General features: G+C 37.6%; 1 pseudogene; it reads right to left on the bottom strand.

Annotated features, from left to right (window-relative positions):
• Positions 1-31,759: 31,759 nt before the first annotated feature.
• On the bottom strand, positions 31,760-32,866 carry LOC123938959 (annotated as a pseudogene).
• Positions 32,867-72,089: the final 39,223 nt, after the last annotated feature.

A 72,089-nucleotide genomic window follows, 5' to 3' on the forward strand; every position in this document is an offset into this window, starting at 1 on the left:
ATTTTATAAATAGAAAATTTGGAAATTAAATAATATTAATAGAGCTAAATATGTTAATTAAAGGAACTAAATGTAATTAATATAACATAGCCCATCATCCTTTAACACAGAGATAGTATGAAATTTTTACTTATTAAAGATCCTTGGTTCAGGGGTACATGACTGGCTCAGGTGGTAGAGCATGCAATGCCAGAACTCAAGGTTGTGAGTTCAAGCCCCATGTTGGATGTGGAGTCTACTTAATTAGGGAGAAAAAAAAAAAAAAGACCCTTGTTTAAAAATCACTGGTTTGTAGCTAAAGTATTTTTTTTAAAACCAAGGACAAACTTAATCTCCCTGTTTTTGAAGATATAACTCCAGGTGAAAAGGAAAAGCTGGCAGAGCAAAAGAGAAGCCCAGTCCCACAGAAACACATATTCCTCAATATGAAACCAGTTACAGATGCAAATTCACAGTATCAAAAGAAAAATTTCATGCTACCTTCCCAGCCTGTGAATGCATCCCACCTAAAATGAAAGGTTTATTCTCCAAATGGTTTTGTATTTATTTTTTCTCCAGTAATAGGTCTTGCATTGAATCCCATGGGCATTTCTTCCATGATCCCTTGGTTCATATACATTCTTTCATATTTCTATGGCTCAAAGTTATAGACTTTGGAGTCAGGCCAGGCATACATACAGCACAGACAATAAAGGTAACAAACTATGTTGTGCTTTTACAATATTTAACGTACATTGCACCTTGCATATGCAGAGAAAATTTACTTTATTTTGCCAGTAAACATTCTGGTCATTTCTCTCCGAGCCACTACCTTCCTTAGTAACAATAAGCCCCAATCTATAACTAGTCCAAGCGTATTCTGACGTAGTAACTGAAAAGACATTTTACATAGTAACGTTCAGACTCTTTTATTTTTTTTAAATTGTGTGTGTGTGTGTTCCAAAATTAATCTTTTATGCACCTCACCCAATGCTCCATGCAATACGTTCCCCCCCTTAATACCCACCACCAGGCTCACTCAACCCCGTACCCACTTCCCCCAAAACCCTCAGTTTGTTTCTCAAGATCCACAATCTCTCATGGTTCCTCTCCCCTTCCAATTTCCCCCAACTCATTTCTCTTCTCAATTTCCCAATGTCCTCCATGTTATTCCTTATGCTCCACAAGTAAGCAAAACCATATAATTGACTCTCTTTGCTTGACTTATTTCACTCAGCATAATCTCCTCCACTCCCATCCATGTTGATACAAAATTTGGGTATTCATCCTTTCCGATGGAGGCATAATACTCCATTGTATATATGGATTACATCTTCTTTATCCATTCATCCATTGAAGGGCATCTTGGTTCATTCCACAGTTTGGCAACTGTGGCCTTTGCTGCTATGAACATTAGGTACAGATGGCCCTTCTTTTCACTCCATCTGTATCTTTGGGGTAAATACCCAGTAGTGCCATTGCAGGATCATAGGGTAGCTCTATTTTTAAATTTCTTAAGGAATCTCCACACTGTTTTCCAAAGTGGCTGCACCAACTTGCATTCCCACCAACAGTGGAATAGGGTTCCCCTTTCTCCACATCCTCTCCAACACTTGTTTACTGTCTTGTTGATTTTGGCCATTCTGACTGGTGGAAGTTGGTATCTCAGCATGGTTTTTATTTGAATTTCCCTGATGGCTAATGATGATGAACATTTTTTCATGTGTCTGTGAACCATTTGTACGTCTTCTTCGGAGAAGTGTCTGTTCATGTCTTCTGCCCATTTTTTTACATGATTATCTGTTTTGTGTGCGTTGAGTTTGAGAAGTTCTTTATAGATCTTGGATATCAGCCCTTTATCTGTAGTGTCATTTGCGAATATCTTCTTCCTTTCTGTGGGTTGCCTCTTTGTTTTATTGACTGTTTCCTTTGCTATGCAGAAACTTTTGTTCTCATTGAAGTCCCAAAATTCATTTTCGCTTTTGTTTCCTTTGCCTTTGGGGACATGTCTTGAAAGAAGTTGCTGTGGCCAATGTCGAAGAAGCTATTGCCTATATTCTCTAGGATTTTGATATATTCCTGCCTCATGTTGAGGTCTTTTATCCATTTTGAGTTTATCTTTGGGTATGGTGTAAGAGAATGGTCGAGTTTCATTCTTCTATACATAGCTGTCCAATTTTCCCAGCACCACTTATTGAAGAGACCATCTTTTTTCCACTGTATATTTTTTCCTGCTTTGTCGAAGATTATTTGATCATAGAGTTGAGGGTCCATATCTGGGCTCTCTACTCTGTTCCACTGGTCTATGTGTCTGTTTTTATGCCAGTACCATGCTGTCTTGGTGATCACAGCTTTGTAGTAAAGCTTGAAATCAGACAACGTGACGCCCCCAGTTTTGTTTTTTTCAAGATTTCCTTAGCAATTTGAGAACTCTTCTGATTCCATACAAATTTTAGGATTGTTTGTTCCAGCTCTTTGAAAAATACTGGTTGAATTTTGATTGGGATGGCACCAAAAACATAGACTGCTCTAGGCAGTATAGACATTTTAACATGTTTATTCTTCTGATCCATGAGCATGGGATGCTCTTCCATCTTTTTATGTCTTCTTCAATTTCTTTCATGAGTGTTCTGTAGTTCCTTGAGTACAGATCCTTTACCTCTTTGGTTAGGTTTATTCACAGGTATCTTATGGTTCTTGGTGCTGTAGTAAATGGAACTGATTCTCTAATTTCCATTTCTGTATTTTCATTTCTGTTAGTGTATAGAAAAGCAACTGATTTCTGTACATTGATTTTGTATCCTGCCACATTACTGAATTGCTGTATGAGTACTAGTAGCTTGGGGGTGGAGTCGGTGGAGTCTTTTGGGTTTTCCATACAAAGTATCATGTCATCTGTGAATAGAGTGAGTTTGACTTCTTTGTGAATTTGAATGCCTCTTCTTTTTGTTGTCTGATTGCTGTTGCTAGGACTTCTAGTACTATGTTGAACAACAGTGGCAAGAGTGAACATCCTTGTCGTGTTCCTGATCTCAAAGGGAAGGCTGTCAGCTTTTCCCCATTGAGGATGATATTTGCTGTGGGTTTTTCATAGATAGATTTTATGAAGTTGAATCTCCCTGATGGCTACTGATGATGAGCATTTTTTCATGGGTCTGATAGCCATTTGTATGTCCTCATTGGAGAAGTGTCTGTTCATATCTTCTGCCCATTTTTTGATATGATTATCTCTTTTGTGTGTGTTAAGTTTGAGGAGTTCTTTGTAGATCCTGGATATCAACCTTTTGTCTGTATGGTCATTTGCAAATATCTTCTCCCATTCCTTGGGTTGCCTTTTTGTTTTGTTGACTGTTTCCTTTGCTGTGCAGAAGCTTTTGATCTTGATGAAGTCCCAAAAGTTCATTTTTGCTTTTGTTTCCTTGGCCTTTGGAGACATGTCTTGAAAGAAGTTGCTGTGGCTGATATTGAAGAGGTTACTGCCTATGTTCTCCTCTAGGATTCTGATGGATTCCTGTCTCACATTGAGGTCTTTTATCCATTTTGAGTTTATCTTTGTGTACGGTATAAGAGAATGGTCGAGTTTCATTCTTCTACATATAGCTGTCCAGCTTTCCCAGCACCATTTATTGAAGAGACTGTCTTTTTTCCATTGTATATTTTTTCCTGTTTTGTCGAAGATTATTTGACCATAGAGTTGAGGGACCATATCTGGGCTCTCCACTCTGTTCCACTGGTCTATGTGTCTGTTTTTATGCCAGTACCATGCTGTCTTGGTGATCACAGCTTTGTAGTAAAGCTTGAAATCAGGTAACGTGATGCCACCAGTTTTGTTTTTGTTTTTCAACATTTCCTTAGCAATTCGGGGTCTCTTCTGATTCCATACAAATTTTAGGATTATTTGCTCCAGCTCTTTGAAAAATACTGGTGGAATTTTGATCGGAATGGCATTAAAAGTATATATTGCTCTAGGCAGTATAGACATTTTAACAATGTTTATTCTTCCGATCCAAGAGCATGGAACGGTCTTCCATCTTTTTGTGTCTTCTTCAATTTCTTTCATGAGTGTTCTGTAGTTCCTCGAGTACAGATCCTTTACCTCTTTGGTTAGGTTTATTCACAGGTATCTTATGGTTCTTGGTGCTTTAGTAAATGGAATCGATTCCCTAATTTGCCTTTCTGTATTTTGATTGTTAGTGTATAAGAAAGCCACTGATTTCTGTACATTGACTTTGTATCCTGTCACGTTACTGAATTGCTGTATGAGTTCTAGTAGTTTGGGGGTGGAGTCTTTGGGGTTTTCCATATAAAGAATCATGTCATCTGCGAAGAGAGAGAGTTTGACTTCTTCATTGCCAATTTGGATACCTTTTATGTCTCTTTGTTGTCTTATTGCCATTGCTAGGACTTCTAATACTATATTGAACAAGAGTGGTGAGAGTAGGCATCCTTGTCGTGTTCCTGATCTCAATGGGAAGGCTGCAAGCCTTTTCCCATTGAGGATGATATTTGCTGTGGATCTTTCATAGATAGATTTTATGAAGTTCAGGAATGTTCCCTCTATCCCTATACTTTGAAGCAATTTAATCAGGAACTGATGCTGGATTTTGTCAAATGCTTTTTCTGCATCAATTGAGAGGACCATGTGGTTCTTCTCTCTTCTCTTATTGATTTGTTCTATCACATTGATTGATTTGCGAATGTTGGAGATGTTGTGGAGAAAGGGGAACCCTCTTACACTGTTGGTGGGAATGCAAGTTGGTGTAGCCACTTTGGAGAACAGTGTGAAGATTCCTCAAGAAATTAAATATAAAACTTCCCTATGACCCTGCAGATGTAGTGAAAAGAAGACCCATCTGTACCCCAATGTTTATTGCAGCAATGGCCACGGTCACCAAACTGTGGAAAGAACCAAGATGCCCTTCAACGGACGAATGGATAAGGAAGATGTGGTTCATATACACGATGGAGTATTATGCCTCTCTCAGAAAGGATGAATACCCAACTTTTGAAGCAACATGGACGGGACTGGAAGAGATTATGCTGAGCGAAATAAGTCAAGCAGAGAGAGTCAAGTATCATATGGTTTCACTTATTTGTGGAGCATAACAAAGAACATGGAGGACATGGGGAGATGGAGAGAAGGGAGTTGTGGGAAATTGGAAGGGGAGATGAACCATGAGAGACTATGGACTCTGAAAAACAACCTGAGGATTTTGAAGGGGCGGGGGGCGTGAGCTTGGGGAACCAGGTGGAGGGTAATAGAGAGGGCACGTATTGCATGGAGCACTGGGTGTGGTGCAAAACCAATGAGTACTGTTACGCTGAAAATAAATTAAAAAATTTATTTAAAAAAAAAGATTTTATGAAATTGAGGAATGTTCCCTCTATCCCTATACTTTGAAGGGTTTTAATCAGGAATGGATGCTGTATCTTGTCAAATGGTTTCTCTACATCAGTTGAGAGGACTATGTGGTTCTCTATTCTCTTACTGATGTGCTCTATCACATTGATTTGTGAATGTTGAGCTACCCTTGCATCTAAGTCCCACCTGGTCATGGTGGATAATCTTTTTAATGTACTGTTGGATCCTATTAGCTAGGATCTTATTGAGAATCCTGGCATCCATATTCATCAGGGATATTGGTCTGAAATTCTCCTTTTTGATGGGGTCTTTGTCTGGTTTGGAGATCAGGTTAATACTGACTTCATAAAAAGAATCTGGAAATTTTCCTTCTGTTTCTGTTTTTTGAAACAGCTTCAGAAGAACAGGTATTATTTCTTATTTGAATGTTTGGTAGAATTCTCCAGGGAATCCATCAGGTGTTGGGCTCTTGTTTTTTGGGAGGTTTTTGATCACTCCTTAAATCTCATGAATAGGTAGTGGTCTATTCAGGTTGTCAATTTCTTCCTGATTCAGTTTTGGAAGTTTAAGGTTCCCAGGTATGCATCCATTTCATCTAGGTTGCTTAACTTATTGGCATATAACTGTTGATAATAATTTCTGATGATTGTTTTTATTTCCTTGGTGTTAGTCGTGATCTCTCCCTTTTCATTCATAATTTTATTTATTTGGGTCTTCTCTCTTTTCTTTTGGATTAGTTTGGCCAGTGGTTTATCAGTCTTATTGATTCTTTAAAAAAAAAAAAAAAACCCAGCTTCTAGTTTTGTTGATATGTTCTACTGTATCTCTGGTTTCTATCTCATTGATCTCTGCTCTAATCTTGATTATTTCTCTTCTCTTGTGTGGGTTTGGCTTAATTTGTTGTTGATTCTCCAGTTCTTAAAGATGTAAAGAGAGCTGGTGTGTTCTGGATTTTTCATTTTTTTTTTAAAGATTTTATTTATTTATTTGACAGACAGATTACAAGTAGGCAAGAGAGGCAGGCATAGAGAGAGAGAGGAGGAAGCAGGCTCTCCACGGAGCAGAGAGCCTGATGCAGGGCTCGATCCCAGGACCCCAGGATCATGACCTGAGCCGAAAGCAGAGGCCTTAACCCACTGAGCCACCCAGGCATCCCTGGATTTTTCATTTTTTTTTTTGAGTGAGACTTGGATGGCTATGTATTTCCCCCTTAGGACCACCTTTGGTATATCCCATAGGTTTTGGACCGATGTGTCTTCATTCTCATTCGTTTCCATGAATTGTTTTAAGTTCTTTGATTTCCTGGTTGATCCAAACATTCTTTTTTTTTTTTTAAGATTTTATTTATTTATTTGACAGAGAGATATCACAAGTAGACAGAGAGGCAGGCAGAGAAAGAGAGGGGGAAGCAGGCTCGCTGCTGAGCAGAGAGCCCGATGCGGGACTCGATCCCAGAACCCTGAGATCATGACCTGAGCCGAAGGCAGCGGCTTAACCCACTGAGCCACCCAGGCGCCCTGATCCAAACATTCTTAAGTAGGGTGGTGTTTAGCTTCTAAAGTGTCTGAATTCCTTCCATACTTTTTCTTGTGGTTGAGTTCCAGTTTCAAAGCATTGTGGTCTCAGAATATGCAGGGAATAATCTCAATCTTTTGGTATCAGTTGAGACATGATTTGTGACCAAGTATGTGGTCTATTCTGGAGAAAGTTCCATGTGTGCTCGAGAAGAATGAGTATTCTGTTGTTTTAGGGTGGAATGTTCTATATGTATCTATGAGGTCCTTCTGTCCAATATGTCATTCAAAGCTCGTTTCTTTACTGATTTTCTGCTTGGATGATCTGTTTATTACTAAGAGTGGCATGTTATGAAACCTTACTATTAACGTATTCATATCAATATGACTCTTTATCTTGATTAACAGTTGGCTTATGTAGTTGTCTGCTCCCATATTGGGGGCATAAATATTTATAAGTGTTAGATCTTCTTGGTGGATATACCCTTTAAGAATGATGTAGTGTCCTTCTTTATCTCTGGCTACAGTCTTTAGTTTAAAATCTAATTTGTCTGAGATGAGAATCCCACCCCAGCTTTCTTTTGAGGCACACTACCATGAAAGATGGTCCTCTATCCCTTCACTTTCAGTCTGGATGTATCTTCAGGTTCCAAATGGGTCTCTTGTAGACAGCATATGGATAGGTCCTGTCGTTTTATCCAATCTAAACCCTGTGTCATTTCATGGGAGCATTCAGGCAGTTCATATTGAGAGCAATTATTGAAAGATACATTTTTATTGACATTTTGCCTGTGAAGTCCTTGTTTCTGTGGATTGTCTTTGTAAATTTCTGTTCTATGTCACTCTTGGGTTCTTTATTCTTTTATAGAACCCCCCTTAATATTTCTTGTAGTGCCTGCTTTGTGGTCACATACTCTTTTAAACCTTGCTGGTCTTGGAAGCTCTTTATCTGTCCATCCATTCTGAATGTCAACCTTTGTGGATAAAGTATTCTTGGCTGCATGTTTTTCTCATTTAGTGCCCTGAAAATGTCTTGCCAGCCCTTTCTGGCTTGCTAGGTTTCTGTGGACAGGTTGGTTATTCTGATGGACCTTCCTCTGTACATAAGGAATCTCTTCCCCCATTGCTGCCCTCAGGAGCTCTTGTCTAAAATTATAATTCATCAGTCTCACAATTAAGTGTCTCGAGGTCTTTCTAGATTCATTGATCTTGGGTGGTGATCTTTCTGCCTCTAGGACATGAATGCTGGCTGCATTCCCCAGACTGGGAAAATTTTCATCAAGAATTTGCTCATCTATATTTGCTATATCTTCTACACTTCTTTCTTTCTCCTCCCCCTCAGGGATCCCAATAATTCTGATGCTGGAACATTTCACGGTGTCATTTATTTCCCTAATTCTGTTTTCACAACTTCTGTTTGTTCCAGGCCCCCTTCTGATCCTTTTTCTCTATCAGTTTGTCCTCTAGATCACTAATTCTATCGTCTGCCTCAGTTACCCTAAGTTGTTAAGAGTACTTAGATTAGATTGGATCTCATTGCTAGCATTTTTAACTTCTTCCCGGGCTGCTTTCACTTCTGCCCTTAGAGATCCCATGTTGTCACTACTGGTTTTCTCCAACCTAGCCATTGGCTGGATAATTGTCACCCTGAATTCCCTTTCTGACATTCTGTTTACTTCTGTATCCAATAGCTCTGATGGAGAGGGCACAGTCTGAATTTTTCCTCTGTTGGGTGTTCCTCCTCCTAGTCATTTTGGTAAGAGGTGGTTGAGGGGATGTGTAGCTGTATATATCAACCACAATCCAGGCAAGGTGCACCCTGGAACGCTTCTGAGCAATCAGAAGTCACTAACAAAATGAAAGAAAAAAGAAAAAGAGAGGAAGAGAAAGAGAGAGACAGAAAAGAAAGAGAAGACCCAGCCAGACTGGGCTCCAAGGGTAAGATATTTAAGGTACATAAACAAAAACGGAGAAACAAAAAGACTGAAAAAAGTAAATGACAAGAAAAAAAAAAAGAACCCAGCCAAAACAAACCTCAAGGATAAGATTTATATAATACCAGGAAAAAAAGCAAATACACAGAAACACTGACAGAAGAAAAAGATGGGAGGGTGGTTTTAAGTCCTTGATGTGGGTGAGGAAGGTTATTTTGATTCTTCCTGGGTGTATCTTGATATCTTTGTTAAGGGACTCGACTTTCCAGAGATAAAGGGAGATTAAAACAGGTTTATATATAGGAGTAGTATTAATTAGGGAAAGAGGATTACCCTGAAGCTTATATCTATATGTATATTTTAAAAATAGAAAAACAAAAGAAAAACACAGGTATATGTATGAAAAAAGTTCAAATTAAAAGGTTATTATGGAATATGTTGTATTGAACCTCTAATTGTAATGGTAAGTAGGTAAAAAAAATAAGAACAAGAATATAGTGAGAGCAAATTAAAAATAAAAGTTGTATCAATGACATATACAGGTTTTAGGGTAATACCGGGAGCTTAATATCTTGTTTCCCCCTGATACAGGGGTTTTACAGTTTTTATGGGGACCCTGTAGTGGTTGTCCTCTCGTTCTTTTGGCTGGCTTTCTGGAGGAGGGGTCTGCCGCATTGTTTTTCTGTCAGTCTTGCTTGGGTTGAGTCCTCCTACTCCCTATCATGGGGCTGGGCTCTGTGGAATCCGGTTTTTCAGGCTTTTGTTCTCTGGAGGTTTTTGTTCTTTGGTGGGTTTTGTGGCTTTTTGGAGGTTTAGTGGAAAGCAAACTGCACCCAGTCCTCCGTCTCAGAGAGACGCCTCAGTCTGCTCCCCTCTGGGTGGTCCGGAACACACAAACTCCCCCTCTGCAAATTCTGCTGAGCTGTGCAACCTCCCACAGGCAGTGCGCACTCCCAGACACCATCCCAGTGGTCGTCCAAGGCCCCCACTTGTCTCTGCACCCCCGTGCCACAAAAACGGCAAGTGATATTGGTCCAGGGAGCCTGCTTCTGGTGGCTACCTTTGCCAGGACTGCTGTCTAGGGTTCAAACCTCAGGATTTCACAGGTCACTGCCCACCAAGGGATCCCAACCAGAGATATCGCACGTTTTTCAAGCCTGGACTGGGCGTGTTCAGACTCAGCCAGTCCTAGAGACCTCTGGCTAGCACTCTCATGGAGCTCTCTCAAGTGCAGGTGGGGAGCGCAGTTCAGACCCTGGCTGTGCAGTGCGCACAGAGTGCAAAAGGCTGTGGTTCTAGAGAGCGCGGGCTGGTGTCCACACCAGACTCCCTCTTGCGCACCAGTGGGAATGCGTCTAGCTGAGGGGTGATGCAAGCAGCGGAAAGCTGGGGGCTCAGGGACCATGGTGTGGAGGCTTTGCGCCACACTCTCTGGCATGGGTGGTTGCCGGCAGTGGCCGTACTGGGTCCATGGGCTTAGGCCCATGCCTGTAATCGCCCAATTCCATCAGTTGCCCCTTAAGATCTTTTGCTCTTTTTGAGTGCTTTTAACCAGACTCCAAGTTAATGCTGGTCCCCAATCACAGGGCACTTTTGTATTGGGGTATTACTTTCCAACGGGTCGGTTCTGGTGGATCCCTCCTCCTTCTGTTTATCCTCTGATATCAGTCCAATCATTCCCACTCTGCTTTACCTCTCCACTGGTGTCTTCTGCCCCTGTAGAGTAGAGATCCAGAAGTGTAGAATCTTACATCTCAGGTTGATTTCATGGGTGTTCAGAGTGGCCTGGTAGACAATTAGCTCACTTTAGGGGACCATTTGAAACAGGGTCTCCTACTTCTCCACCATCTTGTCCCTCCTCCTGTTCAGACTCTTTTATTTTTTAAGATTTTATTTTTTATTTGACAGAGAGAGAGATCACAAGTAGGCAGAGAGGCAGGTGGAGAGAGAGGGGGAAGCAGGCTCTCCGCTGAGCAAAGAGCCTGACGCGGGGCTCAATCACAAAACCCTGAGATCATGACCCGAACCGAAGGCAGAGGCTTAACCCACTGAGCCACCCAGGTGTCCCCAGATTCTTTTAGATAACAATTCTTGGATTCTCTGAGAGTCCTCTTCACTAACACTTTAGGATGGTTTCAGAGAGGCAGAAAAGAATCTGGGTTCTGCTTATGATACCCTCAATGTTCTCTGGTTTTCTGTATGAAGGTTCACTGGATGTGCTTATCCCACTGGACAATCATCCCTTAAACCTGAGTTAGGCTCTCTGGTTTAGTCAAGGCCTGGCAGTCATTACCTGTCAGCCTCAGTCTCAGTTCCCAAAGCCAAATGATACCTTAGTCTTTCACTATGTATTCCTTTCTAATAGATGCTCATCTCCATGCTGATGGAAGGATGCTTCTTATGGTCATATGCTCATAAAGACAACAGAAAAAGTGTATCAACATTTTTCAAAATTTTACTTCCTTTACAACTATGATCCTGACCTTCAGGGCCTATTACTTCTTACTACTGCGGGTTTCTTTTTCAGTAGATGAAACAGAACAGCTTCATCTTTTAAAGTGATCTAGAAATAGAGTCGTTTGTAGAAAAAGTATTTGTACAGGAGAATTGCAGGCCTCATAAATAATGTTTAGGTTACTCTTAGTCTAAAATTCTATTTCTATGATTCCATGAATCAGAAATTCTCTATCCCATTTCTACTCTTACTGATACAATTGTGTGAAACTATGTTCCATTTTAATTTGGTTCAGTCCTTGCTCACATACAATCTATTTTGATATGGCAGCCAAAATGACTCTTATAGAAGGTAAATCAGATCATGTCTACTCTGCTCAAAGCTCTCAAATGGCTTCCCATTTCATTTACAATAATGCCAAAAATTTTACCATGGCTCACAGAGCCTTGCAGGTGTTCCATGTACATGCCTACTCCTGATTTCAATTCCACCCACTTTCTCCCAGTCCCTGACCACCAGCCTCAGTGGCCTTCTTACTGGTTCCCCACAGTGTCAAACAACAACAACAAAATCACGTTTTTTAAAAATGACACATAGAAAGATGACTAACTTTATGATTCAGTATACACAAATATGTATACACAGTGAAGGAAATACCTTATGAAAAACTATTTACTATAAGCAATGAACTCTGACATCTTCTTTTCAAGATGATTTCATTCTATTCTATGCTTTGTTTACAAAATGTTCTTGATGGACTAAATTTATCATATTATCCACAGTTTTAGTAGCAACTGATAATATTGAAAATATCTTCCCTTGGAATTCTAAAATAGGAGCTCCTTTCAGACTCTATTTTCCGACTCTGTTTAATTTTTTCCCAGTATAATATGATATCATATATAGGTTTATTGGCTTAGTTTTATTTCCTTACCTGACCACCCTGTCATTAGCCAGGAAATAATCTCTAAGAATGTAAGGGCTTTCAATATTTCCTTCAGCGATATATCCACAGTGCCTTAAACAATGCTTGGCTTGCAGAAGGTGCAAAATAAATGTTTGTTTGTGAAGTAATGAACCATAAAGAATTCATACAATAGTTAAGAACCTGCAACCTGGAACCAAAGTGCCTGGGTTTAAATCTCAGCTCTGCAACTTCCCAGTGCTTCACCTCAGATAAGAAATATATACTTTCTGTACTTTCGCTTACCCATTATAGGGATAATGAGTCGTTACACAGGTTATTGTGAAATTACAAACATTAAAATAATTTGTGTAACATACCTAGAACAGCGCCTGGCATAGAGTAAGTGGTAAATAAATATCTGCTATTATTATTGCTATTGTTTACAAAATGGGATTAATGCAGAAAGTTACAGATCTGGAAGTCACTTTAGAGATGTTATCATTAATCATCTTCATTAATAACACAAATACTTGACTAATGTGCAAAACGCTTGTGAAGGGCTTTGATGATATATGATGCACCTAACACAGACATATCTCAAATAATTAGTTCTTGTACAGAAAGTGATAGTACAAATCTATTAGTCCTTTTAGAAAGAGCTTTCATTAAAAAGACAAAGGGGTAACAAACAAAGCTGTTCAGAAAAGAGAGAGGCCCCATAGCCCCTCAGTAGGTCCCTGTAGATAAATAAAATTGCCTTTACTTTCTCAGCATTCCAGTAAAAAGCTCTAGCCCCCTGAGACTCTTCACATACCATGAGAATTATATCTGTAGCCATTTGTCTAGAAAATTGCCCTGACTCAAAAGGATAATAAAACTCTTATCTTGACAAGAGTGCTGATGGATGGCTACAACCTAGACTAGGTTCCTATATTAACCCTTCAATGTGCCATGAAGACTGCAACTACTATCCTTCTAGGTGTAGAAGGATAGAATTAGTAGAATTCTACTAATTCTAAAGAATTAGGCAGTCTCTGGAGATAGTCTCTGCCTTTTCCAAAGGTTTCATTTATGTACCAAAGGACTGGAGCAAGAAGAAGACACTTTCAAGAGATGAACAGACATGTGTCTCGTAGTACTTTATAAGCAGAGGAAAGTAATTTTTCTCCTTCCTTGCCTATGGATGAGTCTGGCTACTCAGGTAAGAGAATTGACTTGACTCCTTAACTAGTCACTCTAGGGGTAGGAAATAGTGTATAGGTAGAATAACTCATTTATTATTTACTGGGAAGTACTTAATAAGAAATCTATCTTTGGTCCAGAATACCTCATGTATGTTTCAGGATAATATGAATAAATGTGAAGATTAAAAACACAATAGTACTCGATTGTTTCAGATGAGTGAAGGAGCTGGATCCCCCTTTAAAGTAAATGTAGATTTTATTTTCTCTAACAAAAGGAGTAATCATAGTAAACACCCCAGAATTATTTTCGATTCATTAGGAGACTTAGCCATAGTTGATAAAACTGAACACAGTGACATTAGTCTAAAGTTCTTCATTAGGCCTCAGTCTCCATATCTGTAATTATGAGAACAATAAGCGTATATACCAAATAATGTTACTGGAAGATTAAATCAGATACCAGCTATGTGAGTGAGCTTGGAAGGAGATCCTCCAGCTTTCAAATGATTGCAACACTGACTGAGAGCTTTATTCCAAATACAAGAGAGATCCTGAGCCAGAACCAGCCAACTAAATAACTCCCAGATCCCTCACCCTCAGAAATTTTAAGACATGATAAATTTCATTGTTTTAGGCTGCTAAAATTTAGTGCAACTTATTACACAGTAATAAATAAGGAATAGAGATATTATATGTAAAATCATTTTCATAATGCTTGGCATATATTCCAGTAAAAGTTGGCCAACAGCAGCAGTATCAGCAGTGCCTAGAGGGAAGAAATGTTGATTACATAGCAGTATGCTCATAAATGCAAAAAAAAGAGCTGTTTGTATTTTAAAACAAAGCCATTCTAACAACAGCATAAAAGCCAAAGACAATCTTCATAGCATGATAATATAAGCAGATACCGCAGATTCAATCCCTTGTTCAAAGGACAATGAGGATATACAGACTCTCACCTGGCTCTCACCCAAAAAATCACTACTCTAATATACTTTATACTTCTGACCACTCCTGATAGGCAAAACAGGGACAATTTTTTTTTTTCTGAGAGCAAAATATTGGAAATCTTTCAGACCAGAGTAAAGACTAAATTTTCTTCTGTGCCAGTAATAACAATAATGTGTTACATATAAACATATGTATATGGTATATACCAAATTGATACAGAGGAGAATCTTTGTTCTAGTGTCATGATTTAGTAAGTTCAAATCACCTTTTATGTGCCATTAAATTTTTTCCATCTATATAGAGAGTAATAACATGGGGGAGACAGGGGACAGAGGTCAAACTGCAATTTGAAAATGGTAATGTAAAAGTCCATGATATTTCTTTATAGAAACATGGCAAAGTCAAAAGTAATACCCATCAATCACTATTTGTCTAGAACTCCAGGTTAGTAAAAGTGACGAGGAGAGATGAGCAATGGTTTATTTATTTATATATGTTACTTTATTTGCACAGTAGACCCTATCCCAGCGATAGATCATCAGTGTCAAGGAAGTTTCAGTTTAAAAATGAATGAAATATTTCCATGCCTGTCAGTAGGGCCATGAGTAATAACTATTTTTCCCTGTTTACTCATTTTAGAAATCACTTAATCCATCAAGGTCATCTCCAATAGCCCAAAACAATATCCAACAAATCAGACTTGAACTGCCTAAAATATTGTAACGTCTTACATTTACCCATTTTTAAAAAAGATTTTATTTATTTATTTAACAGACAGAGATCACAAGTAGGCAGAGAGGGGGGAAGCAGGCTCCCTGCTGAGCAGAGAGCCCAATGCAGGGCTCGATCCCAGGACCCTGAGATCATGACCTGAGCCTAAGGCAGAGGCTTAACCCACTGAGCCACCCAGGTGCCCCTATCTATTTCTTTTAAAGATTTTATTCATTTATTTGATAGAGACCGTAAGTAGGCAGGGAGGCAGGCAGAGAGAGAGAGGAAAGCAAGCTCCCCGCTGAGCAGAGAGCCCGATGTGGGGCTTGATCCCAGGACCCCAGGACCATGACCCGAGCTGAAAGCAGGTTTTAACCCACTGAGCCACCCAGAAGCCCCACCTCCCCCGCCATCCATTTTTTAAAGGAATATTTGTGATATATTCTTTTTACATTGGTAGTCAAGATTTTCTGAAAACTGGTCCTAACCTGACTTTCTTCCTATTATATCACCTTATACATACCATTTCCTGGTGAATGGAAATACTTCCTTTTAACCTCATTGCTCTGACTCTATTTCAGGTCTACATGTTTAAAGATATCCGGTATTTTACAAATGCCACATTCAAACTCCGAATTGCCACAGACAACAGGATTCCTATGCAGAAAATCTATTAGAATTCACACACACACACACACACACACACACACACACAGCTAGTGGAACTAATGAGTGATTTGGTAAATGCTGCAGGATATAAGTTCCATGTTTAAAAAGGCAATTCTATTTATATATTTTAACAATAAACAAATAGAAATGAAAAGATAACATCATTTATAATACATCAAGAGTATGAAACACTGTGGGATAAATCTGACAATAGATGTTCAAGATCTTTACATTAATAGCAACAAAACACTGATATACCATATTCTGAGTTCAGAAGACTCAAGAGTGCTAACCATAAATTCTTTCCAAATTTATTAAAAGTTTAATGTGATGCCAATAAAAACCTTAGCAAGACATTTTATAGAGTTTGACAAGCTGATTTTAGAATTCATCTAGAAATTTGAAGACCCTATAATTATTCAACAGTTAAAAAGTACTGGGAAGAATTACATTTACTTGATTTTAAGATATACTATAGAACTCTGGGAATCTAGACAGTGCAGTATCTGTGTTAAGACAAATGTATCAATGGATCTAAATGAAGCTTCCAGAAAGAGACCCATACATATACGGACAATTGATTTTCTTAAAAGGTACAAATTAAATTCACTGGAGAAAGGATAGCCTTTTATATATGGTACTAGATTTACTGGCTATCTGTGTGAAATTAACTTCAATCTGTATCTTCTACAATACATAAAAATCTACTCAAAGTGGATCATAGATCTAAATGTAAAACCTGAAAGAACACAGTGGAGAATATTTGTGACCTGGTTCTGGCAAAGATTTCTTAATAATGACACCAAAAACAAGGCCCATAAAAGGAATGATAAATGGGACTTCAAAGTCAAAAATATTTGTTTTTTGGGGGCACCTGGGTTCTGTCAAATAAATAAATAAAATCTTTAAAAATATATATTTGTTTTTTAAAGGAATGAAAACATAAGGCAGAGACTAAAAAGTATATTCAAGTCATGTATTTGATAAAGGATTCTATTACAACAAAGAACTCACTAAACTCAGTAAGAAGAAAACCCATTAAATAACCAATTTTAGGGGCACCTGAGTGGCTCAGTAAGTTGAGCATCTATCTGCCTTTGGCTCAGATCATGATCCCAGAATCCTGGGATCCAGTCCGCATTGGGCTCTCAGCTCAGCGGGGAGCATACTTCCCCCTGTTCCCCTTCCCCTGCTCATGCTCTCTCTCTCTCTCTCAAATAAATACATAAAATCTTTTTTAAAAACTTTAAATTTTAAAATTTGAAACCCATTTTTAAATGGGCAAAATATTTGGGAATTTCAAAGAAGCATAAATTATAAGTAAATAATATCAATATCAATAATGACTAAAGAAATGCAAAAAAAAAAAAACTCCACAGTGTGACACCATTAAAAGTCTACTAAAATGTCTAAAATAAGAAGCTTAATTATTCCAAGTTGTGACGAGATGTGGAAAAATAACACTTGTATCTTCTGGTTGGAATATAAAAAGGCATGACTAGTTTAGAGACAAGTTTGGCAGTTTCTTAAGAATTATTGAACACTACATCTGAAACTACTGATGTACTATATATTGGCTAATTGAATTAAAAAAAAAGAAGTTAAACATAGAACTATCATAGGGCTCAGTCATTCTACTCCCTGTTTTTTTCTAAGAGAAATGGAAAATGTGTACACAGAAAGACTTGTGGCTGAATATTTATAGCAGCTGTATTGGTTAATAGCTACAAAGAGAAAATAAATATTTCTCAAAAGGTAAATGAATAAGGAGATTATGGTATGCTCACACAGCTCAAAGGGACAACTTATGTAACAACTTGTATGAATCTTAAAATAATTACTCTGAATGAAAGAAGCCAGATATAAGAAAATATATAATGTAAGATTTCTTTTATATAAAACCCTAGGAAATTCAAACTAAATTACAGTGACAGAAAACAGATCAGTGGTTGCCTGAGGATCAACCCAAAGAAAAACTAGGAAGAAAACTTTTGAGCATTTAGAAATGTGAATTATCTTTATTATACTGGTCTCACAAGTGCACATATGTGTGTGACTTCACAGGGATATAGACTTTAAATGTGTATACTGTACCCTATGTTGTTTAACAGTTATATCTCAATAGAACTATAACAACAAGAAAGACAAAGGCTGTCTTTATAATCTACCTATATGCTATTTATAAGAGATATATTTACATTCACACATGAAGAGTTTGAAATAATAGCAAAATATACCTTGCAAACAATATCCAAAAGACTTTCATATAAGCAGAATTATTAACTATTCTGTATCTTGACTATGTCAATATCAGTAGTGATACTGTAGTTTTGTAAGTATAAAGATATTATCATTAGGTAACATGAGAGAAGAAGGTACCTGAGATCTCTGAATTCTTACAATTGCATGTGAATCTATAATCATATGAAAATTTAAAAACTTAGTTAAAAAAAGAAAGTCATGTAGCCATATTACTATCGAGTAAATTGACTTCAAGGAAAAAAGTATTATCAGTGGAAAACAGTTAAGCTTTAACAGTAATTAAAGTTATATAAAGAAGATACACAAATTTTAAGTTTGCATATACCTAATTAATTAGTCTAAAATTTCAGAGCACAAGGAGAAAAGACTAATCAGTAACCATTGCAGGAGATCCTGACATTTTTAGTCACTGAATGAAGCAGGAAAAATCAGTAAGAATGTAGAAAATTTTAAATATTTTTTTAAAATATTTTATTTATTTGACAGAGAGAGATCACAAGTAGATAGAGAGGCAGGCAGAGAGAGAGAGAGGGAAGCAGGCTCCCTGCTGAGCAGAGAGCCCCATGCGGGACTCGATCCCAGGACCCCGAGATCATGACTTGAGTTGAAGGCAGCAGCTTAACCCACTGAGCCACCTAGGCGCCCTTAAATATGTTTTAAACTATCTTGAAGATTGGTGCCCCAATTAAAATCTTCAAAAGCATATCTTTTATACCTCTATGCACTCAATTTTGTCTACTAACCCTTCCTGGAACAATTAAATAATAAATAATCACATCCCTGGATTAAAAAAAAAAAGTTTATCCTACTGCTCACATTTCTTTTCTTACCCTTTTTACTCTATGTGCTACCATATTTTCTTGATTTTTCCATTCCACATTTGTATTGATGTACTCTTAGTTTTATTGCAATGTTTAAAAAATTTCCAATAATTCCTTATTTTTCTAAGGTGTTTCTTTAAAAAGAATCCTAATCTTCTTATAGATCCAATACTTTCTTGAACTTCTTGAGAATAGTAATTAAATATATTTGAAGTTATTTTCTGTTCCCTGAAACATCTCTGCTTCCTCTGGGGGCAGCTTTTTTTGTGTGTTTATCATGATCTTTCTTTTTTAATTTTAGGCTTCCCTCAAATATCTGGTAATTACTAAGTTTCCAGGTAGAATTTTGTAATTCCAAGGATATTTTTCTGATTCACTCTACAAGTGAATATGACACTGATTGGGTGCTTGGAAAAAGAAGGGATTTGCTCTAGGTTAATAGCAGTCACAATTACATTTATGTGTGACTACCCTCAGTTTATTTAATGTCTATGAGTAAGAACCCCTTTTTTTGGGCAGTGTTATGTTTTGTTTGCCTGGGGAGTAAAAACCTAGATGGTAAACAATGTTCACATGCTGGGGAAAATGTTGTGTCCTTGCAGAGGGGTTTGGATGACTTTAAAGTATTACAGACTTAAATGAATAATAATGTTTCAGCTACACTTCTACATTCAATAGTGAACACACTAGCCTCTTAAACAGTATTCTGGACAGGTTACCTCCTTCTAGTTTTGAAGCCCACACCAAGAGCATTGTAGTTGCTTGCCTTTTTCATAATGCTTTATACCTACCATAACTCCCAAATATTTTAATATCACTCATTTAGCTATGCTTCTCTTTTCCCTTATGTTTGTGTGGTTATACTTTTAATAAACATTACATAGAAAAGAGTGGATATAGTATGTTCTTTTTATGTCCTTATTAAATGGAAACCAATTGATATTTTTGAAATTTATTCAGGATGTCAGATTTTTAAAAAAATTAATAATTTAAAGATCTTTTTTTCTTTCATTGCTGATTTCTCTTATTTCTGCCTCCAAACTTCAATAGGAAAACTGGGTACAGATGTGCATCTATCATTTACCATGTGATTTTCTTCATATTGTGGGCAGGAAAACTTCATCTATTTTAAATCATAATTTCCACAGATTAAATTCACTTATATAGGTCCCTGATAATATATAATCAGCATGAATTGGAGAGAATATCAGTCATCATAAAAATCATACACACAAATGGCAAACTGAAATGAAACTGGGACAGAGATGGGAATGGCAGCAGGCAAGCACACAGGGATTGAGTTTACAAACACAAGTGCTCATTAGTAGGAAATAATAAGTATTAGATTAAGTGAAGCAAAGAAAACATAGTTAAAATATTAAAAATTCATTAAACGAGGGGCAGCTGGGTGGCTCAGTCATTAAGCATCTGCCTTTGGCTCAGGTCATGATCTCAGGTTCCTGGGATTGAGCCCCACATTGGGATCCCTGCTCTGCGGGAAGCCTCCTTCTCTCTCTCCCACTCCCCTTGCTTGTGTTCCTCTTTTGCTGTCTGTGTCTGCAAATAAATAAAATCTTTAAAAATAATAAAACTGCATTAAACCACGAGAAAATTTATGCAAGATGAGACTGGCAAGAAAGAGGCTATGCTGTTGCAGAACCTGGACTGGATCCTGGCAGAAGAACCAAGCAGCACTTAGAGACTTTGGAGGATCGGAAGTTTATTTAACACTGATGGGCTCAGATGAGGTTGTTCTCCAAAATACAAGCAGGGAGGGGGATTTGTGCCCTACTACTTCTGCATACTTGGTACTTTTGGTGTGTGTGGGAAATGGGGTAGGAAAGAAGAACCCAGAAGGGCTTTGAGACAGGGACTGGGATTCCCTTGCTGGTTTGGTCAGCCATCTTAGAATACAGGTTTTTTTCCCATCATTTCCCCCTTCGATGCCCCTTTAAACACCTAGTTTAGAGGGCATCATTATCATCTATTACTATGGCCCTGCAAGGCTAGTATTTGGGCAGTGGCTTGCCTGGTAATAATGTTTTCTATGAACTTAGCAATCCATCTTAAGGTTCCTAAGGCTGCCCAATAAGCAATAAAAATAACGAGTTTCTGGGAGAAAAGTCCAGTCAGAAGGGGGAGCAATGTAAAGTCCAACTCCTAATGTGAGGGTGTTGATGTCATCTCGACAATAGCCAGGGATCACGGTGAACAGATGTCCATCAGTCAGTGGGGTCTCATCAAAGGTGGAGCCAGAGCAGGTCTGTAGGATTTGGTTGGGATTTCCATGGTGTGATTCATCCAGCTGGTGAGGGCCTTCTTTACTCTAGATTGGTGGACCCATTCAGTGATACCTAAGACCCTGAGGGCAGTAGGGGTGGTTAGAACAATAGTGTGGGGCCCTGTCCACCATGGTTTGAAGGAATTCTTTCTAAAGCTTCGCAGGAGATGCGCCTTCGAGTTTTTCCCAGGGCTTTGAGGTGTTCGGACACCTCTAAGTTTCCAATCTGTTTAAGGTCTCCTCTAAGCCTAGTTACTACAGGGGTTGGCCTGCCATAGAGCCTTTGAGGTGAATTATAGCTGCGGCAATCTTTTAAATCCAGTCGACTAGAATAAACAATATCAATGACCTCCAACAGTTATGCTCTACAGAAGTATGACGTTCAGCTCCAGGAATAAGGGTACCTGGATTTTAAAGTCTGACAGGTATTAGGTATTATTTCAGGCATCTCTATCAGTGTAGCCTGATATTTAATAAGTTGGCCCCCATCATCCATCAGCAGCCTTTGGTTTCTAAAACAATTCTGGACCTGATTCAAAGTCATTACAGTCAGGGACTGTCCCATAGTGAGCTTTGAGGTTCCTTTTACGAGGAGGGCTGTTCTATGTTTAGCTAAAGCCTTTGTTTGTAATTGTACCTCAATAGAGGTGGCTTCTAGGATAAATATGACTAAGGGATGAAACCATTAAGAAGCCCTTTTCTAATTACAAAGGATCACTGGCAAGGGGGAGAAAATGTTTCAAGAGGTAAGGAAAGTCCCACATGCATCATCCAGTCCAATAATAAAGAAGTGGGGTCATCTATTATCTCCACAAGTCCATAGTTAATCCTATGGGATGGGGTATGCTTCTGGCTTTCAGGCAATTTCATTATCCTAGCCCCACAGAATTGTTTAAGGTAATAGTTAAGTTACACAATTGTTGGGGAATCAATCCCATTTTCCAGTTGTTTAAATAATTATGTGTTCATGGGGTTCTGTTATTATCCCCACAGAATAATCAGAAGATTGTCTATATATGAGTTATTATGGTAATTTCTTTTAAGTTTACCTCTAGTTGTCTAGCTTAGGTAAACAATAAACATTTAAAGACAATCAAATCTAGAACTTAACATCCACAAAGGTGTGTTACTGAAACATAGCTTTTCTCTCTAAAATAACGCTCATTTCCAGAGACAGCCAAATGAGGACCAATTTATTTAAAAAACAAGTCCAGTTTAAACAGATTTGACCTAATTATTTACATAAGACCAGCAAGAACAGTGAGTGATCATATAGATCTTTTAGAATCTACTTTGCAGGAACTTCTTATAAGGAATCTCTAGGTTGAACTTTTAGTAGCCTCTCTAGGCCAGAAGCCAAGCCAAGTATTTGCTATCAGACATGCCTGCAATACCTGTTGATTTGGGCAAATTCCTCTTTCTGAGGATCCCAGAGTATCCTGAGGTTCCTGCACTTGCCAGCAAGTGACACTCTTTACTCAACTGGTGAGGCTGCTTGGAACTCTGTAAGCAAGGTACCAGGCCAACAGTTTCAAGGGGCTTTATGGCTCCGGTTTCATAAGTCAACCTTAGTTCCTTAAAGCTGTCTGGTCATATCTGAGTCTATGCATGCCTTTCTCAAATATGACATTCCAGTCAAAGCCCTGGTAAAATAACCAATGTTTCCAATAGTGTCCTGTTACAAGAAGAACAGATTCTCATTGAACTTATGCAAATGACTGATTGCCATGGAAGAAGGAATATTGCTGAGACCATTTTAGTTTCAGAAGGTTCAGACAGAGAGAAAAGTTGAATGGTTTGATTTGTTTACAAATGAATATTTTTACATGAAGCCACAGTTAACTAATTAAAATTTTTCTTAGTCCGAAAGAGCAAACATTAGAGAACAAGCAATGTCTAAAATAAGAGACATAACATTATAATCTTTTAGTTCATTTAGTCCCATATTACTAATTCTGGTTTAGTTTGAATGCAGCTTAATTAGTTCTGGAAATTCTTACTCATTTTAGTTCTGATCTTAAAGATACTGAATACCTGTGTTGTTCTGAAAGTCCTTTTTATGAATCTCCTTTAAGATGAAACCCATTTTAATTTAATTTAATTAAAATTTAATTCATTTTACAAGAGAATTAAAACAATTATAAATGACAAAAACTCAGAACAGATATGGTTGGAGAGCTGATGAGATGAGAGTTTACAATTTAGCTGGCAAGGAAATCAGGTTATTTCTGTGACACATAACACTTAAATAATTAAATATCAAGAGATGGCCTTATCAAAACATTAAAACTTTAGGAAATGTATAGATCCTCTACAGTCCTTATAGCATTTACCCAAATGTAAACTAAGGTTTATCACTTGTTTACCAGTACTTCCTGAGTAACTTAGCATACTAAGGATAAGCCTAATGAGTTAAACACATTTCATTTACAATTTAAATCTTGTCAACATTTGCTACAATCTTAGAAAGTTTTAAAGCACATGCCTAAATATAATTAGGGATGTTAAATACCTGATATAGGAGAAATGTGGAAAATGGTTTTTCTGGACAGGCAAAGAGGAAATGACTGTTTACGTTTTCTTCTTAACAGCAGATCAGTTAACCTAAGAGAACTTTGTCCTTTAAAACAGAGAGAAACTATCCTCCTCTCTCTCTCTGCCTGTCTCTCTGCCTACTTGTAATGTGTCTGTCAAATAAATAAAGCAATAATCTTTTAAAAAAAGGCAGGGCACCTGGGTGGCTCAGTGGGTTAAAGCCTCTGCCTTTGGCTCAGGTCATGATTCCAGGGTCCTGGGATCAAGCCCCGCATCAGGTTCTCTGCTCAAGTGGGGAGACTGCTTCCTCCTATCTCTCTCTCTCTGCCTGCGTCTCTGCCTACTTGTGATCTGTCAAATAAATAAATAAAAAAATCTTAAACCGAGAGAAAACCAGCTTTCTATACCAGTGTCTTTTTTTTTTATTTCAATCTTAGTCCATCATGACCACACTTAAAATTCTTTTTCTGAAGATTTCCCTTCACAAACCTTCCACAACTTTCCTTTGCATTTAGGTTTTGTCCTAAGCCATTTCCTTCCAAACAACCATCTCATTTAGGACAAAATTACCTTTTTTTCCTTTAACAAAATGTATTCCTATTCCTTATATTTTTCTTACATATCTCTTACTTTTCCACATAGAGTTGTTTCCCTTATTTCCATTAGTCATAGTTACAGTTAGCAGAATTATGTACTCTTAGAAACACCTTAAATCTAGTGATGATAAGTACTAACCATTTGTGTATTGTTACAACAGAATTCTTTAGATGGCAAATTTATGAATCAGTTAAGCACAAAACATGTTTACCAACAGATTTAAATATTCTTAGTTTCTTTGCAGTAGGAAGTCAAAGGCACAAACCTATGTCCAGTAATCAATGCTTTACCATTCTATTCCATTTGGAAAAGACCTAGATGTCCACAATTTAATTCCATTTGTCAACCAACCAAAACTTTAAAGTTTCAGGTTACCAAAGACTTTGAAAGCTATATTAACAATTACCCATGACAACTTTGAAACAATTAACCATTAGTTTAGTCATCACTTCGCTAACAAATTTCAACAGAAATAACGAGCTTATTTGACCTTCAGTAAACCTTGACAGAATAAAAGTTTCACATTTACCACTGATACATCTGTCTGAATTAAACCAACAAACTTAGTTTAAATGCTGAAATATGTTCCACCAGTATCTTCCCCATGGTCAATTTTCACCTGAGACATGTAGGGAAATCTGGAGTGGGTGGTATTAGGTCCTTTGAGTGCCCTTCTTGCTCCTTAACAGTGGTGCCTGAGGAACTGAGAATGGTCTAGAAGCCAATAATGCAGGCTGCACCCAAGGTGGTGCGGAAACAGGAAAAAGGGGGATGGGGAGGCAGAAGAGACAAAGTGCTGCCAGAGGGCAGAGAAAGGGTTCCAAGTTCAGATGATCATCAGCTCCAGAGAAGCAGATGCCTTGTTTTCCCTCCAAGGGGGGATAGACAATCCATATTGGGCCAGAGAAGACAGGGAATTTCCCCAAAACAAAGGAATATTCTGCTTGGGAATATTTCTTAAAGTCCCCATCCTGAAGGACACCTGGGATCCTGACCTGAGTGGAAGACAGATGCTTTAACTCATTGAGCCACCCAGACACCTCTCTCACTTTCTCTTAAAGGTAAATAGGAGAGCTCCTGTTATTTTACATTCTATTTCTGTCTGGATCAAGTTTCCTGTGGGCTGTCAGAGCTGCTAAATCAGGTATCTCCCCACACAAGCCACTTACAAGAAGCAGGAACACTGTCTTCCTGTGGCTCAGCTTTAGGCCCCAGGTCAGAGGAGGACTGTGGTCCCCACACTTTGACGGGTTCATCCTTGTCCAGAGCTCATCTGCGTTGCTGCTCCTGATGCCCCCCAGCCAGGGTCTCCCTGATTGGCTTTGCTTCCTTACAGACTTTGGGCTCTTTTACTTGGATTACAAATGTCCTACTTTGGTCCTTCCTATTAGCACAGAATCAGACCCACAGGGGGCAGAGTTCAGGCTAGCCAAGAATCAATATATGGGAATTGGTTAGGGTGTCTGGGAGTCCCGACCATAATTTTGTAAATGACCTGGACAATGAGTAGGTCTTAGGGCCCCTCAGAGGGCCAGTTGACCCCAAAGGTGGCCCATTCCAATTCACATAATGTGCCTAATTTTCCAGATGTTTTGATCCCATAGTCTCCTGAGAATTTACTTCTTAAAACTTTGAGCTTACAGTCTAAGACCGTAGGTTTTAAAGAGCCTCCACCATGATGAGCAGGGAGGCTCCTTGGCCACCCTGTGTGTTCCCTCCCTGTGTCACAAGCATGAGGAAAAACAAAGGGTGGGTATCCTTCCAAAGGAGAGACCAGTCAGATGCCCCCCATGTGCCACCCCAGAGGACACCTGGGTGCCTCTTAGCCTTAGTGAGTCCATATGAACTCCAGACTGGCACCCCAAAGGGGCTCACTTTAGACCCTATGAAGTCACCACGGAAGCAAGTTAGGGCCACTCAGACTCTGTAGGCTTCTGGGGATCCTAAGGGTCCCATGGAGCCACAGAATCAGTCCGCCCAACAAGCGAGGTCAAACTGCACATTCACTCATACATTCACACCAAAGTTATTACAGTTCCTCCCCTCCAGGAGGCCCTGACCTGTGGAATTCCTTCTGGAAATTCCTTCCTGTCTCCCCTTATGGGAGGTTTGTGATCTGAAGGACCTCCCCCACTGGAAGGCACCACCTGTGAGACCTCTAAGAGATCTCTGGGGGGAGATCAGTCTCCCCATCCACCCTCAGGGGTGGGCCTGACTGGGTCCTGCAGCCCAGGTCTTATCGTAATCCAACAGGACCAGGTCCTCACCTCCCAAGTCTCCTTTGAGTCCGGGGGGGAACAGAGGGGCAGGCCGGCCGAAGGAAACCAGGTGGGAGACGGCCAAAAATCAGGCAGGGTATGCCTTCTCCCTTATGATCCCTCATTCCCTCAGTGCCCCACCATTGCCCCAAACCAGTGGCAACAATGGGCCAGCGTGGTTGGACTTCACAGTCAGGGAACCAAATGTTGCAGAACCTGGACTGGATCCTGGCAGAAGAACCAAGCAGCACTTGGAGACTTTGGAGGATCAGAGGTTTATTTAACACTGGTGGGCTCAGACGAGGTTTTTCTCCAAAGGTCTGAGCCCTGAGCACAAGCAGGGAGGGGGATTTATACCCCACTACTTCTGCATACTTGGTACTTTTGGCATGCTCGGGAAACGGGGTAGGAAAGAAGAACCCAGAAGGACTTTGAGATGGACTGGAATTCCCTTGCTGGTACAAGTTTTTCCCTATCAGTGGAAGCTCCAGAGTTATTCAAGGCTAAAAGGTGACACCTGTCTACTGGGGGAAATGATTAAAAATTAATTATATCAGGGCGCCTGGGTGGCTCAGTGGGTTAAGCCGCTGCCTTTGGCTCAGGTCATGATCTCAGGGTCCTGGGATCGAGTCCCACATTGGGCTCTCTGCTCGGCAGGGAGCCTGCTTCCTCCTCTCTCTCTGCCTGCCTGTCTGCCTGCTTGTGATCTCTCTCTTTCAAATAAATAAATAAAATCTAAAAAAAAAATTAATTATATCAATGCTGCCCATCCACCCTGTGAGATGAGACTCCTAAGAAAACTTATATGCCTCAAATGATTCTATATTTATTCCCATCTGTCACCTCTCCTCTAGAAAATCTCAAGTCTTATTGGCTGAGGCATGTCTGATCAGATCAGTTCCTGACTGACAGATGCCTGTGATACTGCCTGTATTTGTAGAGATGGGGAAGCCATGACTCAGCAGCAAATGCTGGTCCTGAGGGTAGAAAATGCTGAGTGAGGTGTTCTACTTTTCCAAAGTAAAACCTATTAAACATTTTTATAAATATATATATATTTATAAAATATATATATATATTTAATATATATAATATATATATTAATATATATATAATAATATATATATAATATTATATAATATATTTTATATATTATATATTATATATTAATATATATTTATATATATTATATATATATATAAATATATATATTTATATATATATATATTATAATATATAAAAATATATATATTTATATATATATATTATAATATATATATAATATATATAATATATATATATTAATAGAATATATATTTATATATATATTAATATATATAATATATATATTAATATATATATTATATATAAATATATATATAATAATATATATAATTATATATATATAATATATAATAATATATATAATATATAATTTAATATATATAAATATAAAACATATTTCTTTTTTACCCCCTTCCTTCACAGTTACTAAATGACTAGGACTGATTTTGAATGCCATTTTATTGGTGTCTATTTTAAATGAAATTCTCATCTGACTTTAACAACTCATTTTAAAAAACAAAAACAAGTTAGTAATATTCAAATTCTCTTCACCTCAATAGTAAATGGTTCTTCGTTAAAAAATGATGATCCCAAGGAAGTGTAAACAAACAGCATCACTCTGTATTCAAAAAAAGTTAACAGTGACCCAAAATTTCATGTAAAAAACATTTTTTAAAGTTTATTTCCTAACTATTTAAACTGTTTTAGTGTGAGTGTTTAAGCAATATCTCATCCAGATCGTGGTGATTTAGGGCCCAAGCCCAAATTTTCTAATAGTTAAGGGCCTGGGACTTTAGACAGCACTTACAGAGCATGTCAACCCTTTGGTGTAGACATAGAAAGGGAAAATAAAAAGAGTTGGAATTTCAGAGGTTGTTGGGATCACGAGAAGAGATTTACAAAACAAGGAAGACAAAGCTTAGACGGGGCTGCTGAAAGCTTTACAAACTGGAAGAGCCTAATTCATAAATAATTCAACTATATTTACATGGTACCATGATATTTACTCATAATCTAGTAAAAAGTCAGTGTAGAAACTTTCTTTGTAAAGTTAGAATGCCATGCAATAAAGTAAAGGAATTCTTTCAGGAGGAATAAGTGAGAAAATCTTATGAACCAAGGTTCATGAAGAGCACACATCTTACTTTTATATAATTAGTGGTAGTGATGAAAAGGTAATCTATGGCAAATAGTAGGAAAGATCCTGTATGGATGCTTCCCACAAAGTGAAGTCCCCATATCAGTGAAGAGTGCTGGAGTGCTCTGAAATTGATGATATGACTGGAAGACAGGTGCTAACTCAGACGCAAGTAATCATGAAATGTGGGAAATAGCATCTGCAGCGATCAACTCACAATTGTGAGCAGAGATGACTTCCCCCATGGTTCTAGGAGAGACAGTTTTTTCCCCCTCAAGATTATGTCAAATATTCCTAAATAGAGATCTATGAAACTGATATTTTTAAAGTCTTGGGTTTAGGTAGCCAGTACTCACTATTAGCTTCTAACACACAGTTGCACACATGCATGATGGTCTGCTTGCACTAGCATGATTACCTTTTTTAAAACCTTGCTTGGAGCTCTTAATTTCCACAGGGTTTGGCTTTGTGTGTGTGTATGTATATATACATACACACATACATATATATCTGCATATGCATCAGGGACCTGTGATTAAATTTCCTAATTCTGGATTGAAAATTCACACACAATAGTGTACACCAGCTCAGAAAATTTATTTGTACCTCTTCACTAAAGGACATGATCAAGGAAGATGGCTAAAGAGAAAATGTATTGGGGCACCTGGGTGGCTCAGTGGGTTAAGCCTCTGCCTTCAGCTCAGGTCATGATCTCAGGGTCCTGGGATCAAGCCCTGCATTGGGATCTCTGCTAAGCAGGGAGCCTGCTTACCCTCTTTCTCTGCCTGCATCTCTGCCTACTTGTGATCTCTATGTCAAATAAATAAATTTTAAAAAAAGAGAGAGAGAGAAAATGTATTACTAGAACTAAGTGATAATTGGAACCTTTATTTTTATGAATTTTCTTCTTTCCTCCTTGGTCTTAGTAGACCTCTAGACTTTATTTGGAAAAGACAGGGTACTCTGTTTAAAAGATAGAAATTTTTTTTCTTAAGGGTGATTAGTGTGACACCTGCCATGTACACTAAACTACAGAAATCCTACAGATCAGTGCTGGTTCAGTGTACTGTAGGCGTGAGGCCTTCTGTACACACATATGAATATAACATACATACAACACAAATACATACACACATGTACACACCTCTTGGTGGTTCAAAGTGACCTTAGGTTAAAATGCATGGAAATGAACTCCAAATCTGTTTCACAGATAATGCCCTAAGAATGTTTTTCACTTTTCTAGGGTGCTGAGTTAAATCATGCCAAAAAGGGAAAGAGAATACAAGCAATAGTCAGCAGACTGCCCACCAGGGAAAAAATGATTTGGAGCTGCTCGATAAACCTGATGTAGATATAGTGGACATATTCATCATTTTTTAAAAACTTTTTTTGAACCAATTAGTAGCCCGAAAGGCAACTCACAGAATTAGGATCTTTTCTTCTACACTTTAGGGATGTCTGATGTGCAAAATAAATTGATATTTTTTTAAAGAGTAAAAATTTTACTATGTATTTTTTTCTTCTTATAAATTAGTATTTTTAAAAAACATTTTTGGCACTCATCTGGAGAGAATTTCTACTAATTGGACAAAATATTTTCTAGCATAGTAACTTTGAAATTGTGTCTGTGAGCAGCATAAGAGTCATATAAAATGTTCCATGTAAACTATACAGTGAGTTTATCAAATCTATTACCAAAAATAACAAAGGAGCATAAAATATGGTTAAAGAAGAATCAGTATTCTGAACTCTCTTGCCTCAGATCATCTTTAGTCCCCTGCAGACATTTTTAATCACCAAAAGACATTAAAAATTGTTGGCTGAAATCTCCGAGCAATAAAGCCAGAAATAAATGGCTAAAGGTCTAGCTTGTATTATCATCACTGCATGTGCAACCATTTATCACACCTATGTGGGGACCCAATAGTTCATCTTCTCTTGATGGCATCTATAAATATAAAGATGTTAATAGATGCTTAGGGAGCATGTTTATGAAGTAATATAAACTGTTTGTAAAAACATCCCAAATACATTACTTCAATTGCATTTTTTTCCTCCAGAGTGACTTTATCTCACTAAGATAGTCATGCCTCCAGGTTCATTTATCTTTACTTATTTTTAAATTTAAATTTAATTAACATACAGTGTATTATTAGTTTCAGAGTTAGAGTTTAGTGAGTCATTGGTTGCATATAACAATGAGTGCTCATTAGATCATGTGCCCTCCCATCACCCAGTTACCCCATCCTGCCACCCACCTCCCCAACAGCAATCCTGTTTATGTCCTACAGTTAAAAGTCTCTTAGGGTTTGTCTCCCTCTCTGATTTCATCTTATTTTATTTTTCCCTCCCTTCCGATGATCTTCTGTTTTCTCTTTTTTCTTTTTCTTTCTTTCTTTTTTTTTAGAAATAATGCAAAAACATTTAATTTCTATATCAGACAAGAACACAGCTAAGTAATCCAAGTCTACTGCAGCATTATAAAAATCATCCTTTGCCCACAGTGTAAGATTTAAATGCATCTGCACAAGGGTGCACACTATATAAAAAGAATAAGGTTGCTGCTGCCCTGCCACGCACTTCCGGTCCCTACCCAGGTCTGACTGCAATACCGGTGGTCCCAATAGTTTATCAAAATAAACTGTGTTTAAAAAATGAAGCATTTAAAAAGACAAGTCAAAATGCCTCAGAAACTGTATCTCCAACTCAAACTTCATCTATTTAAATGTATTATTGGCCTCCTTTTTTTTCACTCGTTATAACTGAGCAATAAATCTTCCACACTGAAGTATCTTCCTTGCCCAATTAAGCCAAAGGAAAAAACTAAAATGATTAATAAAGCAAAATGTAGGGACTAAAACACCCTTTTAATATGTTTTTAAATATTTTTAAGGTTTAAAAAGTGTTTACAGTTTGTTGTTCCTAGTAGGAAAACATTATCTGAATGAATACCCTAATGGCAAACCATTGTAGAATGTTTCAGTTGCATGGGGAGCAGAGGGGTAGGGATTCTCTTCACAGCACCCCAGCTTTCTTCATGAGAAGGTCATAGGTACACAGGTTTGTATTATTGCAACAACCATTAGGTGGTCAAAGTTGCTTTCCTTCAGCAAGGGCTTTATTTGTCAGAAGGGCATTATGCTTGATCTCCAAATTTGGCTGACAATTTACTGAGGAGATTCATAACCTTTGGGTTGCTCTGATATTTTGACATATTCGCTGCATTCTGGGCCACATCTTGGAAGGCCACCATAACTTCTGGATTCTGCATGGCTGCAAGAACTTGTGGATCACTAAGAATTTCTTTGAGTCCAGGCATTCCTGCCATTCCTGGGATCCCTCCTGCCATTCCAGGCATCCCTCCAGGAAAATTACCAGGCATTCCCCCAGGAAAGCCATCTGGGAAAGAGCCATACTGAGCTCCTGATTGTCATCTGGCTTCTTCCTCCCTTGGGGGCTCTCACATGTTCTCCCGAGACTTAACCCTTTCTATTCTTTCTTTGATCTCTCGCTCTTCACGTTTTCACTCATACTTTCTCTGATGTTCAGCAATTTTCTGGGCCCTCGGTTGAACTTCTTTCAGCATTGCACTAGCATCTTTATCATAATCCAGTTTACAAGCAAGGGCAAGATCATGTGCTGCTTCTTCCCAATGGCCCAGAAGTCTATACGCTTTCCCGCACCACTTATAAGGCTGAGATGAATCAGAATTTATTTCAATAGCTCTGCCACAGTCTCCAATGGCAGCATTTAGCGTCTGTAATTTGATGAAGACACCGGCTCTCTTGGCATTCAGAAAGGCCAAGTGAGAATTTAGTTTGATGGCATCTGTGGACAAGTCAATGGCTTTCTGTAGTTCACCATCATTTAGGGCATCAATGGCAGCCACTTTTTCACCCTTTGCCTGATCCATCATTTCCTAGGTTATCTCTACATTTTCATCTCCCATTTCTTGAGGCGCATCAGTATCTGGTTCAATCACACCTTCATTGTCAATTTCTAGATCACTTTCCTCACTTGATGGTTCATCTGTCTTTATGTTTTCCTCTGCCTTCTTACTATCTGGTTTTTCTTCCTTGATACTGTCTTCTGATTTAGTTTTATGAGTGGCAGGTGGTATTTTACCTCCCATGCTCTCCACCCACTCCCGCAGAAAATGTATTTCCTTGGTATGCAGAACGCTCGGATCCTGCTTACACATTTTCATGAAGGCCCAAAGCTTGCTCACTTTGCGGGGGTCCATGGTCCAGAGGCAGTGGTAGGCAGCAGGCATGGCTGAGTTTGAGACCCGATTCCAGGTGCAGGTACTAGCTCAGCATGACCGTGTGGAAGGTGTGATCCTCTGTTGTGTCTTAAATTCCACATATGAGTGAAACCATATGATAATTCTTTCTTTGATTGACTTATTTGGCCTAGCATAATACCCTCCAGTTCCATCCATGGTGATGTAAATAGTAAAATTTTATACCCAAAATGATGGCTGAGTTATAGTTCATTGTGTGTGTTATACACACACGTATGTAAATATGTACATACATATATAACACATATTGTTTATCTATTTATCTGTTGATGGACATCTGGGCTCTTTCCATAGTTTGGCTATTGTGGACATTGCTGCTACAAACATTGGGGTAAAGGTGCCCCATTGGATCACAACATTTGTATCCTTTGGAAAAACACCTAGTAAGTAGTGCAATTTCTGGGTCACAGTGTAGCTCTACTTTTAACTTCTTGAGGAACCTCCACAGTGTTTTCCAGAGGCTGTATAGGCCTGCATTTTCACCAACAATGTAAGAGGGTTCCCCTTTCTCTGTATCCTCAGCAACATCTGCTGTTTCCCAACTTATTAATTTAAGCTACTCATTGTGGTTTTGACTTTTATTTCCCTGATGCTAGTGATGTGGAGCATTTCTTAATGTGTCTGTTGGCCATGTGGATGTTTTCTTTGGAGAAATGTCTGTTCATATCCTCTGCCCATTTCTGGAATGGATTATTTGTTTTTTGGGGTGTTGAATCTGATAAGTTCTTTATAGATTTTTGGAAGTAGCCATTTATCTGATAAGACATTTGCAAATATCTTCTCCTGTTCCATAGGTTGTCTTTTGGTTTTGTCGACTATTTCCTTTCCTGTGCAAAAGATTTTTATCTATGTTTTTGTTTCCCTTGCTTTGCGAAGTGTCTAGCAAGAAACTGCTGTGGCAGAGGTCAAAGAGGTTGCTGCTTGTGTTCTCCTCTAGGATTTTCCTGTCTCCCATTTTGGTATTTCATCCATTTTGAGTTTATTTTTGTTACAGTGTAAAAGAAATTGTCCAGTGTCATTCTTCTGCATGTGGCTGTCCAATTTTTCCAAAACCATTTGTTGAGGAGACTGTCTTTTTTCTATTGGATATTCTTTCCTGATTTGCTGAGATTAGCTACCATAGAGTCAAGGGTCAAATTCTAGGTTCTCCATTCTGTTCCACTGACCTATGTGTCTATTTTTGTGCCACCACCATACTGTCTTGATGATTACAGCTTTGTAATGTAGCTTGAAGTCTGGAATTATGATGCCACCAGCTTTGGTTTTGTTTTTCAACATTCATCTGGGTATTTGGGTTATTTTCTTGTTCCATACAACTTCTAGGATTGTTTATTCCAGCTCTGTGAAAAATGCTGATGGTATTGCAATGAATGTGTAGATAGCTCTGGGTGGCATAGACGGTTTCGCAGTATTTGTTCTTCTAATCCATGAGCATGGAACGTTTTTCCATTTTGTTGTGTCTTCCTTAATTTCTTTCCTGAGTGTTCTATAGTTTTCTGAGTACAGATCCTTTACCTCTTTGGTTAGGTTTATTTGTAGGTATCTTGTGGTTTTGGGTGCAATTATAAATGGGATTGATTCCTTAATTTCTCTTTCTTCTATCTAATTGTGTATAAAAATGCAACTGACTCTGAAAAACAACCTGAGGGTTTTGAAGGGTCAGGGGTGGGAGGTTGGGGGAACAGGTGGTGGGTAATGGGGAGGGCACGTTTTGCATGGAGCACTGGGTGTTGTGCAAAAAGAATGAATACTGTTACGCTGAAAAAATAAATAAAATGGAAAAAAAATAAAAAAAAATGCAACTGACTTCTGTGTACTGTTTTTTATATCCTGCCACTTTGCTGAATTCCTGTGTGAGTTCTACTAGTTTTTGGATAGAGTCATTTTGGTTTTCCACATAGGGTATAATATCATCTGTGAAGAGTGAAAGTTTACTTCTTTATCAATTTAGAGGTCTTTTATTTCTTTTTATTGTCTTACTGCTGAGCCTGGGACTTCTAGTACTACATTAAACAACAGTGGTGAGAGTGGACATCCCTGTCATGTTCCTGACCTCAAGGGAAAAGCTCTGTTTTTCCCTGTGGAGAATGATATTCTCTGTGGGCTTTTCATAGATGGCTTTTATGATATTGAGATCTGCTCCCTCTATCCCTATACTGCAAGAGTTTTACTCAAGAAAGGATGCTGCATTTTGTCAAGTGCCTTTTCTACATCTCTTGAGAGGATCATATGGTTATTCTCTCTCTTTTTTTTTAATTAATGTGGTGTATCATGCTGATTGATTTGCACACTTTGAACCACCTTTGCAGTCCAGGAATAAACATGGTGAATAATCTTTTTAATGTACTGTTGGATCCTATTGGCTAGTATCTTGGTGAGAATTGTTGTGTCCATGTTCATTAGGGATACTGATCTGTAATTCTCCTTTTTGGTGGGGTTTTTGTCTGGTTTTGGGATCAAAGTAATGCTGGCCTTGAAGAATGAGTTTGGAAGTTTTCTCCAGGTTCATTTATATTCACAAGCACAAATGGCTGTGAAGCCAGGCTACAAAAGTTGTCACCAGGTTGTTCTCTTCAGGTTACCTAAACAACTGTGTTGGAATCTTGTTAAAGGGGTTCATCTCTGAGGTCCAGAAAACTTCTTGTACCTGAGCTCATTAGCATTTATGTCAAGATCTAGGAAAAAACTCCATATTAAGAATTTCTGTCAAACCCTAAGAGATTCTTAATCTCAGGAAACAAACTGAGGGTTGCTGGGGGGGTGGGGGAAGGGCATAGGGTGGCTGGGTTATGGACACTGGGGAGGCTATGTGCTATGGTGAGTGCTATGAATTGTGTAACACTGATGATTCACAGACCTGTTCCCCTGAAGCAAGTAATATACTATATGTTAATAAAAAGAATTTTAAAAAAATAATAAAGATGAAATCAGGAAAAAAAAGAATTTCTGTCAGAATCAAGGTATAAGTTACTTGACACATTGTTAGACAAGATGAACTCCCATATCACAAATAATGTATTGCCTCGCTCTCATCCAAAATTTAAAGTTGGTCTTTTAATAAGTGTTTAAGTGTACTTTTGCAAATATCTACCACTTAGTCTGATCAAAACTTTTTAGGAAAAACAATGAAATCTTGACATGGAATTTTCTCTCAAATAAGGATTTTCACAAGCTGATTAAATGTTGACAAATTTCTGTGAACTCATGATACATCAGCTAATGTGAAGAATTAAGAAAATTTACTGATTTTGGAAATGAATCCTGAAAAAGACATGCCTTATAACATTTTAGAACTGAAATGCCCTGAGAGACCACTGGACCCAACTTCTTTTTATATAGACAATGAAACTGTGGACATAAGCACACCACTGGACAGAACTCAGGTTACATGACCTTCACATCATCTCCACATACACCTCCACATACACTGACTAGGAAAGGAAACAAGTGGTATCTGAATCCAAAAACTGATGGGCATTTTTTTTTTAAAGATTTTATTTATTTATTTGACAGAGAGAGATCACAAGTAGGCAGAGAGGCAAGCAGAGAGAGTGAGAGGGAAGCAGGCTCCCTGCCGAGCAGAGAGCCCGATGCGGGACTCGATCCCAGGACCCTGAGATCATGACCCGAGCCGAAGGCAGTGGCCTAAACCACTGAGCCACCCAGGCGCCTGGGCATTTGTTTTTTAACAGGGGCCTGGACCAACAGCATCACCATCACCTGGGAATCTGTGAGAAATGTATATTCACAGGATCAGAGCTACTAAATCAGATACTCTGTGGTTGGGGCCCACTGAATTGTGTTTTCATATGCCCTCCAGATGATTCTGATGTACACTGAAGTGTGAGAACGATTTTGACAGGAGATTGTTAGTTCAAGAAAGGATATTTTAATTTTTCCTATTCACATTTACAAAGCATTAAAAATAAAACAAATGACAGAAACTGAAAGGATATTCTGATTAAAGATTTATAATTATGTTGACAAGATTTTTTTTTATAAAAAGCTAATGAGGAATAATGCTTAAGAAATATGCTAATTCACAATTCTTTGCTAAAATAAAAAGGTGAAGAAAATTAAGAGATACAAGCTTCCAGTTATAAAATAAATAAGTCATGAGGATGAAAAGTAGAGCATGGGGAATACTGTCAACAATACTGTAATAATGCTGTCTGGTGACGGATGGTGACTATACTCATCTTGCTGAGACTGAGTAATGTTTGGAATTAATGAAGCAGAATGTGGTACACCTGAAATTAATATAACAGTGTAGGTCAGCAATATTTTAATGAGTAAATAAATAAAAATAACACTATAAAGGAAAAAATAAAATACAGTTCTATAGTAAAACATCAATCTTCAAAAAATGCTTATTTTCTGATTAAGATGCACTCCTCAACTGAATGCTATGCTTTATTACACTGATGCTGTATTACCTTGGTATTTTTTGCTCTACCAAGTAGTCTATGTTATGCCATGTTCTATCTTTACCAGCCAGGCAAAGGCACAATTACCAACCACATGTCATTTTCTGTTTTTGTCAATTGCAAGTACACATACTTTAAAACTCCAGATGTCTAAAATACTGAGTAACCTTATACTTCATCATATTCATTATATTAAAGGATGAAATATATCAAAAAATCTCTTAAACAGTGCAAAAATTTCTAAGGTTCATCCATACTGTGCATAAAGATCTAGCCAGTTCATTTTTGCTGTTGTATAATATTCCACTGTGTGAACACACTGTCATTTACTTATCAAATTATACTGATATGCATTTGGGTTATTCCTAGATGTTTACTCTTACAGTGTTGCTGTGAACATTTTTCTCCAAGTCTCCTGGAAGATATACATATATATACATATCCCAATGCAGGGATCAATCTCATGACCCTGAGATCATGACTTGAGCTGAAAGCAAGAGTCGGATGCTCAACCATTTGAGCCACCCAGGCATTCTGCACACCTTTTTATTTATTCACATGTGTTTCTTCTGTGAAATGGCTTCCAAGTATTTTGCCCATTTTAAAATAACATTTTGAGTGGAATTCTATGGTCTTTTTATCCCCAAAACATGGTTTTTACTCATTTTCTCACTAGCACTGACCAATCACACTTAAAAATTTCCATTGGATTAAAGCAAACTTTTATTTCTTAAAGAACCAAATACTGTAAATTCCCACTTAGAATTTTTTGATTTTCTTTTGTTAAAATTCCTGTTCTACAATGGAATGCTTTTGTTTCACCTACTGTACAAGCTTTTGCTATATATTCATATACACCTGTTACTAGTAAAACTAACAATAGTGGAAGATGAGCTTAATTTTGTGTGAATTTAGTGTTCCTGGGCTTTGATTTCTTCATATGTAAAATGGCGGTCAGTAAAAAAGTAAAATCTTGTAACAGCCTTAGCACATTAAAGGCGCAATAAAGGATGGTTATTTTAACGTGGATGAAACTAAATTTCCAATAGAGCAATACCCATACCAATATATTCACCACATAACATTAAGAAGCTATTCACTGTCAACTCCCCATCTACCAAGAGACCATTAAGAAGCTATTCACTGTCAACTCCCCATCTACCAAGAGACAATGAAAGCCAGCCTGTTAGGGTGCCCAAGACCAGAGAAGGCATGAAATGGAAATCAACTATGTTCTATCTAGTTGAACTCTCATTTGACAGATCAAAAAACAGAGGTCCAAGAAGTTTCTGAATCTTGCCCAAAGATGGACAACTAATTTGGAGCTGAGTCAAGTCTAGGAGCAGGGTTCTTCTAACCAATACAAATATCTCCATCTATGTGGCTCATCTCAGTTTACAGAGCACCTTCTCAGCTCCATGACCATGTTTATTGTATTATATCAGGGCTTACAGAGATGGCCTTTGTTGTCCTTCTCGTCTTTGGGAGAGAGTCGGGGGAGATATTTTTTTCTCAAACTCCAGTGTTTTGGCAGCTGATTCTACAATGAACATTAAACAAAAATTTTAAAAGTATCCATACACATATGTACATATATGTGTACATGTGTGCTAACAAAAATACATATATATGGAAGAAGCCTTAACATGTCTCCTGGGGTCACCCATTGCTGGCCACATCTCAGCAGTCATGAAGAACAAATGGGGGATGGCTTTCAGTTTGAGAACTTCAAATTGCTTTTGATATATATAAAAGGCTCAGAAGTGTTTATGCTCTCAAAAAGTCATAATACCATTCATTAGATACCTTTTAATGAGTTTCATTTTGAGAAATATGATGAGTTTAGCCATCTAGCTTTCATGTAATTTTTGCAGTAAGGCACCTGAAGAATGAAAAATTAAGCCAACTCATTTCTCCTTCTAAAATTTTCCTTCTTAATATTTTCCTTCTTAGTATTTCCTTCTTAATAATATTTTGTTAAAATATGGGTTGTTGAACATTATAAAAGATAAGAGAGAACTTAGGAGGGATAAAAAGCAGAAAATAAATCCAAAACAATTCATAGATAATAAAAAAACAGAGCTTGAGGGTGACATGGTACAACTACCCCTCCCAGACTTGTTATGTATAAGATAACCATCCTCAAAAGCAAGAATGGAAAACAGCAGCAAAAACACAGCTGCAAAATGAAGATTCAGTCTGGGCTTTTTAGCTCTTCATGTCTTTAAAAATGGTCATCAAGTACCCTTTTCCAAAAAAGGCAAAGGAAGAGAAATCCAATTTGGACTTGTAGTTAGCTATATGAATAGCAGTTCATGGAGGGGTACACTGTTATGGGAATACACTCAGTTTTCACCATTCCCATCATAATGCTTGTACCCACTGGATGGAGGGAGATAACTAAACTTGTTCATTTGAGGTCTGCTTGATCCTATAGACTCCTATATCTCTACCTAGTATAGTTATAAAAATGCCAAATGAAATATTTTAGTGCTTAAATGCATAATGGTTGTTTGCAAAGTTATCAAAAAAACAAAAACAAAAATAAAAAAAAATTCTTTCTTAGTATGTTCAGCATCTCTTCTGCTGGTCTTCATAGGAGGTCTCCTCTAGAAAGCTTTGGTTACCCCAAGTTCCCATTTTCCTCAAATTTATCAAATGAACATGCTTTTTGTTATTCAGGATCTAGTTGAGATAATGAGGGTCAAACAGGCTTGGTCCAGTATGCTGACCACGGCAAATGCAAAGCCAGGCGAATTCCAGTGGTTGGGGAATCCTTGTTCAGATTTGGGCCAGGCTTGGGGACACTGCCCAGAGCAGGAGGCTCGTGGGTCCTGCACCTTGAGTGTCCTCAATACTAATTTTTGATACTAACCCTTTGTTCTAATTTGTTAAATGTGTCTTATTATGGTATGAAGTTTGTTTTTACACGTCTTTTATGGTATTTTTGCATAACCGTAATATAATTAAATTGATCAAAATTTTCTTAGAATTGCATTTTTTAGTGTGTTGCTTAAAATACTATTTCCTACCTCAAAGTCAGAAAAAAATCTTCAGCAGTATATTCTAACAAAAGTTTTATTTTCTACTTTTAGTTTCATGCTCCATCTGGATTTGATTTTGTACATGATGTGAGGTTCAGATCTAATATACTCTTTTTCTAAGTAGAAATCCCTTTTTCCAAGCTTATTTTATTGATTACTTCTCCCATTTTCCACAGATTAGTCAAGCCAACATTGCCAAATGTCAAACTTACTGTACCTGCCTAAGTCCTGATATGGAGTAGGACAAGTTCTTTCTCCTCGTCTCATTTTCTTGTTCTTTTTGTACCTCCCACTATTCTTCCACCATCAGAAATGTCTATTACTAAATCTTTTAATCTTCCCTATAATCATTAGAAAAGTCTTCCCAAGGTCCAAGAAAAAGAAAAGCTCACAAGCTTTTACTGGAGTTACTGTGATGCTTTAAATCAAATTAGAAAAAACTGGTATCTTCAGAAGTCTTCCACCCATGAACAAGATATATCTTATTTACTATTTTTTAAATTTATTTCTGGAAAATTTCATAATTTTATACACATGAATCTTAGGCACATTTGTTAAATTTAATTTCGGGTATGCTGTGACTTTCTGTGGCCATTATGAATGCTTTTAAAACTTACTTTTGAGTTGCTGATTTACAGAGATGTAATATTCAAGTTGCTAAAATATATTATTTTTCTGTATATTATTTTTGTTTTTTGCTTTTTAAGTTTTTAATTCTACTTAGTTAATATACAATCATATTAGTTCAGGTGTACAATATACTGATCCAACAGTTTCATATACCATCCAATGCTCATCACAAGTGTACTCCTTAATCCCCATCACCTATTTCACCCATCCCCCTAACCAATACCCTTCTGGTTACCACCAGATTGTTCCTTATAGTTAAGAATTCTGTTTCTTGATTTGTTTCTCTCTCTTTTATTTCCTTCACTTGCTTTGTTTCTTAAATTCCACATATGTGAAATCATATGGTATTTGTCTTTCTCTGACTGACTTATTTCACCTAGCGTTATACTGTCTAGCTCCATTCTTGCTGTTGCAAATAGCAAGATTTTTCTTTTTTATGGCTGAGGTTGAGTAATATTCTATTGTATATATACACCACATCTTCTTTATCCATTCATTTATCCATATGGGCTGCTTCCATATCTTGACTACTGTAAATAATGCTGCTATAAACTAGGGGTGCATGTATCCATTTGAATTAGTGTTGAATTAGTGTTTTTGCATTCTCTGGGTAAATATCTAGTAGTACAATAGTTGGATCATAGGGTAGTTCTACTTTTAACTTTGTGAAGAACCTCCATACAGTTTTCCATAGTGGCTATACCAATTTGCATTCCCACCAATAGTGCACAAGGGTTCTTTTCTCTCTACATCCTCACCAACACCTGTTGTTTCTTGTATTATTGATTTTAGCCATACTGACAGGTGTGAGGAGATAGCTCATTGCAGTTTTGATTTGTATTTCACTGATAATAGTGCTGATGAACATCTTTTCATGTGTTTGTTGGCCATATGGATGTCTTCTTTGGAGAAGTGATGGTCCATGTCTTTTGCCCACCTTTTAATTGGATTATTCATTTTGGGGGTATTAAGTTTTTTAAGTTCTTTACATAGTTTAGAAACTAATCCTTTATCAGGTATGTTATTTGCAAATATCTTCTCCTACTCCAGAAGTTGCCTTTTAGCTTTGCTGATTGTTTCCTTCACTGTGTAGATGCTTTTTATTTTGATGTAGTCCCAAAAGTTTATTTTTGCTTTTGTTCCCAATGCCTCAAGAGGCATATCTAGAAAAAAGCTATGGCTGATGTCAAATTAGTTACTGTTTCTGTTTTTTTTTTTATAGGATTTTTATGGTTTCAGGTCTCACATTTAGATTGTTAATCAATTTTGAATTTTTTATTTTTTATTTTCTATGTAGATAATTATGTCATTTGCAAATAATGAGAATTTTATATTCTTCCTTTGAATTCTAATACTTTGAAATTCTAAACTGCCTTATTGCACTGGCTAAGACCTTAAGAAAAAATAATAAGTAGATGTGGCAAAAGTGGGTTCCTCATTCGGCTCACAGTACTTTAAAATAATATTTAAGCTTTTTTTGGATCAAATTCCAACATAAATAAACCTGAAGAATGTAATAAAATCCTTGATGTGTCTATGTCTTGCCATTCTTGAAATTTTTTTTTTTCCAAACCATTTGGGAATATGTTGAAGACATCAAGACTTCTCACAATTATATACTTTGGCTTGTTATTCTAACATGGATATTCTCTTAACAAACCAAGGTGAAATGATCAAACTGAGAAAATTCAATAGGATTTATACAATGCTATTATATAATACACTTTCCATATTCAATATCTCCCCATTATTACCAAACTGTCTCCATAAAAATTCTTCTTTATCTAAGATCCAGTCCAGGGTCACAAAGAGCATGTGGTTTTCATTTCTTTAGTCTCCTAAAATTTAGAACACCGACTCTGTCTTCCTCCATCTTTTATAATATTAATTTTTTTTAAGTGTACAGGCTAAATTTCATTTTATAATGTTCTCCAATTTTTGTTCTCTGATAGCCTCTTTATGTTTAGATACAGTTTATATAATTTTGAAAGGAATCCTACCTAAGTCATATTGTGGCCTTCATAATGCATTGTATTAGCAGGCACAGAGTGTCATTTGGTCTTATTATTGGTTATGTTAACTCAGATATCTTGGTTTATATATTATCAGCTAGATTTTTCCACTACAGAAGTATATTGCTCCTTACTAGTTTAAGTGAACTTGGGGAAATGATTTAAGACTTTGTAAACATCTTGCTGTCCCACAGACTTTCACCTAATTATTGAACAGTCATTGATGATCTCTGCCTGAATTGGTTATAATAATGATCAGTGCAAAATGGTGACCCATTATTAATTTTTTAAAATTCAAGTATAATTAACATACAGTGTTACATTAGTTTCAAGTGCACAATATAAAGTTTCAACAGTTCTATACATTTCTCAGTGTTCTTCAAGGTAAATGTATACTTTTTTAAAAAAATATTCATTTATTTATTTGAGAGAGAGAGAGAGAGACAGCAGGAGTGCACAAGATGGGGGAGCAGCAGAGGGAGAGAGAAACAGGCTCCTGGATGAGCAGGACCCTGGGATCATGACCTGAGCCCAAGGCAGATGCTTAACTGACTGAGCCACCCAGGCACTCCAAGGTAAGAGAATTAATACCTTTTATATAAGCAGTTTTAGTTGTTCATTTTCCTACTATTGAGTTTAAGAGTTTCCTATATATTTTAGGTAAAGTCTTTCATCAGATATGTCTTCTGTAAGTGTTTTCTCCAAGTCTGTGGCTTGTATTCTCATTCCCTTGACATTGTCTATTGAAGAGCAGAGTTTGTAACTTTAATGAAGTCCAGTTTATCAGTTCTTTCATGGATCATGCATTTGGAGGTATTATCTAAAAAGTCATCACCAACAGTAAAAACGAGTAAAAAAAAAAAGTCCCCAAAAATCCATTTTAAAAGATGAGAAACTGGACTCAGAAAATTTTCTAAATTTATGAATAGATATTCAACTACAATCATCATAATCATTTGCAATTCTAACAATGGAAACGAAAACTAAAATACCAAGATATAACTTCCTATCAGGACAAAAAAAATTAAGAGTTTGAGAGCATAGTCTTTTGGCAAATCTGTGGGGAAACAAATATTTTTACATAATGCCAGTGAAAATATAAAAATGTTTCAATTACTATGAAAAAATTGTCAAAATGTAACAAAACATAAATGTTCACTTATTTTTTTACCTTAGTTTTAGAAATTTACTTTTAAGTTATACCTCCAAAAATGTGAAAATATATATGCAAAAGATTTACCTTGTTAGTATGGTTTGTAATTGCAAGATATTAGATAGAAACAATGTAAATACTCACATAAAAAATTAAAGTACTCCTACAGAATTGGGTATTATGAACCTATAAAAAGGAATGACAAGCCTCCATCAACTAATACCCACTAACTTTCAGAATACACTGTTAAGTGAGGAAGACAAAATGCAGACTATAAAATGAACGCTACCTATTGTATAAAAAGGAGGAAAAATAAGAACATAATACATCTTTGTGAAGCAGAATAAAAAAAGATAAGCCGAAAACTTGTGAAACTATTTAAATTATTTCTTATTTTCAAAGGCGTATTTGTAGCACTGTCCCGTTTACAAGGATATTAATCATAATATTTTCTAAGTACCTTTCTTCAAAGTAAAGAATCTTATTTCTATGCTTAATTTGTTAAACATTTCTATAATGAATGGGGATTGAATTTTACCAATTATTTTTTCTATATGTGTTGGAATTATTTTTTTTTCAGCATGTTCTCATTTTCATAAACTATTTGATTCAATTTGTTATAATTTTGCTTTCCATTTTTGGAACCATCCTCATTAACAAATTTTGCTAAGATCTACCTGGCTAATATTCTGAAAATGGAGTCATTGTTACCTCCATTTCTTTCTACTAATTCTTTCCCCAGTCTTCACACCCATGTACTGAGTAATAACCAGTTCAGTACTCTACAGAGAACATTTTCAAATACTAGGAGTCATCAAGATAGTATGGTATCACCACAAAAACAGACACATAGCTCAGTGGAACAGAATAGAGAGCCCAGATATGGACCCTCAACTCTACAGTCAAATAATATGTGACAAAGCAGGAAAAAAAATCCAAGGAAAAACACACAGTCTCTTCAATAAATGGTGCTGGGAAACTGGACAGCTATATGCAGAAGAATGAAAATTGACCATTTATTCACAACATACACGAAGAGACACTCAAAATGATTGAAAGATCTCAAAGTGACTCAGGGATCCATCAAAATCCTAGAGGAGAACATAGGCAGTAACCTCTTCGACTCTGGCCACAGCAACTTCTTTCAAGATACGTCTCCAAAAGCAAAAGAAACAAAAGTGAAAATGAACTTTTGGGACTTCATCAAGACAAAAAGCTTCTGCACAGCAAAGGAAACAGTCAACAAAACGAAGAGGCAACCCACAGAGTAAGAGAAGATATTTGCAAATGACACTACAGACAAAGGGCTGATATCCAAGATAAAGAACTTCTCAGACTCAACAGCCAAAAAACAAATAATGAAGTCATAAAGTGAGCAGAAGACATGAACAGATAGTTCTCCAAAGAAGACATACAGATGGCTAACAGACACATGAAAATATGTTCATCATCATTAGCCATCAGGGAAAAACAAATCAAAACCGAATGAAGATACCACCTTACACCAGCTAGAATGGCCAAAATGAACGAGAGGAAATAACAACTGTTGGAGAGGTTGTGGAGAAAAGGGAACCCTCTTACACTGTTGGTGGGAATGCAAGCTGGCACAGCCACTCTGGAAAACAGTATGGTGGTTCAAGACATTAAAAACAGAGCTACCCAGTGACCCAGCAATTGCACTACTAGGTATCTACCCCCAAAGATAAAGATGGAGTAAAAAGAAGGGGCACATACACCCCAATGTTCATAGCAGCAATGCCCGCAATAGCCAAACTGTGGAAGGAACCAAGAAGCCCTTCAACAGATGAATGTATAAAGAAGATGTGGTACATACATACATACAATGGTATATTACTTAGCCATCCATCAGAAAGGATGAATACTCACCATTTGCATCGACATGGATGGACTGGAGGGGATTATGCTGAGTGAAATAAGTCAAGCAGAGAAAGACAACTATCATATGGTTTCACTCATATGTGGAACATAAGGAATAGAGCAGATGACCACAGGGAAAGGGAGGGAAAACTGAATGGGACAAAATCAGAGAGGGGGACAAACCATGATAGACTCCAGACTCTGGGAAACTGAGGGTTACAGAAGGAAGTGGGTTGGGGCATGGGGTAACTGGATGATGGTTATTAAGGAAGGCATGTGTTTCGATGAGCACTGGATGTTATAAGCAACTAATGAATCACTGAACATTACATCAAAAACTTATGTACTACAGGTTGGCTAACTGAACATAAAAAAAAAAAATCAAATACCAGGACTTCTCTCTTTCCTTTAACTCAGGGGAGGACTGTATTTCTTTGTCTCTATATTCTTACCTTCTTTTAGACTAGTTGAATTATATTCTTTATCATTCCTTCTTTGTATCTCCGTTTGGAAATGTGCTTCATTCCTTTATTTTTAGTGACTACACTAGGAATTAAAATAGGCACATTTACTTACTGATTTCTGAATCAATCAGATGTTCAAAATATGTAAGGTACTAACGGACTGAATAAAAATCTCAGGGAGTGGGGCACAGAAACATGTATCTTAAGTTCCCTGGGAGATTTTTTTTTAAAAGATTTTATTTATTTATTTGACAGGTATCACAAGTAGGCAGAGAGGCAGGCAGAGACAGAGAGAGGGGGAAGAAGGTTCCCCGCTGAGCAGAGAGCCAGATACGGGGCTCACATCCCAGGATCCTGGGATCATGACCTGAGCCGAAGGCAGAGGCTTCAACCCACTGAGCCATCCAGGCGCCCCCTGCTGGGTGATTTTTTTTTAATTTTTTTTTATTTTTTCCATTTTATTTATTTTTTCAGCATAACAGTATTCATTCTTTTTGCACAACACCCAGTGTTCCATGCAAAACGTGCCCTCCCCATTACCCACCACCTGTTCCCCCAACCTCCCACCCCTGACCCTTCAAAACCCTCAGGTTGCCCCAACCTCCCACCCCTGACCCTTCAAAACCCTCAGGTTGTTTTTCAGAGTCCATAGTCTCTTATGGTTCGCCTCCCCTCCCCAATGTCCATAGCCCCCTCCCCCTCTCCCAATCCCACCTCCCCCCAGCAACCCCCAGTTTGTTTTGTGAGATTAAGAGTCATTTATGGTTTGTCTCCCTCCCAATCCCATCTTGTTTCATTGATTCTTCTCCTATCCCCCTACCCCCCCATGTTGCTTCTCCATGTCCTCATATCAGGGAGATCATATGATAGTTGTCTTTCTCCGATTATTTCACTAAGCATGATACGCTCTAGTTCCATCCACGTCGTCGCAAATGGCAAGATTTCATTTCTTTTGATGGCTGCATAGTATTCCATTGTGTATATATACCACATCTTCTTTATCCATTCATCTGTTGATGGACATCTAGGTTCTTTCCATAGTTTGGCTATTGCAGACATTGCTGCTATAAACATTCGGGTACATGTGCCCCTTCGGATCACTATGTCTGTATCTTTAGGGTAAATACCCAGTAGTGCAATTGCTGGGTCATAGGGTAGTTCTATTTTCAACATTTTGAGGAACCTCCATGCTGTTTTCCAGAGTGGTTGGACCAGCTTGCATTCCCACCAACAGTGGAGGAGGGTTCCCCTTTCTCCGCATCTTCGCCAGCATCTGTCATTTCCTGACTTGTTAATTTTAGCCATTCTGACTGGTGTGAGGTGATATCTCATTGTGGTTTTGATTTGTATTTCCCTGATGCCGAGTGACGTGGAGCACTTTTTCATGTGTCTGTTGGCCATCTGTATGTCTTCTTTGCAGAAATGTCTGTTCATGTCCTCTGCCCATTTCTTGATTGGATTGTTTGTTCTTTGGGTGTTGAGTTTGCTAAGTTCCTTATAGATTTTGGATACTAGCCCTTTATCTGATATGTCGTTTGCAAATATCTTCTCCCATTCTGTCAGTTGTCTTTTGGTTTTGTTAACTCTTTCCTTTGCTGTGCAAAAGCTTTTGATCTTGATAAAATCCCAATAGTTCCTTTTTGCCCTTGCTTCCCTTGCCTTTGCCGTTGTTCCTAGGAAGATGTTGCTGCAGCTGAGGTCGAAGAGGTTGCTGCCTGAATTCTCCTCAAGGATTTTGATGGATTCCTTTCTCACATTGAGGTCCTTCATCCATTTGGAGTCTATTTTCGTGTGTGGTGTAAGGAAGTGGTCCAATTTCATTTTTCTGTATGTGGCTGTCCAATTTTCCCAGCACCATTTATTGAAGAGGCTGTCTTTTTTCCATTGAAAACATTCTTTCCTGCTTTGTTGAAGATTAGTTGAGCATAGAGTTGAGGGTCTATTTCTGGGCTCTCTATTCTGTTCCATTTATCTATGTGTTTTTGTGCGAGTACCATGCTGTCTTGAAGATGACAGCTTTGTAATAGAGCTTGAAGTCCGGAATTGTGATGCCACCAACGTTGGCTTTCTTTTTCAATATTCCTTTGGCTATTCGAGGTCTTTTCTGGTTCCATATAAATTTTAGGATTATTTGTTCCATTTCTTTGAAAAAAAAAATGGATGGTATTTTGATAGGGATTGCATTAAATGTGTAGATTGCTTTAGGTAGCATAGACATTTTCACAATATTTATTCTTCCAATCCAGGAGCATGGAACATTTTTCCATTTTTTTGTGTCTTCCTCAATTTCTTTCATGAGTACTTTATAATTTTCTGTGTATAGATTCTTAGTCTCTTTGGTTAGGTTTATTCCTAGGTATCTTATAGTTTTGGGTGCAATTGTAAATGGGATTGACTCCTTAATTTCTCTTTCTTCAGTCTTGTTGTTGGTGTACAGAAATGCAACTGATTTCTGTGCATTGATTTTATATCCTGACACTTTACTGAATTCCTATACAAGTTCTAGCAGTTTTGGAGTGGAGTCTTTTGGGTTTTCCACATATAGTATCATATCATCTGCGAAGAGTGATAGTTTGACTTCTTCTTTACCAATTTGGATGCCTTTAATTTCTTTTTGTTTTCTGATTGCTGAGGCTAGGACTTCTAGTACTATGTTGAATAGCAGTGGTGATAATGGACATCCCTGCCGTGTTCCTGACCTTAACGGAAAAGCTTTCAGTTTTTCTCCATTGAGAATGATATTTGCAGTGGGTTTTTCATAGATGGCTTTGATAATATTGAGGTATGTGCCCTCTATCCCTACACTTTGAAGAGTTTTGATCAGGAAGGGATGCTGTACTTTGTCAAATGCTTTTTCAGCATCTATTGAGAGGATCATATGGTTCTTGTTCTTTCTTTTATTAATGTGTTGTATCACATTGATTGATTTGCGGATGTTGAACCAACCCTGCAGCCCTGGAATAAATCCCACTTGATCGTGGTGAATAATCCTTTTAATGTACTGTTGAATCCTATTGGCTAGTATTTTGGCGAGAATTTTTGCGTCTGTGTTCATCAAGGATATTGGTCTGTAGTTCTCTTTTTTGGTGGGATTCTTGTCTGGTTTTGGGATCAAGGTGATGCTGGCCTCATGAGTTTGGAAGTTTTCCTTGCATTTCTATTTTTTGGAACAGTTTCAGGAGAATAGGAATGAGTTCTTCTTTAAATGTTTGGTAGAATTCCCCTGGGAAGCCGTCTGGCCCTGGGCTTTTGTGTGTTTGGAGATTTTTGATGACTGTTTCAATCTCCTTACTGGTTATGGGCCTGTTCAGGTTTTCTATTTCTTCCTGGTTCAGTTGTGGTAGTTTATATGTCTCTAGAAATGCATCCATTTCTTCCAGATTGTCCAATTTGTTGGCGTAGAGTTGCTCATAGTATGTTCTTATAATTGTCTGTATTTCTTTGGTGTTAGTTGTGATCTCTCCTCTTTCATTCATGATTTTTATATGTAATAAACTGGAGAACCAGAGTAGGAAAAAAACACCAGAAAAAATTCCTTAAATTGGGCTAACACAATTAAGCTTAATTTTTATCTGTTTATTTTTTGATAGTCAAATGGAAGCAACATTACTGAATTTCTCATTATGGATTAGAAAGAAATACACCACACGATAAGGAGAGGCATATTTTGTGTTATCAATGGATTTGAAGATTAATTTTCTCTGTCAGATTTTTAAAAAATTTATTTGAGAGAGAGAGAGATCACAAATAGGCAGAGAGGCAGGCAGAGAGAGGGGGAAGCAGGCTCCCCGCCAAGCAGGGAGCCCAATGTGGGGCTCAATCCTAGGACCCTGGGATCATGACCTGAGCTGAAGGCAGAAGCTTAACCCATTGAGCCACCCAGGTGCCCCTTCTCTGTCAGATTTTAAATATACTTTCAGATAAGTTTTTAAGTAAGGACATTGATCATCATAATGGACTGTGTCATCAGGAGCTCTTCTACAAAAGATAAATATTTTTTTATATCATCTACTGCTTGAAGCCAAATCCATTATGTTTAAATTACATTCTTACAAAGGTTTGTTTTTTTGCAGCTAAAGTAATTGCTCTTGCATGTGCCTTTTTGAACTTGTGCAAGAGTAGAAGACAGGAAAACTCAGGCTTATAGTACACTGTGTTGATAACTGCTTAAGTAAACATGTTTCATAGAATCTCAGGAGAACTGATTTACAAGCTCCAGTAAGGAAGGCTTCATATAGGGGATGATATTCCTTGCCTCCTGACAGAGGTGTGCATAGAGTAAAGACATGTTTTTTGACTGTTTATCTTCCATTCCCACCCACTCCCCCTTTTCTTTTTGGTTAAAAGAATTCCTTTTCGCCTCATGAGAACAGCTCCTCTTACATCTGAATGGAATGACAATCACTGACTCTTGCTCTTGCACCAAAAAAGGCATCATGATACCACAGCTTCAATGGGAGTATCCTACCCACAGGTTCAATCCAGAAACAGGCATGACTTAGGTATGGCCAAAGAGTGTTTTTCAGGGAATATTTGGGATACAGGGAAAAGTGAAGCCAGGTATCTCTTTCTGAGAGTTCAGGAGTAGTAAAAAAAATAGTTCCTTAAAGCTGTCCAGTACTACCTTTCTGTAGAGAGCCTACTTGAAAACAACAGTGCAAATTATCTGGACTCAAATACCTAGGTTCAAATCTTACAAAGATTTGAGAAGAAAGACTGCCAGAAAAAGATAACATTCTGTATATAGTTGCATGTCAAAAGAACTTGAGAATTTTGTTTTAGCTAAGAACAGTTTTCAGACATGAAATTGGAAAATTACAAAAGAAGGTTTTGCTATGCCATAATCAGGGGTTAAAAGTTTATTTGCCTATACTGGGAAACAGTGTTGGTGAACAAATGGTGATCATATCTTCTAGATTATCTCTGAAGAAGACAAGATGTCTCGAGATTTTATAGGAACTACATAAAGACAATTCAATGTTGAGATCTTGCCCAGTGGTGAAGTGCAGACATTCTACATAATTTACTGCTTTTTACACTTTCAGTATAAGGTGTATAGATAGCAAACATAAACTTCTTAAAAATTAAAATTAAAAAAGCTAATTTTTTCTTATTGAGGTGGGAGGTTACTGCTTGTGGATAGGCTGCAGGAACACATACAGACTGTCAAAACTTTTCATAAGGTTCCTATATCACCACCATGGGTTCAAATTAAGGTCCAGAACCCTACATTACAAACCATAAAAAATATCCATGCCTGAAAATATTCAAGAAGTGATATTACCATTTCTTTCAGAAAACAGATTTTCTATGGCTCCAACAAATTGTTCATAGTTTGAACAGGACCCTATCTTGATAGGTCAATCAAGAGGACAATGCTAGAAAAGGAATCCACAGATTACCAGTCAGGGAAAGTGTGGAAGTTGTTTAGTAGTATCCATCTGGAAGTGAAAAGATAAAAGCCACAAGCAACAGCTTGAGTTTGGCATAACTGATATAAAATGTTTCTAATGATAATTAAATACATATGGCAGAAACCACACATGTAACTAACATATGATACAAAGTTTACCCTCTGTTCACTAATACAGGACAGCATGAGAAAGTTTATCCAAAAGTTCTATCAAATATTTAGATGGAAACCAAAAAATAAATATATTTGAGATTTATTTATGCCATATTATGATATGCAATATAAGGGTGGTTTTAAAATAACAGAATATATTTGACTATTCATTAGTTAAAAAAAAAAATTCTGGATTTGAAACTCAGATATAATTCTTCCTATCATTTAAACTCTCCTGGAGGGGGGCAAGATGGCAGAGGAGTAGGGGACTCTATCTCAACTGGTCCCCTGAATTGAGCTGGATATCTACCAGCCACTCCAAACACCCATGAAATCAGCCTGAGATGTAAGAAGATATATCAGGATCTATACAAATAGAATATCTCCAGCAACTGGTTTCGAGATAAGAAGTGGGGAGCCCCAATACTGCGGGCGGATGTTGGAAGACAAACAGAAGGGGGAGGGAGCCAACATAAGCACTGGAGCTGGGAAGGTGTAATAACACAGGAGTGCAAAAGCTTCCCATGATGACAACCGGGCACAGACTTGCAGACCAGACTGGGAGTGGGAGGGAAAGGACTTTAGAGCAGCACCTGGGGCTAGAACCTGGAGCTATGGGGGTGCATGTGTGACTTGTTCGTGGCTGGTGGTTTTAGAAGCACAAAGGACAGAGATGTGCCTGGACTAGGAAGCAGGGCTGGGAGTGCTGCTGTGGGGTGCACAATCCAGGACCCTGCAGTTTTTAGCTGCACAAACAAAAACAGAGTCAGTGTGGCCTGGAGGTCTCTGTGGAGATCAGACTGAGATCTCTTTGTTCTGAGACAGAAGTTTGGACACGGTCGCTTCTGTTCTGACTCTTGGAAGAGATGCAGAAAGCTGCCAAGAGAAGCCACCAGAGAACAAAAGCCCCCAAAACTGGTTTTCACTGAGCCCATCTCCCCCCCACAGGGGCAGGGCAACTCTGCCCAAACATGATTGCCTGAGTAGCAGCACAGCAGTCCCCTCCCCCAGAAGACAGGCTGAAACAACAAGAGGCCGACAACCCTAAAGTCCCTATAAAACAGGTGCATCTTGCTTGGATTGTGTCAATAGTTTGGACTCTGTACATTCCCTCAACCACCCCTCACCAGAATGACTAGGAGAAGGAACCCCCAACAGGAAAAAGTCAGACTGTGACCTCTGTTGCAGAACTAATGGATATAGATGTAAGCAAGATGTCGGAAATAGACTTCAGGGTAATAGTTATGCAGACAAGAGCTAGGTTGGAGAAAACCATTAATTGCAACATAGATTCTCTAAGGGCAGAAGTGAGAGTTGATCTGGGAGAACTTAAAAATGCCATCAATGAGATCCAATTTAATCTAGATACTCTAACAGATGGAATAAATGAGGCAGAAGTACGAATTAGTGATCTAGAAGACAAACAGAGAAAAGAAGGATCAGGAGGAGGCCTGGAACAAATAGTTTAGAATCCATGAAAACAGAATTAGAGAAATAAATGATGCCACGAAGCATTCCAATGTCAGAATTATTGGGATCCCCGAAGTGGGGTGGAGAGAAAGAGAAAACTAGAAGATACATTTGAACAAATTCTAGCTGACAACTTCCCTAATCTGGGGAATGAAATAAGCATTCATGTCCTACAGGCAGAGAGAACATGCCCCAAATTCAAGAACAGCAAACCAACGCCCAGGCATGTAATAGTACTAAGAACTCACAAATCTCAAAACCAGGGAAACCATTTTAAGGGCAGCTGGGGGGAAAAGATTCCTTACATACAGAGTGAGGAACATCAGAATAACATCAGATCTGTCCACAGAGACCTGGCAAGTCAGAAGGGGCTGGCAAGACATATGCAGAACATGCAGCCAAGAATACTTTATCCAGCAAGGCTGTCAGTTAGAATAGATGGAGAGAGAAAGATCTTCCAAGATCAGCAAAAATTGAAAGAATATGTGACCACTAAGCCAGCCCTGCAAGAAATATTAAGGGTGGGGGGTTCTATAAAAGAAAGATCCCAAGAGTGATACAGAACAGAAATTTAGAGAGACAATCCATAGAAACAAGGACCTCACAGGCAACATGATGACAATAAAATCTTATCTTTCAATAATCACTCCCAACATGAACAGGCTAAATGCTCCCATAAAATGGTACAGGGTTGCAGATTGGATAAAAAGATGGGAAAAGACTCATTTTGAACCTAAAGATACATCCAAACTGAAAGTGAAGGGACAGAGAACAATCTTTCATGCCAATGGACAGCAAAAGAAAGCTGGGGTAGCAATTCTCATATCAGACAAATAAGATTTTAAGCTGAAGACTATAGTCAGAGATACAGAAGGACACTATATAATTCTTAAGGGATCTATCAAACAAGAAGATCTAAGAATTGTAAATATTTATGCCCCAAAATGGGAGAAGCCAACTACACAAGCCAACTGTTAACCAAAATAAAGAGACATATTGATAATAATACATTAACTGTAAGGGACCTTAACATTCCACTCTCAGCAACAGACAGATCATCCAAGCAGAAAATCAACAAAGAAGCAAGAACTTTGAGTGACACACTGGACCAGATGGAACTCATAGATATATACAGAACATTCTACCCTAAAACAACAGAATACTCATTCTTCTCGAGCACACATGGAATTTTCTCCAGAATAGACCACATACTGGGTCCCAAATCATGTCTCAACTGATACCAAAAGATTGAGATTATTCCCTGCATATTCTCAGACCACAATGCTTTGAAACTAGAACTTAATCACAAGGAAAAGTTTGGAAGAAATTCAGATACTTGGAGGCTAAGGACCATCCTGCTCAAGAATGTCTGAGTCAACCAGGAAATCAAAGACCTTACAGCATTCATGGAAACCAATGAGAACAAAAAACACATTCGTCCAAAACCTATGGGATGCTGCAAAGGCAGTCCTAAAGGGGAAATACATAGCCATCTAAGCATCACTCCAAAAAACAGAACAATCCCCAATACACAAACTATCTTTATACCTTAAAGAAATGGAGAATCAACAACAAATTAAGCCTAACCCATGCACAAGAAGGGAAATAATTAATATTAGAGCAGAGATCAATGAATTAGAAACCAGAAATACAGCAGAATGAAAGTAGAAGTTGGTTCTTTGAAAGAATAAGTAAGATAGATAAACCACTAGCCAGCCTTACCCCAAAGAAAAGAGAAAGGACTAAAATTAAAATTATGAATGAAAAGGGAATGAGGGGCACCTGGGTGGCTCAGTGGGTTAAGCCTCTGCCTTCGGCTCAGGTCATGATCTCAGGGTCCTGGGATCGAGCCCCACATCGGTCTCTCTGCTCAGCAGGGAGCCTGCTTCCCCCCCTCTCTCTACTTGCCTCTCTATCTACTTATGACCTCTCCCTATATATCAAATGGATAGAATCTTTAAAAAAAAGAAAAAGAAAAAAAAAAAAAGAAAAGGGAAGGATCAAGACTAACACCAAGGAAATAGAAACAATAATCAGAAATTATTATCAACAGCTATATGCCAATATGTTAAGCAACCTAGATGAAATGGATGTATTCCTGGAAACCTGTAAACTTCCAAAACTGTAGGAAGAAATTGACAACCTGAACAGACCAATAACTAGTAACAAGACTGAAGCACTGACCAAAAACCTCCTAAAAAAACAAGAGTGCAGGACCTGATGGATTCCCTGGGGAATTCAACCAAACATTCAAAGAAAAAATACCTATTCTGAAACTGTTTCAAAAAATAGAAACAAAGGAAAACTTTCAGACTCTTTCTGTGAGGCCAACCAACATTACCTTGATCTCAAAACCAGGCAAAGACCCCATCAAAAAGGAGAATTTCAGACCAATATCCCTGATGAATATGGATGCCAAGATTCTCAACAAGATCCTAGCTAATAGGATCCAATAGTACATTAAAAAGATTATCTACCATGACCGGGTGGGATTTATCCCTGGGATACAAGGGTGGTTCAACATTTGCAATCAATCAATGTGACAGAACACATTAATAAGAGAAGAGAGAAGAAAAACATAGTCCTCTCAATTGATGCAGACAAAGCATTTGACAAAATACAGGATCCCTTCCTAATTAAACTCTTCAGAGTACAGGAATAGAGGGAAACTTCCTCCATTTCATAAAATTCATCTAGGAAAAATCCACAGCAAATATCATTCTCAATGGGGAAAACCTGAGCACCTTTCTCTTAAGATCAGGAACATGACAAGGATGCCCACTCTTGCCACTATTGTTCAACAAAGTAGTATAAGTCCCACTAACAGCAATCAGACAACAAAAAGAAATAAAAGGTATTCAAACTGGAAAAGAAAAAGTCAAACTCTCTTCTCAGATGACATGATACTTTAAGTGGAAAACCCAAAGACCCCACCTCCAAATTACTAGAGCTCACACAATTTGGTAATGTGGCAGGATATAAAAATCAATCAATTCCATTTATAATAACACCAAAACCCATAAGATACCTTGGAATAAACCTAACCAAAGAGGTAAAGATCTATACTCGAGGAACTAAAGAACATTCATGAAAGAAATTGAAGAAGACACAAAAAGATGGAAAAACATTCTATGCTCATGGATCAGAAGAATAAACATTGTTAAAATGACTATGCTGCCCAGATCAATCTATACTTTCAATGCCATCCTGATCAAAACACCATTGGCATTTTTTAAAGTGCTGGAACGAACAATCCTAAAATTTGTAAGGAACCAGAAAAGACCCTGAATCCCTAAGGAAATGTTGAAAAAGAAAAACAAATCTGGGGGCATCATCACGCTGCCCAATTTTAAGCTACATTACAAAGCTGTGATCATCAAGACAGCATGGAACTGGCACAAAACCAGACACATAGATCAATGGAACAGAATAGAGAGCCCAGATATGGACCCTCAACTCTACAGTCAAATAATATGTGACAAAGCAGGAAAAAAAATCCAAGGAAAAACACACAGTCTCTTCAATAAATGGTGCTGGGAAACTGGACAGCTATATGCAGAAGAATGAAAATTGACCATTTATTCACAACATACACGAAGAGACACTCAAAATGATTGAAAGATCTCAAAGCGACTCAGGGATCCATCAAAATCCTAGAGGAGAACATAGGTAGTAACCTCTTCGACTCTGGCCACAGCAACTTCTTTCAAGATATGTCTCCAAAAGCAAAAGAAACAAAAGCGAAATGAACTTTTGGGACTTCATCAAGACAAAAAGCTTCTGCACAGCAAAGGAAACAGTCAACAAAACGAAGAGGCAACCCACGAAGTAGGAGAAGATATTTGCAAATGACACTACAGACAAAGGGCTGATATCCAAGATAAAGAACTTCTCAGACTCAACAGCCAAAAAACAAATAATGAAGTCATAAAGTGAGCAGAAGACATGAACAGATAGTTCTCCAAAGAAGACATACAGATGGCTAACAGACACATGAAAATATGTTCACCATCATTAGCCATCAGGGAGATTCAAATCAAAACCACATTGAGATACCACCTTACACCAGTTAGAATGGCAAAAATTGACAAGGCAAAAAAACAAATGTTGGAGAGGTTGTGGAGAAAGGGGAACTCTCTTACATTGTTGGTGGGAATGCAAGTTGATACAACCACTTTAGAAAACAGTGTGGAGGTTCTACAAAAAATTAAAAACAGAGCTACCCTATGATCCATTAATTGCACTACTGGGTACTTACCCCAAAGATACAGATGTAGTAAAAAGAAGGGCCGTATGTACCACAATGTTCATAGCAGAAATGTCCGTAATAGCCAAACTGTGGAAAGACCCAAGACGCCCTTCAACAGATGAATGGATAAAGAAGATGTGGTCCATATATATGATGGAATATTACTTAGCCATCAGAAAGGATGAACCCAACTTTTGCATCAACATGGATGGAAGTGGAGGAGATACTCTGAGTGAAGTAAGTCAAGCAGACAAAGTCAATTATCATATGGTTTCACTTACTTGTGGAACATAAGGAATAGCATGGTGGACATTAGGAGAAGGAAGGGGAAAATGAAGCGGGGGGGAACTGGAGGGAGAGACGAATCATGAGAGACTATGCACTCCAGGAATCAAACTGAGGATTTTAGAGGGGAGGGAGTGGGGGGATGGGTGAGCCCTGTGACGGGTGCTAAAGAGGGCATGTATTGCATGGAGCATTGGGTGTTATATGCAAACAATGAATCATGGAACACTACATCAAAACTTAATGATGTACTGTATGGTGACTATAACATAAAAACAAAAACAAAAACTCTCTTTCCTTACACCAAAAATGGATAAATTTAAAACATATCCTCATAGGTTTATTGTAAAGCTTACAAAGAGATAATATTAAATCCTTTTGTAAACTATATAGTACTATAAACAAAATATTAGTAACATTTGTTAATATATTACCACACAATTCTACTTATTTAAATAGAGAACTGACAATGCTGGATGCAATATATCTCCTTCCTTAAAATGTAAGTAGTAATTTCAGTGTATAGAATATTTAGTCCTATTTTGCTTTTTAAAAATTATCACTGGAAGTTTTGCTCTTTGTTGCTCTTTTTCTTTTTCTTAACCCGCTAAACCACCAGAGCTTACAGAGTTATGATGATAAATATTTACAATCAAACAAAATAAAAATTCAAAATATAGTCAGTGTTTAACATTTATATGATCATAGAAATAATATGTTTGAAATTATATTTGCTATAGTACCCAGTGGTCACTGTGGATCTCAGGTTGGTAGACAGCTAGAGACCAAACAAAGGCCAGACACATTAACAAAACTCACAAAGCCATTAAATATTGATTTTTTTCACAAGGAATTTTTAATAGACCACAACAAATGTCAATAGAGGCTCTCATCAAAACATTTACATCAATAACTATTGTTGATTCAGGGACTCAATTTTCTTAATGCATAATTTAAGTCAGAATTATTGAAGCACAGATTCTCATTTATGAACTGGTGACACATTCTAAGTTATTGTGAATTCCATTTATTACAGGTGTGTGTTTAAATGTAAGATCATCCATTTACTATGTGTATGTATGTGTCTGTATTTTCGTCTGAGATTCATCCCTGGATAGAATTTCAGAACGCTTCTTCTCATATCTCGTCCAATTAACCACCTTTAAATGAAAAACTTCTGCCATCTGAACTGCCTAATTCTTAAGGGGCAGATATTCATTATTCTGAAGGCACTTACTATACTGATGTATTAGTTGTTACAGTATTATGAGTAATGGTGTCTAAAGGTGAACATAGAGAACTGAGTTTGGGATTTCGACAGCATAAAGAAAAACAACACACAAATACATCTGAAGTAGCACAACTTTCACTCATTTATCTCCTTCGACAACCTAAATAGCAAATGAGAAAGAGAACTGAAGGATACAAAAAGATAATACTTCCCAGGCCCAGGGATTAGTCTGTGCTCAGCCCTGACCTATGTGTCTAGTGACTTGTTTATGGGTGACTTCATAATGAACCGGAGTTGCCTTATGACTAATGTGTGGACGTTCTGCTACTGATTCAGCACATTGCTGGAACACATTGCAATAAAGACACACATAATATATCTTAAAAAGGAAAAGTTAAGTACCTGACTTGTCATCTCTGTTTATACCATTTATAATTTATATTTGATTTATATGATTCCATTTTTTAAATTTTTTTTTGAAGATTTAAAAATTTTTTGATAGAGAGAGACAGAGAGAGAGAGCACAAGCATTGCAGAGAGAGAGGGAGAAGCAGGCTTCCTGCTGAGCAGGGAGCCTGATGCGGGGGGCTCGATCCTAGGACCCTGGGATCATGACCCGAGCCGAAGGCAGACTCTTAACAACCTACTTGGGCCCCCCATAGGGTTCATTTTTAAATGCTTTCTATTTTCCTATTATTCTTTACATTGGAGTCCTGGATATCTGCATTCCCAATAAACTGCCATCAAAATATTTATATTATTGCCTTAACGTCTAGTTTACTACGTATAATACATACATATGGAAGCGGGGGACATGACTTAAAATGCATCAAATATTCCTCTCCACTCTTCTGTGACCCACTTGAAAATACTTTGTAGAAAACACAAAAAGAAAATTAACTTATAATAGCAAGGAGACTGGGAGGAAGTAATCACTAAAGTAATTTTCATATATTTGTAAAAGAAGAAAAGTGAATTAAAGTTGGTTTATAGGCAAACCTAAGGGATGGAAGAAAGAGCCCATGGCAGCAACTCTTTCAAGCAGAATCCTAATTATAAGCATGGTTCTAGAAGTGAGAAGAAGAACAAAAAGCAGTCATTAGTGGATAGTCTTTCTGAATGACAGTTATATCAGTTTCCACACCTTTCCCCCTTTATTCCATACCCATATTACTAGATTATCTGGTAGACTGAGTTTCATTCTCAGAAGGAAAACCTGAGGATTCTTCTTTAATGGCTTCCAATGTGGGTACTGGTGACCTCTGAGAACCAACCTTAGGGATGCTCAGTCTCACGACATGTCCAGACACCCTGAGGTGACCTTCCACAGAAGAAGACTGCCAGAGATATTACTCTACCCACACAACAGTAGGGAAGGGACTCCTTATTCATTTTCCAGAATAATAATGCTATGCTTCATTAATAATATGAGTAATCAATAGAAATGAAAATAATAATAAATAATAGATTTAAAAGACAAGAATAAAAAGAACAAATAAATTCAAAGGGAAAAACAGATTATTCAAGAGACAGAGGAATCTAGGATGTACTTTAGTCATAAGAACAGAATATAATATAAAGGGAACACTGAGAATAAGAGCTATCAGCAACTAAATAATGATTGGCAAAATAAAATAAATTTAACTCAATAAGCAGAATACATAGAAAACCCTCAATATCCATAATGTAAGAATATTAGAATGGCATTTGCACAGGGATGGGGATTTTTATCTGTTTTGTTTACTGCCACACTCTCAGTTTCTAAAACAAGGCCTAGAAATTATATATATATATATATATATATATATATATATATATATACATATATATATATATGTATATATATGTGCTGAATAAATGAACAAATGCATGAATTGTGCAAAAACACACTACATAGGAGAAGATGAAATAAATGCAGAATTCATTGCTGGAAACAAACAAATACGCATTCAAAAAAGAACAGGAAAGTCAGAGGTGAGTAAAGTATTAATGAAGTATGGAGTTAAATTTCCAAAAAGTGAAAAACACAAATCTGCATATTAAGAGAATAAGAGTTATGAAAAAAAAAACTCACATACAAAGACATTATCCAGGCATTTACTATTATCAGAGGTAAATAAACTAATTTATATCCTTCAGAAAGAAAAATAAAATTAGCTATAATACATGTGAATTATGACACAGGCTCAGACCTCCTGCTTCAATCTATACATGTTCCTACATCTACAAAAGGGGAAGAATGAGTTTCCCAACTTTTGACAGTATGAAATTAGTATCAATACAATATTATTAACTAAACTACAAACTTTTTAAACTACAAACTTATTTTATAGAATGTCTCTTAATTTTTGTTTGTCTAATGTTTTCTCATGACTATATGTTATGTATCTTTCACTACAGAAGTGATGGTCTAGAAACAAACTCACACACGTAGAGTCACTTGATTTATTACAAAAGCAACACTGTAGTGCTGTGGGGGAAAGGGGAATCTTTTCAATATATTTCGGTGGGTAAACTCAATAAACATATGGAAGAAAATGAGCCTTAGCCCTTTCTTATAAAGATAAAATAACAACACATTTGGAAGGAAATACAGAATGAATAGATACTATTTTCAAAGCATAGGACACAAAAGAAATAAGCAGGAAAGATAATTTGAATTATATTTAAAAGTCCTGTTTTTAATTAATTTAGTGGTACCAAAAGATACTCTTAAGAAGGTGAAAGACCAGCTACAGGGCAGAAAAAGATGTTTGAATCATCATATCCAAAATATGTAAAAATTGCTGCAAACAACTCAATGGGCAAAAGTTTGGAACAGTTATTTTTCCAAAGAGTGTAATCAAATGACAATAAACATGAATGAAAAGTGTTTGGCCAATGAAAATTTAAACAACAATATGATACAAAAGCATACCTACCATGAAAACAACATACAATACCAAGTTTGGGGGAAGAAAAATGGCCTATGGACAGGAACCATCTCTTCTACATCTTGCTATCCTTCCATTAGTATTTAGCACAGTTATGCACAGTTATGCTACACAGAGCAGTCACAGCAGGCATTTGGAAGCTGAACTTTAGAAAATAGCAACTCCTGCCAAGTTTGGAAGGGTAAATTAGAACATATAATTTCTGGGTCACAGCAGTTGATGTCACACACTGAAGATATTCTTATTTGATGAAGTACAGTAAGAGTCAGGCCTATTAACCCTAAATCCCAATAGTGGTGAGGACTGTTAATGCATCGATGATAAAGGACATCAGAGATGATGTATCAGGTTAAATTACATACTGAAGAGATCCTGCTGAACCAGTTTAATGACTTCAGAATCTTGACTTCAGTTGTGGCCTAAGCATACGCTAACAGATGGAAAATAAGGGAGTCAAACACATCAAAAGAAACAGTGTGTGTCCAGTCAGAATGGCAAAAATTGACAAGGCAAGAAATAACACATGTTGGAGAGGTACACTGTTGATGGGAATGCAAGCTGGTATAGCCACTTTGGAAAACAGTGTGGAGGTTCCACAAAAAATTAAAAACAGAGCTACCCTATGCTCCAGCAATTGCACTACGGGGTACTTACCCCAAAGATACAGATGTAGTGAAAAGAAGGGCCATATGCACTCTAAAGTTCATAGCAGCAATGTCCATAATAGCCAAATTGTGAAAAGAGTGAGATGCCCTTCAACAGATGAATGGATAAAGAAGATGTGGTCCATTATATATGATGTAATATTACTCAACCATCAGAAAAGATGAATACCCAACTTTTGCATCAACATGAATGGAAGTGGAGGAGATAATCTGAATGAAATAAGTCAAGCAGACAAAGTCAATTATCATATGATTTCATTTACTTGTGGAACATAAGGAATAGCATGGTGGACATTAGGAGAAGGAAGGGAAAAATGAAGGGGGGAGATGAACCATGAGAGACTATGCACTCCAGGAATCAAACTGAGGGTTTCAGAGGCGAGGAGGGGTTGGGGGATGGGTAAGCCTGGTGATGGGTGTTAAGGAGGGCAAGTATTGCATGCAGCACTGGATAGTCTATGCAAACAACAAATCAAGGAACACTACATCAAAAACTAATGATGTGGGGCGCCTGGGTGGCTCAGTGGGTTAAAGCCTCTGCCTTCGGCTCAGGTCATGATCCCAGGCTCCTGGGATTGAGCCCCACATCGGGCTCTCTGCTCCATGGGGAGCCTGCTTCCTCCTCTCTCTCTGCCTGCCTCTTTGCCTAGTTGTGATTTCTCTCTGTCAAATAAATAAAATATTTAAAAAAAAACCTAATGATGTACTGTATGGTGACTAACATAATGTAATTTAAAAAAAAGAAACTGTGTGTGTGTGCGTGCATGCGCATGCATGCATGCACGCACATAAACAAAAAATCCACTGATTAGTACTCTGGACATCAGAATCATGGAAATGGGGAAAACCTACATACTTACCACAAACAAGTTAATCTTCCATAGTTTCTTCAATTCAACTCTATCACTTATAACTACCTATGCAACCCTAGACCAGTAAATTAATCTCTGTTCCTCAGTTTCTTCACTTAGAAGAGAAGAAATAATTATACTTATCCCATAAAATTGTTGGGAGGGTTATATGAGAGAATAAAATTGATAGCATATATAAAGTACATGGAGGAATATTTGGAATACTGTAAAGGACCAGTAAAAACACCTAAGTCTAGAGATAATAGTTGAAACAGTGAGAGTTTGAAAAGAGAGGGGTGACAAAGAGGGGATGGAGAGAAGAAAAGACAGTAGGGGAGCAAAGATAGGCTTTTCTGGGGGGGGGACAGGGATATACATGTTACTAGACTGCTGAGAAGAGGGTACAGTGAAGGAAACAAATATGGTTTGATGATAAGATAAAAGAACTAAGATAAGGCAGGCTCCCCCAAAGTAAGGGGAGAACAACTTCTGAAGGAGCAAATAGCTGACTGGTTTTGAATAGATATACATGTTCATACCAATAGACTTACTGTGACAGTCTTAATAAATTGGGAAATTCTTCGTCTTTTAATAAGGACAAATATGTCAATATGTCAAATATGTCATATCTTCTAGTGAGTCACACTGGATGTGCCATAAGGAGCATTATTTTTGTCTAATGTCCAACTCCACTTCTCAGGATTATGGAAATTCAATATGAAATAGGTAGAGCCGTAAAGCTCATAGAACAGTAGGTTGCTATTGACTCAAAATAGCTTCTGTATCACTGGTCAGTGATCTCCAGCTGTGATTACAGTTTCTTACAGCTGGTTGACTCATTGAGTAGGAGTCTTCCTGTCAATGACAGGGTTTGCAAGCTTGTCCCGGAGTATCAGTCCCCATTTCTTGTTCAATACACGTGGTTCTGGAAGATGAACTTTCCATTACTTACACCAACCATGTTTGTAGTGAACATGTCATATATTTTGTTCCTAATTTGGGGACATAATTTCACAGATGAACATCTGAATCACACTTGATGAGTCTGAATCATACAAATCTTTCTCTCAAATAACATATCATAATCAGTTTTATGACTTTATATAATTCAGATTTAAAATATTGATAAAAAATTAATAGTAATAATAAGACTTCATGTTGTAGAGGCAGGGCTGATAACAGAGCTTAAAATATTTTTATGAATATAATAAAATAATCAAAGTACAAAAACTTGTAAAGAAGCAGCAGAGGGGGCAAAGTACTCACAGTCCTATCAATTACAAGTATATCTAGTTAGCACTCAGGCATATTTGCTTTTAAATTTTTGTATGCAATTATTTTAAGTACTTATGATCATGCTGTATTTGATACTTTTTATTTTTTAACACTGTATTTTCCCTGTATTAAAAGAACCTGTCCATTGTAAATTCATAATTTTAATGACTATATAATATTTGTTGGTATACTTTTCAATTATTTATTAAATGCATGTTATAGCTTATTGACATTGTTCTTGCTCCATCAATGGGCTAACATTATAAAATACTTAATCTGTTATTAATTATTCATATTCTTTGCCCTTTTATTTTTGTGGTAGGTGTTTTTATTACCATAATCTCTCATACCTAATCTTGAATTTATATTCCTTTTTTACAGCTACCATTAATTTATCTTTTTGTTTTTAAGTTTAACAACTTTATTTTATTCACATTTTTCTAAAAAGATGATTTTGACTTTATACTGTATTTAAAAAAAAGTTTTTCTGATTCTTTTACTTCTGTTTTAATCTATTTCTTTCCACTGGTTTTTTTGTTTTGTTTTGTTTTGTTTTAATTTGGGGGGGGGTTCAGTTAATTCATGAATTCAATAAGTAGATTTTTAGCAAGAGAAATGGTATTATAAAGATTTCAAAACTTACCAAGATATAATTTTAAAATAATGTTCCAAAAACTCACCAAAAATGAATATTTTCTCATGTTTGCTATAGACATACTATTTTTTTAAAAAAAAAGTAGCTAAATATCACTAACATTCTTTTATTTTCCCATGTGCGCCAGAGTAAGCCACTATTAATGTGAATGCATATCATTTCCATCAATGTTTTTAAAAAGTTCCAATAAGTGTATGTGATTAGAAATGATATATAGTGATATGCTGTTTTTTTTAATTTTTTATTTATTTCTTATTTTTTTATAAACATATAATGTATTTTTATCCCCAGGGGTACAGGTCTGTAAATCACCAGGTTTACACACTTCACAGCACTCACCATAGTACACACCCTCCCCAATGTCCATAACCCCCCTCCCACTCCCCTAACCTCCCCTCCACCCAGCAACCCTCAGTTTGTTTTCTGAGATTAATCACTTATGGTTTGTCTCCCTCTCAATCCCATCTTGTTTCATTTATTCTTCTCCTATCCCCCGAACCCCCCATGTTGCATCTCCACTTCCTCATATCAGGGAGATCATATGATAGTTGTCTTTCTCTGATTGACTTATTTCACTAAGCATGATACCCTCTAGTTCCATCCACGTCGCAAATGGCAAGCTTTCATTTCTTTTGATGGCTGCATAGTATTCTATTGTGTATATATACCACCTCTTCTTTATCCATTCATCTGTTGATGGACATCTAGGTTCTTTCCATAGTTTGGCTATTGTAGACAATGCTGCTATAAACATTCGGGTGCACGTGCCCCTTTGGATCACTACGTTTGTATCTTTAGGGTAAATATCCAGTAGTGCAATTGCTGGGTCATAGGGTAGTTCTATTTTCAACATTTTGAGGAAACTCCATGCTGTTTTCCAGAGTGGTTGAACCAGCTTTCATTCCCACCAACAGTGTAAGAGGGTTCCCCTTTCTCCACATCCTTGCCAGCGTCTGTCATTTCCTGACTTGTTAATTTTAGTCATTCTGACTGGTGTGAGGTGGTATCTCATTGTGGTTTTGATTTGTATTTGTGTTTGTATTTGTATTTGTATTTGTGATTTGTATTTCCCTGATGCCAAGTCATGTGGAGCACTTTTTCATGTGTCAGTTGGCCATCTGGATGTCTTCTTTGCAGAAATGTCTGTTCATGTCCTCTGCCCATTTCTTGATTGGATTATTTGTTCTTTGGGTGCTGAGTTTGCTAAGTTTCTTATAGATTTTGGACACTAACCCTTTATCTGATATGTCATTTGCAAATATCTTCTCCCATTCTGTCAGTTGTCTTTTGGTTTTGTTAACTGTTTCCTTTGCTGTGCAAAAGCTTTTGATCTTGATGAAATCCCAATAGTTCATTTTTGCCCTTGCTCCCCTTGCCTTTGGCGATGTTCCTAGGAAGATGTTGCTGCAGCTGAGGTCGAAGAGGTTGCTGCCTGCATTCTCAAGGATTTTGATGGATTCCTTTCTCACATTGAGGTCCTTCATCCATTTGGAGTCTATTTTCATGTGTGGTGTAAGGAAGTGGTCCAATTTCATTTTTCTGTATGTGGCTGTCCAATTTTCCCAGCACCATTTATTGAAGAGGCTGTCTTTTTTCCATTGAAAACATTCTTTCCTGCTTTGTTGAAGATTAGTTGAGCATAGAGTTGAGGGTCTATTTCTGGGCTCTCTATTCTGTTCCATTTATCTATGTGTTTTTGTGCGAGTACCATGCTGTCTTGAAGATGACAGCTTTGTAATAGAGCTTGAAGTCCGGAATTGTGATGCCACCAACGTTGGCTTTCTTTTTCAATATTCCTTTGGCTATTCGAGGTCTTTTCTGGTTCCATATAAATTTTAGGATTATTTGTTCCATTTCTTTGAAAAAAAATGGATGGTATTTTGAAAGGGATTGTATTAAATGTGTAGATTGCTTTAGGAAGCATAGACATTTTCAAAATATTTATTTTTCCAATCCAGGAGCATGGAACATTTTTCCATTTCTTTGTGTCTTCCTCAATTTCTTTCATGAGTACTTTATAGTTTTCTGCATATAGATTCTTAGCCTCTTTGGTTAGGTTTATTCCTAGGTATCTTATAGTGTTGGGTGCAATTGTAAATGGGATTGACTTCTTAATTTCTCTTTCTTCTGTCTTGTTGTTGGTGTACAGAAATGCAACTGATTTCTGTGCATTGATTTTATATCCTGACACTTTACTGAATTCCCGTACAAGTTCTAGCAGTTTTGGAGTGGAGTCTTTTGGGTTTTCCACATATAGTATCATATCATCTGCGAAGAGTGACAGGTTGACTTCTTCTTTGCTGATTTGGATGCCTTTAATTTCCTTTTGTTGTCTAATTGCTGAGGCTAGGACTTCTCGTACTATGTTGAATAGCAGTGGTGATAATGGACATCCCTGCCGTGTTCCTGACCTTAACGGAAAAGCTTTCAGTTTTTCTCCATTGAGAATGATATTTGCGGTGGGATTTTCATAGATGGCTTTGATAATATTGAGGTATGTTTCCTCTATCCCTACACTTCGAAGGGTTTTGATCAGGAAGGGATACTGTACTTTGTCAAATGCCTTTTCAGCATCTCTTGAGACTATCATATGGTTCTTGTTCTTTCTTTTATTAATGTGTTGTATCACATTGATTGATTTGCAGATGTTGAACTAACTTTGTAGCCCTGGAATAAAACCCACTTGGTCGTGGTGAATAATCCTTTTAATGTACTGTTGAATCCTATTGGCTAGTATTTTGGTGAGAATTTTTGCATCTGTGTTCATCAAGGATATTGGTCTGTAGTTCTCTTTTTTGGTGGGATCCTTGTCTGGTTTTGGGATCAAGGTGATGCTGGCCTCATAAAATGAGTTTGGAAGTTCTCCTTGCATTTCTATCTTTGGGAACAGTTCAGGAGAATAGGAATTAGTTCTTCTTTAAATGTTTGGTAGAATTCCCCTGGGAAGCCGTCTGGCCCTGGGCTTTTGTTTGTTTGGAGATTTTTGATGACTGTTTCAATCTCCTTACTGGTTATGGGCCTGTTCAGGCTTTCTATTTCTTCTGGTTCACTTGTTGTAGTTTATATGTCTCTAGGAATGCATCCATTTCTTCTAGATTGTCAAATTAGTTGGCGTAGAGTTGCTCATAGTATGTTCTTATAATTGTCTGTATTTCTTTTGTGTTAGTTGTGATCTGTCCTCTTTTATTCATGATTTTATTGATTTGGGTCCTTTCTCTTTTCTTTTTGATAAGTCTGGCCAGGGGTTTATCAATCTTATTAATTCTTTCAAAGAACCAGCTCCTAGTTTCATTGATTTGTTCTATTGTTTTTTTGGTTTCTATTTCATTGATTTCTGCTCTGATCTTTATGATTTCTCTTCTCCTGCTGGGTTTAGGGTTTCTTTCTTGTTCTCTCTCCAGCTCCTTTAGGTATAGGGTTAGGTTGTGTACTTGAGACCTTTCTTGTTTCTTGAGAAAGGCTTGTACCGCTATATATTTTCCTCTCAGGACTGCCTTTGTTGCGTCCCACAGCTTTTGAACCATTATGTTTTCATTATCATTTGTTTCCATGAATTTTTTCAATTCTTCTTTAATTTCCTGGTTGACCCATTCATTCTTTAGAAGGATCTTGTTTAGTCTCCAGGTATTTGGGTTCTTTCCAGCTTTCCTTTTGTGATTGAGTTCTAGCTTCAGAGCATTGCGGTTTGAAAATATGCAGGGAATAATCCCAATCTTTTGATACCGGTTGAGACCTGATTTGTGCCCCAGGATGTGATCTATTCTGTAGAAGGTTCCATGTGCACTAGAGAAGAATGTGTATTCTGTTGCTTTGGGATGAAATGTTCTGAATAGATCTGTGATGTCCATCTGGTCCAGTGTGTCACTGAAGGCCTTTATTTCCTTGTTGATCTTTTGCTTGGATCATCTGACCATTTCAGTGAGGGGAGTGTTCAAGTCTCCTACTAGTATTGTATTATTATTGATGTGTTTCTTTGATTTTGTTATTAATTGGTTGATATAGTTGGCTGCTCCCACATTAGGGGCATAGATATTTAAAATGGTTAGATCTTCTTGCTGGACAGACCCTTTGAGTAGGATATAGTGTCCTTCCTCATCTCTTTTTATAGTCTTTGGCTTAATGTCTAATTGATCTAATATAAGGATTGCCACCCCAGCTTTCTTCTGATGCCCATTAGCATGGTAAATTGTTTTCCACCCCTTCACTTTAAATCTGGAGGTGTTTTCGCGTCTAAGATGAGTTTCTTGTAGGCAACATATTGATGGGTTTTGTTTTTTTATCCATTCTGATGCCCTGTGTCTTTTGCTTGGGGCATTTAGCCCATTAACATTCAGGGTAACTATTGAGAGATACGAATTTAGTGCCATTTTATTGCCTGTAAAGTGACTGTTACTGTATATTGTCTCTGTACGTTTCTGATCTACTACTTTTAGGCTCTCCCTTTGCTTAGAGGACCCCTTTCAATATTTCCTGTAGAGCTGGTTTGGTATTTGCCAATTCTTTCAGTTTTTGTTTGTCCTGGAAGCTTTTTATGTCTCCTTTTATTTTCAATGACAGTCTAGCTGGATATAGTAGTCTTGGCTGCATGTTTTTCTCATTTAGTGCTCTGAATATATCATGTCAGCTCTTTCGGGCCTGCCAGGTCTCTGTGGATAAGTCTGCTGCCAGTCTGATATTTTTAGCATTGTATGTTACAGACTTCTTTTCTCGGACTGCTTTCAGGATTTTCTATTTGTCACTAAGACTTGTAAATTTTACTATTAGGTGATGGGGTGTGGACCTCTTCTTGTTGACTTTGAGGGGGCTTCTCTGTACCTCCTGGATTTTGATGCTTGTTCCCTTTGCCATATTAGGGAAATTCTCTCCAATAACTCTCTCCAATATACCTTCTGCTTCCCTCTCTCTTTCTTCTTCTTCTGGAATCCCAACTATTCTAATGTTGTTTCGTGTTATGTTGTCACTTATCTCTTTAATTCTTCCCTCATGGTCCAGTAGCTGTTTGTCCCTCTTTTGCTCAGCTTCTTTATTCTCTGTCATTTGGTCTTCTATATCACTAATTCTTTCTTCTGTCTCATTTATCCTAGCAGTGGGAGCCTTCATTTTTATTGCACCTCATTAATAGCTTTTTTGATTTCAACTTGGTTTGATTTTAGTTCTTTTATTTCTCCAGAAAGGGCTTTTATATCTCCAGAGAGGGTTTCTCTATTATCATCCATGCCTTTTTCGAGTCTGGCTAGAACCTTCAGAATTGTCATTCTGAACTCTAGATCTGACATATTACCAATGTCTGTATTGATTAGGTCCCTAGCCTTCAGTACGGCCTCTTGTTCTTTTTTTTGTGGTGAGTTTTCCGCCTTGTCATTTTGTTCAGATAAGAGTATATGAAGGAGCAAGTAAAATACTAAAAGGGTCACAAAGACCCCAGAAAAATGCACTTTAACCTAATCAGAAGAGACCCAAAATCGTGTGAGGGAGAAATGGGATAAAAGGATGTTCAGAAAAAAAAAAAAGAAAACAATCAAAAAAAGAAAACAAGGAAAAAATGTAAAAAAGAAATAAAAAATATATATATTAGATAAACTTGTTAAAAAACGTTAAAAAAGAAAAGGGTAAAAGTTTAAAAAAATTTAGCAGAAGAAGAAAAAAGAAAGAAAAAAATTGAAAAAAAAATTAAATTAACCACAAGACTAAAGAATCATGAGGAGAAAGCCATGAGTTCTGTGCTTTACTTTCTCTTCCTTGGAATTCCGCTGCTGTCCTAGGTATTGAACCTGCTTTCCTTTGTAGATGAACTTCATGCTGGCTGGAATTTTTGTTGATCTTCTGGGGGAGGGGCCTGTTGTAGTGACACTCAAGAGTCTTTGCCCGAGGCAGAATTGCACTGCCCTTATGGGGGCCGGACTAAGTAATCCGCTTGGGTTCGCTTTGGGGAGCTTTTGTTCCCTAAACGCTTTCCGTAGAGTTCCCGAGGACGGGAATGAAAATGGCAGCCTCCCAGTCTCCAGCCCAGAGGAGCCGAGAGCCCGAAGCCCCATTCCTCAGTGCGCCCCCAGAGAACAGCACCCAATCACTCCCATATCTCCAGCTTCCACCCGCGCTCCGAGCTCTTCCGGCCTGTGACCAATTCAAGGTAACGCCGAGCTGAGAGTTCAGTCCTCGGCTCTGTCTCTGTAGCCGGCTTCCCCATTCTAATACCTATGAGCTCTATAACACTCCAACACCCCGGATCCTTCTGTGACCCTGCGGGACCTGGGGCCACGCTGACCCCACGTGGGCTTCACCCCGGTTTAGCCTCTGGAGCAATGTCCTTCAGTGGAACAGACTTTTAAAAGTCCTGATTTTGTGCTCCATTGCTCCGCTGCTTGCCGGGAGCCG

Source organism: Meles meles, chromosome 3, assembly GCF_922984935.1.
Source record: "Meles meles chromosome 3, mMelMel3.1 paternal haplotype, whole genome shotgun sequence".
Lineage (NCBI taxonomy): Eukaryota > Metazoa > Chordata > Mammalia > Carnivora > Mustelidae > Meles > Meles meles.